Genomic DNA, 72,089 nt, shown 5'->3' with positions numbered 1-72,089 from the left:
ATGAAATATTTAGGATAAAAAGTATCATTATTGAATTTGGAGCGAATGACGTAAACATTCTGGGAATGACGTCATAAATAAAACTCAACGGAAACGAATTGTCAACCGGTCACATAAAACTGGAATCCACTTGTATTACGCTTCACTGACACTGATGAACAAAGTGAAGTAGTCAGCCGAGAACCAGCTTATTATCATAAAAAGGGAGATATATATATACATGTATATACATTCAGTGACTGTACATAAAAAAATGATAAGAAATGATTATACAGTCAATTCAATTTGACTGCGCAAAGAGCACAGCTACAGTGTATACAAAAATTATACATTCAAGTCGAAATTTCATATGATACCTGATTATAATAAACTTTCTGAGGTGGAACATTCGGTGGAATTAAACAATTATATCATGCTTACAAGTGGTATTTGCCAAAAATACCGGTTTCGAGGTAATCAAATTTTCCTCGCCTAACGGCTCTGGAAATTTGTACCTCTCAACCGGTATTTTTGGCAAATACCCCTTGTAAGCATGATATATTTGTATATAACTTTACGTTATTGTGTTAAAATCATCATTGAAGACTGTACGGTGACCTATTCTTATATGACCCCCTTATTACGCTTTGTAAACGAAGCCGTGTTCTAATTAGTACAAAATATGTTTGAAATATGCGCACAAACTCACTATTTATTTTCTCATTATTTTCATTTCTATCCTGACGATATAAATCTATTTTATCTTCTTGCATACATTTCATGATATACTGTTATTTAAAAAAAAATATTATTTAGTAACCATGCTCTTATGATATTAACTTATTAAATTAGAAAATACAATGTACACAATTCATGGGGAGAAACGGAAATAGCCGAACATTTCTACTGTATTTTCGTACGCTTTTACCTATAAAAATCCCGTATTTATCCTCTCAGAATCGACATAATTCCTTCATGTCGTGCTCTATGACCCTTTTGATCATGGGTAGGCATCACTAACGCTCAGTGTAAAATATAGACAAATATAATGCCTATCCATGTTACTTTATTTGGCCTTTTTTACTTTTTTGGATTCGATCGTCACTGATGAGTCTTTTGTAGACTGACGTAAATACAAAATTTGATCATGGTATCTATGATGAGTTTATTTCTTAATTATTGGTCACATCTGTGTCCATGCACATCTTTGTCTATTGGTCTTTATTGACAGTTGTCTCATTGGCAATCATCTAATATATCCTCATTAAGAACTGAACACAAAAGGAACAAGAAAAAATGAATAAAACGCAAGTTCAATTAAAGAGTTTTCGATCAAGATAAATGTATGATGCTGTAAATGAATAAGATACACAATAATGTATGGTACTATCAACAAATAAATTTAATTGAAAGTTGAAACCAATATAAAAAAAACGGAGCATGAATGTTTTGTCATCCCAGAGGAATTGAGAATTTCTTTTACAATAATTGACAATATCGTATTATCTTAAAACTCAATGAAAATTGTTACGATTTTGATATAGTGTACACTACTGCTTTTAAACCTATTCTTTATTTAACAGACCAATGGCTAGGTAATTAAAAAAATATCATAATCAATAAATCAATATGTATTATATATAAATTAATCAATTAAAAGTTAAATGAATGCATGAGTACGATTTTTCCTGATAGATGAGACTGTAAAGGATGCCACAGCATATGCAAACATATGCAAATGAATATAAAAGATATAACAAAATGCGGAATTCAACGCAAATGGGGTTACTTTCCACTTGGTGACTTTTGAAAAATTCTCACAATGATAAATTTGAATATGACTACCTGTTGAAGGAATTATATTAGCATAGTAAAATACAAATGAAGAAAAAAATACTTTAATAAAATAAAGTCTTTTACATCATTATTACCAGTTTTTTACAGGTGAAATACAGGTAAAAATGCGAAAAGGTGGTATCTTTTTATTTCGGAAAAGTATTCTACGCCCATTTTTTTAACATCAACTTCAATTGGAGTCAGGCCGATAGTTGTCTTGTAATAATAGCAATAATTCCATCTCCCTATTCTTTTAATCTATATTTATACAATAAATCAAGTATGTGTGTAGTAACTATGCAAATCCTTAAATAAATAGATATTTTGTAAATTCTTACCAGTTTTATGATATTCTCACTGGTCAGTCTTTACCGTCCTCACGACCTTTGTATGTATCAGTATTATCATAAATATGACAATTTATATTGTTTTTCACAAATTGTTATCAATTTAAAAATTTATTTTGACATTTAATTTCATTAAGTCTCATATCTGATAAGGACGAAATTATGGCAAATAACCGTATATTTAAATAGTAGTGGCATTTTGTAAAACGAGGGAAGGTGTGGATAGAAAAATATAACAAAGTCAAATTATACCCGTAATATTTCATGTCCAACCATATTTGTTGTCTAACGAAGAAGTAACCGCTGTTTTTTTTTTTTTTTTTGCTTTTCAGTTGCAGAAATAATTATTTGGCGAATAACCCTTATTAGACATTATAAAGTCAAATAAGGGATAAGAATCAAACTTGATGCATATTATTGGTCAAGTTGTTTATTTTTGCTGGTAGACTAAAACCGAAAAAAAAAACCCAGATGCCACGTTTTTATTTGTATCATTAGTATATGTAATGCTGTTTATCTCTTTTATCTTATTCAAGATATCATTAATCACTGATTCATTTTATAAAATCAATATATTCTATAACTTGCCTCTAATAGAACAAATTGACAAATACGCATTATTTGGTATTTTGTACCTCTAACCCTGTTGACAGTTGATTCGCAATGGTCCAGCAGACAACGCCTGCTAATGTTATAATCATGATGTTATCTTTTGAATCAAATTTGATTTATCTGTCTCACAAAAATAAGGTCTTTAATTTTGTTTCTTCAAGGATCTGCAATTTTTTTTTAATTTAAAAGTGTAGTTGTATAGCAGCCTTTTATTCTATAAAACACACATCGCATGCAAGGCGAAAACACTTTCAAAAACCATAAATCATAAAGTTGCAAACTTGAAAAATCAGCCTCTTTTTTTGGATGAAATATAATAAAATATGTGTTTAATATTATTGAAACATAGTTTATGATAACATTGGCATTGAAACGCACAAAAAATGTTTGAAAAAAAAAATGATTTATATAACCACAATTTTAATAACAAAATGAAGTGTTTTTTGTACAAAAAAATGCATTTTACAACTTTAACTGTAGTCGAACTTTACAATGTCAGACATTTCAAAATTAATCTTCAGATGACTGTTCACATCATGGTTGATCGTTATGCGCCAAAGCATTAGTACTTTGTGCGCAGTTTCTATTCAAACGGACAACCGCATCTAAACGTCTTCTGATTCCTGCCATAAATCGACTAATTTGTTGCTAAGGTAGCAACAACCATTTCTGATGAAGGGCATTGTTTATTTCATGATGTGTTTGAACTGGGGTGTCCTTTCACGCACTTTCCGCCCAATGGTGTCCCAAATATGCTCGATATGGTTCAAATCCGGGCTACGATCGGGCCAAGGAAGATGAACCGAATTCCATTTGAACATTGGATCTTCCTCCACGATGCTAATTTCCAACTTTGGCGAGCTCTGCACTACATTGGATACGGAAAACTGTGTGTCTGCTAGTTAGCAAATGTCTCCGAAATGGTCTTATCGCACGATAACCAGTAGCGATGAGTCGATCTCGAACAGTTCTTGTTAAAAGGCTCCTGTATGACCACCACTCTCTTTTTATGATTGTCTTGTATGCAATGGGTTTCCTTCTGACGAACCTTCATTATGCTTGATTTTCCCTAGCAAATGGTATAGGGGGTCTTCATTATCTCGGAAGGTCTTTAACAGCGTTTATTGCCTGATTTTTATTCTCAAAACGACTTATAGTGGAATAGTGATAACCAACAATACGTGCAGTTGTTACAGCGACATCCCTGCTTCTCTTATGCTGATAATCTGCCATCTTGCTGCAGTTAAAAGTTGTCGAGGACCCATTACAAGGTGTCAATCACATAACTTTAAAAACTTGGTTATTTAAAGTGTTGAAAACAATGAGGATAAAAACATCTGTTTTGCTGTTTACGGGTACAGTAGCTGCATGTGCAGATAAAAACTTATCGAGTCGATATTTATTTATTAAACTCAGGTGATACTTTAATAATGTTTAACTAGTTCGATTTTACCAAATTATATTACAAAAAAATTAAGAGTGTTTTTTTTAATTTCAATTTCAATTTGGTGTTGCAATACTTTTTTCCATGTGTATATATCGATATGAAAACCGTACGCGTGTTTCAGACCCGCCTGACCATAGATTTATAATTTTTTATAGAGACATGTAATGTTAAGTTTACCCTTTTATATATGCTTATATTGTATTTCCAATAGATATTTCTGCTGAGCTCTTTGCAAAATCCCATAAAGTAGTTTTGTTTCTTTGTTAAAGACTAGACCAAGTTTTAATCACAGTTACTTCGCCTTTATATTTTCTGACCAAACGATTTTTCAGACGGAAAAAAGTAACCAATTCGATAGACAGATCACCAGTTAGGCAGCATACTCATCAGTACGCTTAAAATTTCCTATGGAAAGAAATGTCGAACGTTTAGAAAATAAGGCCACATTCTGAGCCAGCTGTGATACAATCTGTAATATTAAATAGGATGTGCTCTTAATTCTCCTTTTTAACAGTTCAAACTCTACATAAGACATTATAACAATTGCTTGGCATTCAACATTTACAGAAGCGGATCTAAGATTGTGGAATTTTCCCAAAAGGTAAAGGAGAAGCCAAAATTGTTTTCAAACTGTCAATTTGAAAATGACTGTGAAATGCCTTACGAAACTGAAAGTTCATGGTCTATATAGCCCTAGTCTATTCCATACATCACCTTTAATATGTTTGAATATGACAAAGGAAATGTAATATTAGAGTAACTAACACTCTTTTTTAAAGTTTTTACCATAAGTATAACAAAGAAGGTTGATATGTTAGGGTAAATAGATACTTTGCATGTTTCACGGCGTCTCGTTTGAAAATCCATGAAATATAAACCACAAAAAATGTTGCCGTTTTAAAGTTGTGTATGTTATTTCGCTTAATTGGAGCGAGTGCAGGTAGGGTGTGAACTCTGGTAAGTTGACTTACACAGTTGTCTCATTGGAAATTATACCGCATCTTCTTATTTAAAACCATCATAAAAAAACAGCCAAAAAACACCACCAACTCTGCGAGGACGTTCTTTATTTGAAGTATGTTCAGAGGGGATAGACAAATTTGAAAGCACGGAAGAGAGTCAATTCAAATTTAAAAAGTTCCATGTATAAGGATTCAAGGCTGTTGTTCGATTGCTCATTTTTAAGTGATTCGTTTTCATTTTTCAAATCTGTTGGAACATTCACTGTTTCCCGTTTGTATTAATACGTTTACGGTTGTCTGGCTGTCGACCTTGACGACGACCTTTCCCCTTTGCTTTATTTTTTTCTGAAGCAGTCTTTTCACCATCTGACTGATCGAGTGATCCAGGTTTTTTCCTATTCTTTCTTGCAGGCCTGGTTTTTTCGCCTATTCTATTGGTTGGTCCATGTTCGTTTGGGCTCTGCTCATCGTTTGTCGGAGGGGTTTTCTCTTCCTCTGAATGACTGGGTAACTCCTGGTTATCTTCATCGTTTGGCGGAGGCCTTTTTGCTTCCACAGACTTGCTGGGTAATTCCAGGATGTCTTCATTGTTTGGCGGAGGCTTTTTCGCTTCCACTGACTGTCTGTGTGATTCAGGTGCTTTCTGGCTTTGTTGATCGTGTATATGAGGTCTTTTATCTTCCCCCGACAGATTGGGTAACTTCCGGCTGTAGGAAACGTTAATAACACAGCACACCAAAACAAGTATTACTGCGTGTCTCATTTTCTGTAACGTAAAAGAAACCTTGTTAACAGTGCGCTTAAAAAAAAAAGTTAATCTGGTGATTGTTATGCACATTTTTTGTCAAAGTGTCTTGGAAACTAATATTTGAAAAGTGACTATATTCACTTTAGGATGGGAGATGACATAAGTGGATTACTCTTTGTTTAAGGCGAAGTGTACGTAATTAAACTACACAATGGATTTTTTTAAAATTTTACATGTAGATTCTGCTTGTAAAAATAAATCTGAAAATAAAATAAAAAAAGGGGGTAACCGTTTTCGTTTTTGAGATACGAGCTGTTGAAGTTAACAGCATCATACACCAAAATTACAAAGGATATATAGGGAAAATCTTGAAATTCGGCAGGAATTGTTACATTTCCAAGATTTTCTATTATATTAGAAAATCGATTTTTTTTTTAAATTTATGAGACGATTCTAAAATGTCTGAGGAATCGATTGGTGCAAAGAAAGTCCTTAGCAACCGTGCTATTTTTCAAGCTATACCCTGTTAAAGTTGAATCTTGGGTGTAAAAAAACAAAAAACAACGACAACGTTATTGACGTCGCCGCAACAGTTACGACGCATCATATAGTCCTATACTTGTATGAAATATATACCGTTTTGTTGGAGCTCGTGTTGCTCGGTCTTTAGTTCTTTATGTTACGTTTTGTGTACTATTGTATTGTATTTGTCTATTATATTCGGGTGCGTGCGGAGATCGCCAACTAGAGAACGGTTGACATTTTCTTCTTTATGAACTAGAACTATTTTCGATCTTGATGCCTTATTTTTTGTTAAAATCTAAACACTGCGACGTGTTTTCAAAATCTTTGTTCCCATAAAACTTCATTTCATCAAGGTCTCTTCTCAGAATATCAGCCATCAGTCTAGCACAGGATAACAAATCAATATTTAAGAAAATTTAAGTTGTGTGGTAATTCTTAGTACATTTGGGTAAATTAATCTTATCTTTATGCCGCATAAGCATCTCTATAATTCAACACATCCCTGATCCACGACATTATATATTTTATGCATTGCATGCGCTTCTTTGTATCACAATCCAGACCGGCTAGTAACCGTTGTATAACTTTACACGTCTGAAGACGAATATTTGCATGAAACATTTTTGTATGATTTTTATTTCTGGAACAGTCCTTTTCCGAAAGTCGGGCTGGACCTTTACTTTTATGTGCATTCGGGATTTACACAAATTGTAACCCGAATAATTCAGTCGTAATATTCAGCTGATGTACGACTGCTACATTGCTCTTGTGGGAGAAAATCGGACATGGGAAGGGCTTGAATTATTCGAGTTACTCAAATTGAAACTCGGGAATATATTTCTAGCTGTACGGAATTCGCGGAAACAAATGATTGTATTTCGGCATTACGGTATTGAATCAATAGAGATACCAATTATTTCTTTTAACAAATTCGAATACCAGTCAGTTTATAGGACTTCAGTTTGAAATAGGGGCGGCAATCCATTCATTTTATCCAATCAATTGGAAGGGGGAGGTCAACATTGATAGTCAAAAAGCCTTGAAATATTCGATAAAAAACGTTGAATGTAAATTATATGAACTCCAAAGTCTCATATTATAAGACTAGTAAACCACAGGCTTCTCAATATTTGTATGATCATGAACTAGGTGAAAACCTGGAGCTGACCGAGTGCGAGATCCTCATGGATAATCATCGAGGTCGTAAACACCCCTTGCAGTAAACTTTGGTTAAATTTAAAAAAAAAATTGAAATGTAATAGTCTGAGAACATTTCACCTCTCATTCCACTAAATATTAATTTGCAGTTACAAGTATCACAAAACTTCCCTGACCTCTTTTCTTTAACCATAATAGAGGAAGGAGGGATCCAGATCCCGAAATCCCGGGCTTAAAAACACGAAATCCTAGGTCCCGAATTTAAAAAAAATTAAATCCCGACTACCCGAAATTCGAAAATAGAATTCCCGTATCCCGAAAGGGTCAATCCCGAAATCCCGAGCTTAAAAACACCCGATCCCGGAGTTCCGATAAAGGTCCTAATCCTTCCCCTCCCCCCGTAATTCTATATTCTATTCATTCATAATCTTGAATTGCTATATATCTCTTCGAAATTGGAATTTGTGAAAGAAAAAATGACATGTTATATTTTATCTTACATGTGTACTTTCAATTTCAATATGGTTCTAAATTTAGATTTAATTTTCCCATAAATTGCGGACGGAATAGAAGACACCTGTTTATTTTCTGCACATGTAGAAAAAGTTGAAAACTGGGAGTTGAATGACATAATTTTTACTTATTTTAAGATAAATGTTAGAGTGAGTCAATTTTTAAGTGACTGAGTAATTTTTGGGGCATAATTTGTTTATTTTTTGTTTGTTTTCCGTCTTTGTTCTTCCGACTGGTAAGTTTTGCACTAGTGGTCAAATTATTCTCTTGGTATCGTCTGATTTCTTATATGAATATAAATCATGTCCTTAAATTTTCAATTGCCCAAAATACGAACATTTCAACGTCTTTTAATTAAACAATTAAATTCACACGTCTTTCATTAATTATTGATCATTGTTTGTAACCTATTATAAAACTTTACGTTGAGTACTGTGTTTTTCGTTCAAGACTACGGCTTTTTAAAACGATATTGTTGGGTCAATTCAGGTTTCATTTTAATTAATTTGATATCAATAGAAGAAAAATTGTTACATGTTTATTTGTTTATTTGTTTATAATTTTGTTGTGAGGCGTTTTTTCTTTCTGTTGATATCATAAACACAAAATGCCTTCTACGCGTCTAAAACAAAAACAAAACACAGTGTTATTAAGTCAGGCTGCACACAGAACAATGTACAGAATGCTGTGATTTCTAATTGGAGTTATTTAGATAATTTCTATGAGGTTTAAGACAGCACAGGCGTGCTTGTTGGATTCATTATAGACCGCAGAAAGTAGTTTCTCTTTCGTGTGTCCTTTCTTGGAGTAAGGGAGATAACTTGCGTAACTAACGACGAACGTTTTTAATCCCGTATTCCGCTAGAGGCGTGCAATTACGTACACTTCGCCTTAACTCACTCTACACTCGACTCGATGTCTAAACTTCACAATGAAAATTCCTATATATTGTGAAAATGAATATGGTTATTGTAACATCTATGTCACTTAAGGAAGAATTTTCTCTCAAAGACGCACTGAAACACTGAAGTATATGCATGTTTCGACAATATGAATGAGTCACCATCGACATTAAACAGCCAAATAGCGTAAGATATCTGATATCGTCTGACAGAATGGTACGGGTATTTCTTTCTTTTGGTTGAACTCTTTAACTTAAACAGATTTTACTGATGACAAAATACTTAGAAAGATTTACTTACTTACTGCCCTTGTACGCCATTAGAAAGATTTAGATATATGAATTTGCCTTGATTTTTCAACAAATGAATTACAGGCCCCAACAATGACAAATGTAAAACAAACTACGGAAAAAATTAAGGATTTTCTTATTCATATGACCTTAGCCGTATTTGGCACAACTTTTAAGTATTTGGGGTCCTCAATGCTCTTCAACTTTATACTTATTAGGCTTTCTAACTATTTTGATCTGAGCGTCACTGATGAGTCTCATGTAGATGAAACGCTCGTCAGGCGTATCAAATTATTAGTCTGGTACCTTTGATAACTATACACAGCAACAAACTACAATAATTAAATCACAGGTTCCTGTCTAGGATTATTCCCCGTTTTAAATATTTTCACTGCCATTGAATAAAATAAAGTTCTTTACTGTTACATTAAGGTAGCACAATACAAAGATTTTTTTACTTCCAATCACTAACCTTTAAAATGCTGTAACTTTCTTATGAATGCATAAAAAATAATAAAAGAGGTATATATAGATGGAGAAAAGATTAATCTTTTATATGAATGCAATATTTTTATTATGCAATCATTATGTAATCAATTATTATGTAATTAGTGACAAAATCTCGGTCACTTCACTTGAATGAATGTAGCTCTATCATCTCTTTAACTATACAGAAAATTTTAACGAAATCTTAATCAACACATCATGGGCTTCAAAAGGGTGTCTCAAATTGTCCCTATGGGATTCCATTCTCTCATAAATCTGTAATTAGTGTAAACATCCTAACCAAAAGAATTAAGATAATGTTTAATTAGGTGTAAAATTTGTTTTATACATTCTATCTGAAATATGAGACACCCTTTTGTAGATAATGGCCTATGAACAACATTTAATAAAATCAACCATCTAGGAATATCTATGCAGAAACTAATTTCATTTGAAAGTGGAAATTTGGTGAAAAATATTTTAGACACAGTTAACATTATAATTGGTAACATAATTGTTGCATAATACTAACATTGCATTAATTTGAAAGAGTAATCTGTTAGCTATCTAAAACTACCACTTTTATAAATTTTTTCAAGCATTATTAAGAAAGTTACAGCATTTTAAAACTTGGGAGTTGGAGTTATGAAATCTTTGTATTGTGCTACCTTAAACGAACAATTCTTCTATTTTACCCGTTGACTGTTTAAAAAACTTTCCTTTAAACTAAATGAGAGAAAAAAAAAATGGTCTATTATTTAAAAAATACTTACCATGACGGCTTTTAGTCGTTTTTTTCCTCAGCGTTTTTACTATCTGTGCTTTGGATTCTCTTATATGGTAGTTATATATACTGAAATTTATAAGATCGTGTATTAGGGTGCTAAACACGTAATGATATGTTTTTCTATTATCTTGTGTCGTGGTGCTAAATACATACAGAATAATATTAAGATTAGCATTTCAATCACAACTACAGGTCAGAATCAGGTTTACATATAACACAAAATTATAGCTAAGACGTCTTTTCCCACGAACAGATCCAAAATCTACACATTTCACAACCAGTCTTATATATTTAACAATTTTAAAATACAGTTTAAATATCATCTTTATACAGAAACAAAATATATTTAAATTGAAAACTAACCGTAATTCTCATGATGTAAATAAAGAATGTGTTTTTTAATAGTTTCAACTGTTCAACATCGACTATGATACCATACATTTTGACAGTAAGTCAACTGGACTAAGAACGTATCTTAGACTAGTAGTTGTAACTTGCATAGTAACACAATATATAGGAAATATTCTTAATATCAATATATGAATAAAATAAGACTACAGGGATAAGAAGTACGAATCGCGCTGTTTGGATAATAGAACTTACCCTTCCGGAGCACCGGAGATCACATCTAGTTTTTGGTGGGGTTTGTATTGCTTATTCTTTAGTTTTCTATGTTGTGTCGTGTGTACTATTGTTTGTCTGTTTGTCTTTTTCATTTTTAGCCATGGCGTTGTCAGTTCATTTTCGATTTATGAGTTTGGTTGTCCCTTAGGTAACTTTCGTCCCTCTTTGATAATAGCACTTGTTACTATCCAATGAGTAATTAAACAATAATAAATTTGGTAGATATTGATGCTCTGACTAATTCTGCGATTTAGGATTCCAATCAAAAAGCTAATTAAAAACTCCAAAAAAGCAATACAGAAAGGCATTACAGGGGAACATCTCTTCAACGAGTCGTTTGATAATTACACCAACTGACAACTTTTTTACATGGTTATGTGCTATATAATTGACAATTGTGTTTTCAACCTATTTTTTTTAAATAACGAAATTTGAGCAAAAAAGAAAGAAAAAATGTTGAAAATGGATGTAAGGTAAAATAACTTTTTAAAGACTTTCAAACAATGATTTAGGTAATCAGATCTTTGAGTTCCACTACATAGCTGTTTCAAGTCTTTTATTCTATATTTATTTTTAGTTTAATAAAAGTTTACAGGTTAATTTAACACCGATGAACGAGGATTGTACGATTTACTTTGATTCCTTTTATTTGTGGGATAAGTTTTAATTTCTTTCATCTAATATAATTGACAATTGAATGACTTTTCAAATTCAGTAAACGACTGCTGTAGGAAATAATGAGTCTATTTGTAATAATTTTTTGTCGTTACACTTGACATTACGATGATGTGAATGGTTTGACATTTTATAATTTGCGTCCAAGTGCCCAATATATAAATGTCTAATCTATGTAATTTCAAACAGTACTGTAATTCACAATAATGCATTTTTTATTCCAATATGATAATGATTTAAACTGTCCGCCTATGTACACTAGTATGTAACATGCAGAGATTATAATTTGCCCCGGTTTAAGTAGTAAGGTATAAGTATATGTGAAAACAATCCAAAGACACATATGCACATAAATCTAACGGCCATCATACAGTCTTCAACAATCAATATATGATGCCTACATAAAAAGCAATCTAAAATGCTCTTCAATGTTAATGCCGGCTTAAAGCCCTGTCCTTAGGGTTTTGACGGGTAGTTGTTTACTACGTTTTTGTTCTATTTATCATTTTTTTTACCCGAAATGTTTTGTACTGGATTTTAGAAGTGGTTGGAAACAGAAGTTTTTAAGCTTTTTCTCCACAGGTATGCACTAACATATCAGATGATTTAACTGGCGAATGGACTAACATAACAGATTTTTTGCATAGGTATGCACTAAATAAATTCGTACATTGTAGAAAAATATAGAAGATATGTGCACAAGGGAAGCATTATTTTATAAAATTCTTTATTGTCATATAAGTAAAATTATACCTGTGACATAAACAAAAGTAACTACAACAACAAAATAACTGAGTTGAACACATCTAAAATACTAAAATAACGAGGTCCAATTTGTCAGCCGTCATCGGTTAAAAACGAAAAATCAAAAAATTCAACTTTATATATAGCTAATAGAGGACAACGGTATAGATTAAAAATTACACCACTCCAGACTCTTGTTTTCCACATAATTAATATTGTCAATAAGTAACAAGTTCCGGGTCGAATCCGATACCGATACCAATAGTATATTCAACTGTTACCTATTACCTTATCTGTACGTTCCACATCTGACAGGCGCACCACCAAACGGTGTATTTAGGATTTTGCTATATACACGGGTCACAATCACAAGGTTTACACTACTAAATTCAATCATTGTTAAATTGTTCCCTATTGTAGTATTTTAATCATTAAGACATTCTAAGATAACAATACGAATACTAAAAATCTGGACTTAGAATAAGGCGTATAGGTACAGCTTTCAACTGGTTAGCGGGCTTGACGTAAAACAGCGAATAAAAGAATTCAATTTTATTTATAACTAATATAGATAGACAATGCTGTTGATTAAAAAATACTCCATTCCAGGACCCTATGTTTTCCAATAATTAATATTACCAATAATCAATAAGGTCCAGGTCGACGGGTTCAAACAGAAAGATTTTGAAAGCAGATAAAACTGTGCATCTTATAATCGGCATGACTTTATCAGATGACAATACCAATACTAAAATAAGGCTTACGCATAGTTATAAACTTTAATTCAATCACGGACCCGCGATATCACGGGTGTGTTATAGTATATATATATTTTTTACCATAATCAGAAACCAACTTTGTTGTTAGTGTTTATATCATACCAAATAGATATAAAACGAGACGTTAATAAATATAGGAAGGTGTGGTAAACCTACATTAGACCCTATTATCTATTGAAATATCTTAAGGCTCCCTCATTATGTTCCTGATTATTTCCCCACGTACTGACATACCATTCATATCGTAGGTTTATTCTAATTTTCAGCAATCATAATGATAGTGTTACATTTCCTACTGAAAGTCAGTAATGTCCAAGCAATCCGGCTTCCTCCACCAATAAGAAGTGACCGACCCTGAAAGTGCGAAAAGTGGCGTTAAACACTTACCAAACAGTCAATCAATGAATAATGTACATAATATTTCTGAGTTTGTGATAGAGTATGACGAGATTTTAATTCGTACCTACAGATTTTTAAATAAAATCTTGATTGCTGGATTTTCAATTTTTGCATCTATATGTCTACTGTATATGTAATATTACATTTTAACAAGTACAACGTATGACAACTTCTTTTCTGATTTACCGAGAAGGGAGAGGGGGAGTTCGATAAAGACATAACATTCATCTTGTAAGTAGTAAGTACAACAAATTGATGAAAAAAACAGGGGTTGTTTTGCGCTCACAGACATGATTTCTTCGCCACATCTTGTTTGTGCCCGACCCATGAAACGAACATTTACATCAGTTGGTGTTCAATGTTGTTGTCAACCATACTTATTTGTTTCGTTTAAATATTAATATTAGCGTAGACCATGTTGTTGGGCATTGTTCATCTGATATTGACCTCGATTTCACGGCTCATCCGTCAATGTTCATTTTTTGTTATTAGATCTGTTTCTCGGATACCATATGCAATATCATGTATACATGGGTATGGCATGATTATAAGGTGTATATAATTAAAGGCAACAGTAGTTCAAAACTCGTAAATCGATGGACAAAAAACAAAATCGGGGTAACAAACTAAAACTGAGAGAAAGGCATGCAATATAAGAGGAGAACAACGACACAACATTAAAATGTAACACACACAGAAACGGAATACATGAATTTGGGATAGAAAAAGTACCGTGACACGTCTTATAGTAATGTGAATTCACACTCAAATATGAGAGAAAACAAACGACACAACGGAAACACAACGTTAAAATGTTACACACACAGAAACGAACTATAATATAACAATGGCCATATTCCTGACATGGTACGGGACATTTTTTAAAGAAAAAAAATGGTGGGTTGAAACTAGTTTTGTGGCATGCCAAACCTCCCGATTTAATGGCAATGTTAAATATAACATTAAAATGACAACATAACATTACAGGACTAATACAAATAAATAGGAGAACATATTAGACAAAGACACACATGAATAATAGCTAACAAAATGCACAAGGTTTAAAATTCAATACTCAAGAAGCGCGCCTCGTCCACACAAGACTTACCAGAGACGCCCAGATATAAAAGTTCGAAAGTCAAAACAAGTACAAAGTTGTACAGCACTGAAGATCAAAAGTTCAAAAAGGTTGTGCCAAATTCGGCTAGGGTTTTCTGTTTGGGATTAGAACATCCTTATTATTTAGAACAATTTATGCTATTGCAAACAGTAAATTTTATCAAATGAATATAAACGAGATACATGATTAACTAATTACAGAAAACAAAACCCGGATACATTACATAAATCAACAAAAAAAAAATAGACGTACCCGACCTAGTCAAGGCCTCAACGCAAAAAGTGATAAAAAGTGACGTCACATACAAAGTGGTGAAAAGGCACACAAAATGACGTCACATTTGAAATTCTAAAACAGCACTCAAAAATAGACGTCACATTTGAATGACTTAAACTATTTCTAAAAAATAAGATAGAATTAGGATTGATTTAAAATTATATTTGAACTAAATACTGATATTACATTTAATAACAATGAACATTGCAATACTTAATAATAGCAAACTGAGGTAGCAATTAACTATATTATATAGCTATGTCCGGTTTGGTTTGAATCTAACTGTAAACGTAAAACATCGTACAAACTACGTTGAACCAAATCAAATCTAATAAATGAAGGCGATGATTAATTTTCTTTACCATAACACATGAATATAATAAAAAAGAAGTCAACACATCTGACAAAATCCGATAAGAATTACAAATATAATATCAAACTAAATACATGAATTTGGGATAAAAAAAAAGTACCGTAACACGTCTTATAGTAATGCGAATTCACACTCAGCAAAACAGTCACAATCGAGAGTAAGTCACTTTCGGTAATTAAAAAATTAGACGACGTAATGACCAACCACAATCTACCATGTGGTAAAAATGTCCTTCGCTAGTTTGGTCAAAGAAACATCGTTTGGATCAACCAATTCGTGATGGTGTCCATAAAATTTACGGAGTGTCAATTTTAATCTGTCCTCCTCATAACTTTGTTGGAGCAGTTTTTGCGTAAGGAGCACACTCCTGTATATGAAGTCCGTATAGTGTGAACAAGCACGAGAATAACGTATCAATTGAGATATGTAAACACCATACGAAGGGACAGAGGGTATGTTACTGCTGCGAAATGGGAAATTGATAATTGGGATGTTGAAATCGTCCCGTTTATCATAGATTTTCGTGTGAAGTCGTCCATCTGTGTCAATATTGAGGAAAAGTTCAAGGTATGAAGCAGTCCTTCTAGTAGCAGTAGTATCCTTCATTTCAAGTTCACTGGGATATATGAGATGTAAGTATTGGCTGAAATATGGGTTATTCAATGATAGAACATCATCAATATATCGGAAAGTAAAATTAAAGAATTTCGCAAGGTGCTTTTTCTTTTTGTCTTTTAGAATATTTTTTGTATATGTCTGTCCGGTAGGGTTCATCATGATCTGATAGTGACATAATTTCATCATATAAGGAAATATTTAGATCGATCTGGTATCTCAATATTTGAAAATATCATAAAATTTAGTGTTGACCAACTATCCAGCTCGATCATAGATTTGTCTGTTTTCATTGGCACTCATAACACATCTTATATGTATTTGCACTCAAGGTAACAGGTGATAACTATCTTTAAGTATAATGCTACTAGAAGAACAGGAACTGTTTTACCTTTTCGGAGAACTTTACACTTAGACAATCTAAGCGTTTTAAATACCTATTTCAGTGTGACATCAGGTGTGACCAATATAACATTAACTATGTAGGAAAAAGCCAAGATCTGGTTCACAAAGTCTACAGAAACATCTAAAATCGTTCATATGTCATTGACCGCTTACTCAATGTTTTAATAGTTCATTTGAAAAATTTGTTGAACTGAAAGTGTTCACACAAGTTATAGTATAATGCATGCAAATACCAAATACAGGATATAAGTCGAATGGTACCACGCTGATTGTCATCCATTAGCATTACTGACCCAGCGATATTAAAATAGTATGGTATAATTGACGACACGAAAAATCAATGTTAACATTTTTATTGATATATATGTGTTCAAGCATCAAATCATTGGAGAGTATTCCTGGAGTCTGCTTGTCCAACAGCAGAAGAACTAACAAGCGATTTAAAAGAAGTGCATCTTTTCAATGAAGAAATCTTCTACTGACAGACGAGGAAACTATTATTTCCTAAATAACCATGAAACTCTGCAGATACAAAAAACTAGAGGCTCCAAAGAGCCTGTGTCGCTCACCTTAGTCTATGTACATATCATAAACAAAGGACACAGATGGATTCATGACAAAATTGTGTTTTGGTGATGGTGATGTGTTTGTAGATCTTACCTTACTGAACAATCTTGCTGCTTACAATGATCTCTATCTAATGAACCTATGAATCTATCCAAGAAGTTTGAATCTTTTGTAAAAATTTACCAAATTTATGAAAATTGTTTAAAATTGACTATAAAGGGCAATAACTCCTCAAGAGGTCAATTAACCATTTGATTATGTTGACTTATTTGTAGGTTTTACTTTGCTGTACATTATTGCTGTTTACAGTTTATCTATATCTATTATCATATTCAAGATAATAAGCAAAAGCTGCAACATTTGTCTTAGAATTACCAATTCAGGGCCAGCAACTCAACAACAGGTTGCCTGATTGGTTTGAAAATTTCACGGCTGATAGACCTTGACCTAACAAACAAATTTTTCCTGTCAGATTTGCTCTAAATGCTTTGGTTTCTGAGATTTTAGCCAAAAACTGCATTTTACCGTATGTACAATTTTAAGCCATGTCAGTGATCTTGGATTGCAAGTGGGGTCATCAGACCCATTTTTAAACTTGATACCCTAATGATGATTGTGGACAAGTTTTGTTAAAGGAGTAGGTCCGGTAAGGACCGATTTTGGCCTCAAAATTGATGTTCATCTGACGAATGATTTTGACCACTTTTTAAACACTTAAGGGTCTATTTCATTTAATTCAATTAGTTTATGTCATTTAATTCAATTAGTTTATGTGACAGACTTTAATTAATTTAGTCATTAAAACGTTCCGAATCAAGCTCAAATATGAAAAATCTACCAAATATGCCGAAACATGTCACTTTTCATATGGTTTTTGTCAAAAATGAAACTGGCCGCATCCGTGTTCATCTTCAACTTTTACATATGTTATATATTATCATCAAATACAACTCACATTTCAATATTAAGGGTGAACACGAATGCGGCCACTTTCGTTTTACACGGAAACCGTCTAAAATTTAACTAAAATGCTAGAATTATGAAGATTTCAGTAATTTAGCATGACTTGATGGTGCTAGTACCCCGATATATGTGCATTGTATTGTCAAAAACAGCCCATATTTATGTAGCAGAAGCATTCTACTGTTCAATAAATAACTAAAGGTTTACATTTTAACAATTTTGTAAAACTGCTATATTTTGGGGCCAAAAAGGGGTCTTACTGGACCTACTCCTTTGTCTCTGTAGTTTCCAAGAGAAGATTTTAGTAAAAGATTACAAAAATTTACGAAAATTTACTATAAAGGGCAATAACTCCTTAAGGGGTCAATTGACCATTTTGGTCATTCGACTTTTTTGTAGATCTGACTTTGCTGAACATTATTGCTGTTTACAGTCTATCTCTATCTATACTAATATTCAAGATAAAAGCCAAAAAAGGCAAAATTTCCTTAAAATTACAAATTCAGAGGCAGCAACCCAACAACGGGTTGTCCGATTCATCTTAAAGTTTCACGGTACATAGATGTTGACCTGATAAACAATTTTACACACGTCAGATTTGCTCTAAATGCTTTGGTTTCAGAGATATAAGCCAAAATCTACATTCTACCCCTTTGTTCTATTTTTAGCCATGGCGACCACCTTGGTTGGTTGGCCAGGTCATCGGACACATTTTTTAAACTAGATACCCCAATAATGATTGTAGCCAAGTATGGTTAAATTTGGCCCAGTAGTTTCAGAGGAGAAGATTTTTGTAAAAAAAAACAAAAATTTACGTATAATTGACAAAAATTGACTTTAAAGGGCAATAACTCGTTAAGGGATCAACTGACCATTTTGGTCATGTTTACTTTTTTGTAGATCTTATTTTGCTCTACATAATTGCTGTATACAGTTTATCTCTATCTTTAATAACATTCAAGATAATAACCAAAAACGGCAAAATTTCCGTAAAAATTACCAATTCAGGGACAGCAACCCAACAATAGGTTGTTTGATTCATCTAAAAATTTCAGGGCAGATAGATCATACATTGTAACCTGAGAAACAAATTTACGCATATCAGATTTGCTCTAAATGCTTAGGTTTCAGAGATATAAGCCAAAATATACATTTTACCTCCAGTTCTATTTTTAGCCATGGCGGCCATCTTGGTTAGTTGGCTGGGCAACCGAACACATTTTTATTAACTAGATACCCCAATGATGATTTAGGCCAAGTATGGTTAAATTTGGCCCAGTAGTTTCAGAGGAGAAGATTTTTGTAAAGGTTAACGACGACGGACGACGACGGACGACGCACGCCAAGTGATGAAAAAAGCGCACTTGGCCCTTGGGGCCAGGTGACCTCAAAAGATGATACATATTTTTTTCAAATCAACATTTTTGTCCTTAAAAGTTAATGACATACACTACTGAACAAACAACTAACAATAAAATAAAGCAACTATTATCTTTAAGATTGCATTTTCTATATCATATTTGCGTTTTACAATGTTGTGTTTTTCACAAAGAACAAAATTATTGATTTGTTAAAAAACAAGCAAATAAAAAAAGAACAAATAAAACAAACGAAAACAATATATGTGCAAACAAAAAAAAAAAAAAAAAAAAACAGGCAGCAAGAAATTATGACGCTAAAACTAAAATAGAAATGAAGAATAGAAAAGTCTATTAGCCAAAATTGGCCTTGCGTCATGGTAGAATCACTGATATAGAAAATAACGAAAACAAGGGAAATGGTCTGATATGATAAAAAGATATAAACAGCATCGTTGTAAGTAAACATTGTCTTAGTATCTCTTAGCATTGGTATATACCCCCAAAACAATATCACTTTAAAGACACTATTATATTGTCAAGCATTATAAATAACATTCTGTAAAACATTAAATTCAAACGGAAAAAATACGAAAAAAGTTATGAGAATAAAAACCAGACTGAAAGTGGAATATGTGAGTAAATGGCTACATAGTATAACATTAACACAAATTACTACTCGGTTTCCTATGTAATCACAAAAAGAATCTGAAACCGAATATTGGAATCACTAAACAATCATTCAATTGTTATTTTGGTTAATTTAACTTCGCTCAAACCACATCCATGGCTTCCATCTTAGATTAAACTTTCTCTGTTTCGTCATGTCCTCTTTATTTTCATACACTGAAAGTTAATATTACAATTTATTTCAAAATTGTAAAATAAAAATTGTATTATACAACGTCGATATTTTTTTATGCTGTTTATGATAAGGTATCAGCTTATTGAAATGTGACACTTTATGATAATGTGGTATTTTAAATTGAGATGATGATAATGACAAGGTGTCTCTGTTTACACTGTTTGTATTCATTTGAAAGGAGGATAGTATCCAACGCATACAAGTAAAAAGTAAAATCACAATTCGAAGTGTTTGAGCTTTTGGTTTTGCCATTTGATTACGGACTTTCCGTTTTGAATTTTCCCCATTGTTCAATATTTGTGTGATTTTACTTTTTACTCACGTCTATTATTGCAGATGATCTCAAGTAACAATTTAATGTTTACCAATAGGTGAACGACGCAGATGGTTGACTGTTTGTACCTAAGCTTATTATCAGCCCAGTAGCCAGTGCTTCGGACGGACTCTGACTTCTTTTAAACTGAGTTTTACTGTGCGTATTGCATTGTGTTACTTTATTGTACATTGGCTAGAGGTATACTAGTAGGTGGAGGGTCGAGATCTCGCAAAACTTGTTTAATTATGCAGCATTTTTTTCGCCTGTCACAAGATAGGAGGCTCTGGCCTTTGTTAATCTTGTATGGTTGGTTTTTTAAATCGCGTATTTTTTTTTCAATTTTAGTTCATTTATATGTATGACGTCCATTTTCACTGAATTAGTACACATTATTTAGGGGCTAGATTAGGCCCGACTCAAGGTGTGGGATTTTCCTGCTTTGTTGATACATATCCCCCATTTCCTTTTTCAGTTTCATTCACCATCCCCTGATTTATACTATATAGTGCTTAAATGCTTCCCTTGATGAGTTCAGAAATTATTTGAATAAATAAGTTTCCAAATCCTTCAAAAAGTCCTATTGTATTGGTACTTCTGTCTTCGTTTCTTTGGTTATATATCCCCCACACGTAGGATTACATCCTCAATTTTCATATGTTTTGTTTATAACCATACCTGATTAAGGAAAATCACGAAAAGACCTTCGGGTGCACTAACGTTTACAAAATGTTCTGTTCATTCACTTTCTTTTTTCTTAAATCGTATTCCATTAAGATTACATTTTCTCTCATAAATTATCAAAATTGAACACTTGTTTATTATTATATGGTTTTTCCTAGAAGAATAATTGAAGAAAAAAATAATAAAAAGATCAAATGTATATTTGAAAAACGAACAAGTTCTTGCACTTTCGTGAAGTTTGTATTTCTTAATTAAAGAAACACATATGTGATAAAATATAAGTAAGTCTTACTAGATATATAATTACCTTCGCTTGGTTCTCGTATTCTCTCCTTGTAATCATCAGTTCTACAAAAAAGAAAAAAATCAACAACAAATTAGTTATTGTGACTGCTAATTTATGCCTACTCCGTATTTTCTGTAATGAATTTAAGTACCTATAAGTGCTAACGTTCTGCGTCATTAGTTCTCCAGTGAAGAGTTTTCCTTATGCGTCATATGATCTCCAGTGAACAGTTGTGTCATTGACAATCATACCACATCTTCTGATTTGTATATTGAATGATTTTAATAGATTTCTTGTTTGGTATCAAATGGTTATAACTAAACAATAAGTATATTAAAAACAAAAGAATGAAAGAATTCAAATCAACCGCATTTATTCAATATTTATCAAAACGTTAAGTTCTGCACATTCTTTGAAAACGAAAGAGACTTACCTTCCTTTATATGTACAAGATCCCTTGTTTTTCCAGACCATAAAACATGGTAGACACAAAATGAAAACCCCAAGAACACTGAGAATAACAACCCAAGCTGGATTTGCAGGATATTCCCAGAACGTGATATACCGATTCGTTGTTGTTGTCGATGTAGTTGTTGTTTGTGGTATTACAACAAAAACCGTGGCCGTTCCTTGAAGACTTCCGGTATCAGTTGCCTGTATGGTAAAGCTCAGACTTGCACCATATCCATAACTAGTTAAGGAATTTTTTAAGTATAGGTCCCCATTTGTCTGTATCCCAAATGTTTCTATTCCTAAAGAAGTCTGGTCAATACTATAAGCAAATGTTCCTAAATTAGAAAATAAAGAAAATTACTGTATAATTTACACATATAAATACGCTCTGTTATGTAATAAAACAATAATAAAGATTTGTCTTTGTCTCAGTTTTATTTCATTTCTTTCAACTACTTGAAATAATTATCTTTTCGTATATTATTTTCTCATTTAATTTTCTTTTGAGTCAAAAATAGTGACCTTATACCTTGCAACTTTCAAGGGTTTGGGTTTGAGCATTCCTGATGCAGGTAAATCCAGGAATGCGATATAGGGATGGACAAAATTAATAGTGTTAGGATTATTTAAGAAATAATTGATGCAAGCTACACTTTATTGAAGTTTTAATATGGGTAGGCATTATATTCGTGATTATTTTTGCCCGAGCGATAGTGATTTTTTATAGGGAGGAGTTTGAACAGCCAGCATGAACGGTTGGTTGTCATATCTAGGTCAAATATGTCAATTTTGGAATGCAACACATTACATTCATAATAAATGAATTAGTCACATCATGTGCGCCATTTAAGAGTTTGAAAGTGTTTTAAAGTTAAGGAAATATATTAAGTGCATGATAATTTGATTAAATTCATTATTCTGAAGAAGTCAATATACGCATGTGCAAACAAATTTTATTGGATTTAAAGCATGGGTTTGTCTACAAAGCGAGAGAATCACGTCATATAAGAATTAGTTTCAATGCATTTTCGTAGAATAATCCTACCAAACTCGTCAATACAACCTGTTTTTTGTTTATTCATATACATACCAAACGTTCCAGCATCGGCATCAGTGGCGACAGCAGAACCAAAAACAGTGTTTAAAGGATAACTGATGTCCAAATAGTAAGTGAATAAATTATTGGAGAATACTGGAGTGTTGTCGTTTATATTGTTTACATTGATTGTTAAAGTGGCGCTATCAGTTAGGACACTATCTGATACTATCACGGTGCAGGTATAAGAAGCAGCAGAGCCGGCTTCATCAACATCGACATCTGTAGCGAGGGTTATAAGTCCTGTGGTGGAAGAAATAGAAAAATAGCCAACGTTTGATCCACAAGTCATTGAAAACTTGTGTGTGTCGCCTGTATCCTCGTCTGTATACAAATATCCAGGATCAGGAAGTATAATACCTGCCTTTAAAAATAAAAAGAAGATAGGAAGCAATATACATGAGCATTGCTATTTACAAATAGAGAATTGTTAAATGCTGCTGAAATCTATAAAATATCATTAAATAACCTCTGGTAACATTTTCTATATGAGATAAGAACACAATAGTTTCACTATTTGTCAAATTGCAAGTGTTTAACCCTTGGACATCAATGAAACTATTTGACCGCAAACGTTATTATCTTTCGCAGAATTTCAAAAGCAGCTACGGGATTGGAGGAATTTAAAAATACCACGACGTCGCGTTTTACCTATTGTATCTAGGGTTGACGTCAGTGCATGCTGAAGCCTAAGTATTTTAGAATATACGGAGTAATTGTTAAACAGAATGGCTAGATTTCTGCTTTTTATATCACGATAGTTGATTTATCCCCACCATTGTTTGTTTTCGATATAATGAAACACTTTCTGACTGGATATTCGTGAATTAGTAAGGTTATTGTCCCCTCGGATACAAATATTGCCCTCAGCTACGCCCCAGGGTAATAGATGCACATCGGGGACAATAAACTTACTATTCCACTCATACCCAGTCACTAAATATACATAATACCATAGATTTGTTTTCACGAATAAAATCATTCAGGTTCGATCAATACCGAAGTGTTTTTTGAAATCCTTATAAGTAAACAATGCAATACCCTGGTTTTGGTTGGACAGCTGGTGTCGTCTTCAGTCGATTGCCAAATGACTGAGGTTGTTATAACGTTAGTTTGTTTCAACAATAATCTCCATGTGTATGTTTTTTCGGGGAAAATTATCTTAATATCATGGCTGGCTTCACTGGCCAATCTAAGTGTTACATAGCAATGCAGGTCACATACACATGCTTCTGGTACAACTCCAAGTCGAGAACTTAATATTTCGATAAGAGCGTCACTGATGAGTCTTATGTAGACGAAACGAGCGTCTGACGTACTGAATTATAATCCTGGTACCTTTGATAACTATTAAGAACAAAAAAATGTAAACTACTAAGTAGCCTGGGAATTGGGGAAGATAGGTTAATTAATTAATCAAACCACGTAAAAAGAGTTGACAAACAGTCGTTTGAAATACAACACTTTCATACGATGCAAGTTTAATAGTTTTAAAAAAATGTTTAATAGTTTGTCAATCTACTCAATGTAAACAAAAGTTTAAGTTGTGAAAAAGAACCATAATAGTCATAACCTTCGGACAACAACTATCCATTTATTAATTGTATTTTATAAACTTATAAATGGGATATGTAAAAGAAATGATTATTTTGATGTTATCACTGAATGGTCTACACCATAAAAGGCAAAGCAAGCTGAGATAAATAATGAATGTATTCATTTTATTTCATTCAAAATTATGAAAGCCACTATCTTTACCATTATTATACCCCCGCTTTAAAAAAGGGGGGGTATACTGTTTTACCTCTGTCTGTCATTATACCCCCGCTTTAAAAAAGGGGGGGTATACTGTTTTACCTCTGTCTGTCAGTCCGTCCGTCAGTCAGTCCGTCAGTCAGTCCGTCAGTCAGTCCGTCAGTCAGTCCGTCCCATGAAACTTTCGTCACATTTTTCTCAGGAACTACACATCCACCCTTTCTGTAATTTGGTATCAACATTTATATATGTCAGCCATACCGTGTGATGCGTTTTCAGAGTCATCACTGGACAACTTCCTGTTTACCGCACACTTGTCTGATTTTACACATGATAGCCAAGTTGAAAATTTTCGTCACATTTTTCTCAGGAACTACAATACAAGGATTTCTGAAATTTGGTTTCAGGATTTATATAAGTTAGCTATACCGTGTGATGCGTTTTCAGATTCATCACTCGACAACTTCCTGTTTACCGAACACTTGCATATTTTTACACTATTAATATTATCCACTTGCGGCGGGGGTATCATCAGTGAGCAGTAGCTCGCAGTTTCACTTGTTTTCTTTTAATATTTTTAGGAGAAGTGCTGGCCGTGAGGATGTATTTCGATTTATTACAGCTGTATTTCATTTCGCTGCTACCGTTTACACCAAATTGTTATAGTTACACAGCATACTTAGCTCTTATTCGTTTAGAATTAATTAAGAAAAAATTAATGCAATAAAATGTATTTTGCCATCTTTCGAAATGGGTTTTCAAGATACCTTAATCATTTATATATCACTGATTTATTAACAATGTATGATACTTGATAATGTTTCCATTTTCATGGACATTATAGTTTTATATTGTAAACTAACATGTTACAAAGCATATTTCAAACATACCACACATTCTCCATATCACGTCAAACGTCAAACGCGTAAATTTATTGAGCATGATAAATTTATAAAAGAATACAAAGTTAAATGTTCTAAAGAACTGGAAGCATTAGCAAAAATAAAAATAGAAAATGTTTAAAACTTTTTTTTTTTTGCCTAGAGGCAAGTTATCAGTTTAGGTCCTCAACGAACTTTTACATAAGAGAAATACTTACAACAAAGACTAAAGAAAAAAGAGCAAAACAATAATTACATCAAATAATGGTACATACCGAACCTTCATTGACACTTAGTACATACGACTTCTTTGTATACACTGGAGGTTCGTTTACATTGGCAACGGTAAGAGATAGATTCTGTGTAGCAGAGTCTTTCGTGTCAGTGACAGTTATTGTTAACGTATAATCTGTTGATGATACGGCCTCAAAATCTACAATAGTTGTTGTTGAAGTACTCACAAGTCCAGCTATAACATAAAATAGGATATCAATTTACACATTTTAGACTTTGCAAGAAACGTGCTGTGAAAGTAGTTGACTGGCTAGGAGTTTCTATTGCTTGTATCTTACTGACAGTATGACTAGTATTCAATTATATATATATGTATGAAATATAGGTTCGTCACAACACCAGATCAAAGCATTGTTAATGCAATTACTCTGGTTAGCTTGTAACTTCGTAGTATAAATGCAAATGCCGTTTATTAGTAAAATATGAAAAAGCGGAAACATAATAAAAATATTGCTCTAGGTGTTCTCTTCAGATTTAGAAAAGGTATTTTTCCATGTTTCGTAAAATTTTGAAAAGGTTTTTTTACAAATTTATTATTTCTGAACCAATATTTCCTTAAACTGCATAAATATAGTTTAGAAGTAAAAAAAGGTGAATATAAACATTTCAAAAGTATTTCGCATTACTGTCTTTTTATCATTAAAAAATTCCACACTGCCCAAGTGTCATAAAATGAAAGCCATGAAGGTTTGCCAAATTAATTGATGTCTACAACGCCGATGCCGACCTCATAATGAAGGATCTGTACGTCTCCTTTAGCCACTCCCGTTTCTGTCGACAACAATGATAGAAAGATACTTAATTTTGCCAATGTTCTGCATCGCTGTCTTTCAGTTCTTCATTTAAGACTTTTGTCAATGTCGAATTGAAGATACCATTTTGTTTTTATTTGCATTTTTATAAAAAAAAAAAAAATGGCTAAATGCTTTGTAGATTTATACCTCGTTAATAAGTCTAAAACCCCAAATACTTGCTTGCAGAATCAATATCAAAATACAAAATGCCATCAGGTGGTGATGATGTCATAGTATATGTATGAGTATCCTCTCCGTCGTTGTCTTGTATGGATACTTGGAATACACTCATGGCTAGAGGCGAATTCTCAGACACTACTAAAGGTGAAGGAAGAGGCAGGTTTCTTATCACGGGAACATAATTTATATCTGAAACAAAACAAAAAAACTTGTAGGCATGTAATCTTTTAATACATAGAAAGACACTGCTAATGCTTAACATCCAGTTAAATTCATGTATCGAACCCCTAATCTTCTGAAGTCGGATATGGCACCCTATAAAGAGGCCGCTGACGCTTGAAAAGAACTAAAATATTTCACATTTATGTACGCATTAAATGGCTTTAAATGTGTTTTTGTCTCTCTCTCTTTCATATGCAGAACTTTCCGTTTCATTTAATAACAAGGAAATACAGGGATGTAAAGCAACATGGAAATTTACCATTTTGCGTTAAAATGATAAGGATAAACTCGATAATAAAGAGAGTTCTATTTTCTAAAATTACAGGATGCATTAAATTGTTCATTATATCATTCTAATGAATAATGGAACAAGCTTTTTCGTGGATATCTGGTGAATATTGAATTCAAAATTTTCTTTGATATAAAGCATACTCGTATAAATTATTTTCATAGATATGACATGTGGAAATTTTACTAAAATGAATAATCGCCTTATTATTTACATAAATCTATAACCCCACCCGAAGAACGCTACAATGAAACCTATATTTAGAATAACAACTTCATTAATAAATTGTAAGTATGGAATTAAGAAATTTAGTATCTTATTTTAATAAGACAAAGATCAGTGCATAGACAATAATTGTTAGTGGTGTCATCTTCACAAAAAATAGTAAAAATGAAATAGATGTTGCATGGTCATATCTTATTGCGTATTTTCACATATTAAATATTTATGTCGAAAATTATCGTTAGCAATCTGATATTTTACCTAAAACGTGAACTGTCAATGACCTAGGACCTGTTGTGGTCTTTCCATCGCTGACTTCAACATAACAATCATAGGCTGGTACGAATTCCCCTTCAATGGACCTTTTTAACAATATTTCACCAGCTTCAAAAAAAGAAATAGTCTATACATTGAATTCCATTTTGTTTATCATATTTTGAGTAAGTTCAAAGTTCATGTGATTATGGACTTTCTAAATTGATTTTCCTCTAAGTTCAGTATTTTTTGTGATTTTACTTTTTATTGAGGTTAATGACATTTGTTGTACTAATAGATACACATTTTATCATTAAGGTTTGTACAAGTTAAAACCATTTTAAAGTTTTTATTTTGTACATATTATAACATGTTCGAGGTACTTAAACTTTGTACATGTTATAACTTGTATTTTTGCATTATACATGTTGTAACATGTACAACATTTTTGAAACGTATATTTGTAATTTAAAACGATCTCTTACCTATCTGTGCGCTTTTTAGACTATGATACTTTGTTTATTTTCTGTTTGATTTTAAGCTGGAAAAAGTTGATGATATTATTTTTGAGGGGGCAAGGGGTTTAGCTGTTATGCTGTTATGTGGCATTTTAATTCTTTGTTATCTGTTATTCTGAAAATATATTTGCTGTTAGCTGTTATTGTCTTATTCTTTGTTAAATGTTATTGGGCTTTTTGTTTTTTTGTTATCTGTTATTGTGATAATGTATTTGCTGTTAACTGTTATTGAAAATTGGACTGTTGGCATTTTTTTTGACAGCCAAAATTCGGTAGAAATTGAAGATCATTGGACATTAGAGTCTACCACTACTAATATGTTGGTCCCGTATCCGGAGAAGGATTCCATTAACATATACCCATCACAGAAGTGAGGTCCAGAAAAATTCCAGTATATCTTATGATTGTCCTTTGTAATATATTCCATTTATTTAGAATTATCCCGTACGAACATATCAAATTAGAACAATTCTTAATATGACAAAAAGGAAAACATATGGCCAGGAATTTCTGACAAGGACTTCAATTAAGGATTATAGTTAGGTCCTTACAACCAGTTAACCTGTTACATAGACTCAGCTCTTTTCAAAGCAGTACAATCAAAAACTTGATAAAAAATTGTTCAAATAAGGCCTTTGAAAATAGTGATATAAATTACTTTTGGAGTGTCAAAATTGGTTCGAGGTACTAACTTGCAAATTGCATGCTTATAATTGGTGCTTTTGATTTTTCTACCCATTATCATCATGACAACTTTTCCTTATAGTCTTATTCAAGAACAAAATCACACACCTCATTAAATGGGCATTTAAAAAAGTCAGAATGTGAATATTTATATTCAAACTCTTTTAGGTCATTTTTAAGTAGCAACAAACACAAGAACTATGTCAATTGAGCCTACTTTGATACCATAACTACCCTTGAATATTTACTAGATATCATTTTTGTCTCTTTGACATATTCCTCCATTCCATTCTTAATTTTATTACACACTATTTAAATTACAAGCATGTGTGAGTTTCAATAACTGTACAAAAATAAATGCTGAAAAAAGTATTCTATAACAAATTAACAGCTACGCCATGAGCGCATGATACGCCCGTCATCTTTTTGAAATATTCGATAACTTCTCAATGCCATATCAGATATTTATAAAAATCAGTCAATATATATTATGTATATAAAAAATAAGTCAAAGTTTCATGAGAACTGCTGAAAACATTTTTGAGTTATTGTCCGAAAACTGGAGAATACCGTATCTTTTTTAATGAATAAGCCCCTTAACTGAATAAACATAAAATTTATAAAAATCGAAAGGGCGCTTACAACAATAGATATAAACAATTCAGCAAAGTTCCATGAGAACTGCTGAAAACGTTTTTGTGTTAATGTCCGAAAACTAGAAAATCTCCCCTTTTTAATTAATAAAACCCCTAAACTCGGAACCGTAAAATCTAAAATTTATAAAAATTGAAAGGGAGCTCATGTCAATAGATATAGTAAACAATTCACCAAAATTCTTTGCAAATTTGTGAAAGGATCTCAGAAAACTGAAAAAAAAACCAAAATTTTTATTGAATAAACCCCCATTACTGAGAAACTTAAAATCTAAAATTTATATATATAAAAAAAAACAACTATAGGGAGCTCATGTCAATAGATGTAAATAATTTCCCAAAGTTTTATGTAAATTGGTTAAAGAGTGTTTGAGTTAATGTCAGACATATTGACGACGGACGGACAAGAATATACCAAATACATATCTAGATACATAATTCTAAAAACCATATTCATAGAAAATGGAATTTATTACAAAGGATTATACCCGTAATAAGAAATACTGAATTTTGTCAAGGACCCGACTTATTTTAATATTTCATTTACTGTTATCTGTTTTTGTCCATTTTAATTCCTTGTTATATATAAATCTGTTATAAGCCAAATAAATTTGCTGTTTTGCTGTTATTGGGACCCCCTTGCCCCCCCCCCTCATTTTTGATAACTGATCATTACACAAATTTCTCATTTTTAACGCGTAAAAGGAATGCTTGTAATTTGGTGAAAAGCGATTGTTTATTGCTATGATATCGATATTCCCTATAATTTACATGCTGTAAGAATGTTTTCTCGCAAATATACAGCGAATACAGCGAACCACATCATACTGTGTGTAAAAAAATAATATATTGAGCGACACTAACTAGTAATGCTGGCATATTGAATGTTTCAATGCTTCTTATGTATGGCAAATGTTTTATGTCGAAAATTAAGTAACATTTAGTCAAAAAGTTGTTTATGTCAGGAGTGCAAATAAAAGTTTAATGACATCCGCTATCATAAAAAGTAAATGTAACATACAGTGGTATATTTCAAACGGAGAGTTGGTAGACGGCACACATGACATGGAAAACTGAACTTGGTCATTCTCTGGGTCAGTTACTTCTACATCAAATACTATTTGTCCAATATATGATGATATGCTGGACACTGTGGTTGTGTCTGAAAATTAAAAAAAAATGTATTGAGAACTATATAGAACACTAACGTGTTATCTAGAATAACACTTGTAGAAAGTTGGTTTTACACATGTGAGTTAGTGTTTAATTTCTGAAATATCTTAAATAGAAATAACCTCAAAATATCTTTAATAGAAATAACCTCAAACTAATACTTCGCATCAAATGTAGTATATACTATCTTCAATTTGTAAAGTAATAACTAATTGAGAAAATGGTCAGTTTTGTAGATGTTATTGTAGTTTACAGATTAACTTTACGAACAATAGCAAACATGAAATATTTTCATGGTAACGGTTATATGATCTTTGCAGATCAAATAAAGATTATAATGTTTTGTTACTTCTCATTTATTCAGTTTAAATTCAAATTAAAATTTCTAAATAAATACGTTTGTAAAAGAGACATGTTTTGTATGTTTTCCGTGAGCATAGCATATATTTCTGAAAAAGTTGTAAATCTCTTCCGGCAACCCATGGACCAAAGGTACGAGTAGTAACTCTCTTCAGGCAAGCCTTGTACCACGGAACTGTTGTTAACCATCATTAGGCAGGCCTGGGACCACGGCATAAGAAAATTAAATGTTTGAAATCATATTTAAAACAAAGGGTCCACACAGTTAACAAACTTACTCTGCAGATTTAAAAATACAGTGGGTTTGTTTCGAAGAACATTCACAAAGAAGACACCAGTGTCGCTTCGTCTTCCGTCTGTGCATGATATATCAAGTCGGAAAGTTCTTACTAAATCGTACTGAAGATTGGGATTCGACTGCAAAACTATGTCAAATTCTGGAAGAAAACAATCATTTATTGAAGGTTTTGAAATGTACTTATTACTACATTTAAATTTTAATACAATGGAAATCAAGCAACTCTTTAAAGGATTTAAGTGTGGCCTATTGTAAGACTTAATTCTTTACCTACCCAATATATCCTCATTTTTAATGATATTCTTAATTTTCCTTGCTGCAGCATGCTCGACGACGTATTATATGGATTATTTATGTGTTCTCGTTGCGATCATTCGTGAAATATTTGACACTAGAGGTTAAGCAAATCACATTCAGACTAAATTGAATCTTAGCTATATATTTGCAATGAACTGTTGTATTTAACTGAATCGTTCTTAAATTATTCGGCTTTTTAACAAGAAAAAAGATTGTAATATTCAAATTGATGGATAACCAGAAAACAAATTGTAATGTTAAAATTAATGATTAAGTCAAGAAATACGTTCAGTGTGTAGCATCTAGTGTGGCGCATTTTAATGACATTTATATTGTTTAAAGTGCTACATGTAACAGTTGTTTTGTTGATAATAATATTTCTAAAATAAAGTTTATCCATGATTGTTCAATAGAACAAATTAAATAAATTAAAGAGAATGCAAGAGTGATAACGGATAAATGATACGCAATAGCACGTAGTTCAAAACCAACGCTTTCATTGGACTTTGCCTGTAGAAAGTCAAAATTTATCAACCAAGTTTTCTAGAGAGGAACATCTAGGGAAATATTTATCTTGAAAAGCAGCCGATTTATGCATATATCAATGATATTCATATTTTGTTCTACTTGTCATAGCAGTTAAGAAGCTTTATTTCTGGAGTACTAACCGTTAAAGTTTGAAGATGGCTTATGGAATAGTATAGTTGTTGGTGGTGTAATTGTAGGAATAGAACATGTTACAGCAGTGTTTTCTGGGTCTGTAACAGACATGGTGTAAAGAGTGGTTTCTACAACACTGTCCTCTTGTACATCTATTGCTAAAGGTAGTCCATTAATAATAGGTGGCTAAATAAAAATGATTAACTATACTGATTATCGCACAAATATTAAAAATCTATCAAACCAAATAGGTCTTAATTAAGTATTAAATTTGATTAAAGTCATGCTAAAAACTCAAGGCATAACATGGAGAATGAAAATCCGTACACAACAGATTAAAAAAATTGCTTGGGCAATGTTTTCATTAAATCTGCTATCTTGAATTTTCAACTTCCAAAAATCACGGTCGACATGCCTGCAAATTAAAAAACAGTACCCCGTTTCTAGGCTAAGTAATTTATCTCCGCCCATACCTTCATCTTTGAGTTTATGTTTTATTAACAAGAGATCCAAGTTAAAAACAAATCTATTTAGAATTGACTGCAATTTGATTCTCCCGATGACACTCAAAGGATTATTGGGGTAAAATAGTATGGTTTATGACTTCTCCTGTACTATAGTGTGACCCATGCTAAGAGGTGTCCTCTTATCTGTGCAGGATGTATAGAAAACTCAGTCGCGTCCAGTTGGAATGGGACATTCCGTCTAATACTGTGTACTAAGAAGTGTCAGACCGTCTATATAAATAGGAAGATGTGGTATATGTGACAATTCAACAACTCTCCACCCAAGTTACAATATGGTTTAATTGACTGTAGTATATACTCAACCTTTTACCGGATTTATAGAACGTCATATGTAGTGAAGTTTTCAAAACAGTATAATAGAAGACTATTACTATATTCTTATGAATAAATTATCGTTTACTTTCTATTAAATAAGTTTTTTTTTAGGCAGAAATCCTTGATGAAATTTTTTTTGGGGACTTTTTTCTAAAACCTCAGCATAAGAAAGGTGCAGTTTCCCTAAAAATAGTATCTTGAAAAGCAAAATGAAAAATGGCGAGAGTTTATAGTTTTACGGACTTCACCACAAAGGTAATACCTGCCTAATAATACAGTTATACTGATTTTCTTACATTGTTCCTTTTAAGATAGACTGTATATATTCCTGTTGTGACATCATAAGTATCAGTACACGATAAATCTAAAACGTAGGCATTTTGTGTGTCATAATCCATGGATGCACCAGCTGATAGGAAAATTCCATATTCTAAAAATGTTAATGTTTCAGCCATTAATATCAAGTATTTTAAATTAAAAATAAAGTATAGCATGAATAACCAGTAAATACGAAATGAAAATAAACCCTTGAATACGTAAATGATATCTGGTGGATTAAATGTACAGAAAGTAGAACAGCACGAATTACGCAGTGATGACCCAAAAAGCTGTACATGTGTTTCAAAACAAAATTGAACAATGAGATAAACAATTAATAATTCATGAAGGCAATCAAACCTGTGATTGATAACTGTTAAACATTTACTTATATTCGTATGTAACCTTTGAATGCAGCTGATATAAATATTTACTATTACAGGGTAACAAACAAAATGAACGGTTATATACATTAATTATCAATTTCATATCGGTAATTTTAATTTGTTTCTTAAAAATAACACTAACGAGTATTTCTAATTCTACCGTCTATCGTTTTGTCCTAAATAGAACTTAAACATTGCAAAATAATATACATATATATTTTAAGTAGTATTAAGTACGAGATATAAAAAAATCCACGTGTCTGTTATCTATTTTTTTTATTATCTATATTCATGTATGTATCAGATTTTATGACCGTCGGCAGTCTTCGGATGCCACATTGGTGACGTTTAAAATAAAATACACTCGTACTGCTGATATATATTATCGAGTAAATACATCTAACGTTGTTAATTTAGATTTTTTATAATTTGGATATATGTTTTAATATTTTATAAATCAAATATGAGAATTTAATTCGAACCGGATAATTTGACAGCTAATATCCCTGAATGGTTCTATCATGTTTCATAAGCACCATTGGCTAATAGTGGCGTGATAAACCAAAGCTTTGAGTAAAAGAGTCAGTTTTCAGAGGGCTTAGGGCTATTTAGAAACAGAGTCCCAATGAAGCCGATCTGAAAGTACTATCTAAATAGTATCCTATAATTATAATTTGTAACTTACTGGAAGATCCAGATATAGTTTTGATGACAAATGGAACTAAGGTAGAATCTATCTGACATGTGAAAGGGTCCGCCTCAGTGACTTCGAGAGTATGTAGTAAAGTCTCTGTTGTCAGATCCTCGGATATAGTTTTATTATTACTTGTAGCTAGACTCGTTATCACTGGTGGCTGCAGTATTAGATATATGTATTTAAAAGTAAAATCACAACACCGCGGAAAAATCAAAACGAAAAGTCCTTAATCAAATGGCAAAATCAAAAGCTCAAACACATCAAACGAAAGGATAAGAACTGTCATATTCCTGACTTGGTACAGGTATTTTCTTATGTAGAAAACGGTGGATTAAATCTGGTTTTATAGCTAGTCAAATCTCTCACTTCGTCTTGTATGACAGTCGCATAAAGTTCCATTATATTGAAAACAATCTTAATAATTATTAACACATTCCTTTAGCATTGCGTATTGTAATAACTTTCCACTTATCAACATAAGTTGATTGTCAAAACGTTTTCAGATATAACTAACAAATGTATACTTCTTATTTTAAGGATGTACTTAGGTGAGGTTAGGTGAAAATTAATAAATTAAGAAGTTAAAATTGATACTCTAAGCTGGTAGAGCATCAATTAAGGATAAACATAAGCTAAAAATTATGATAGGTCATGGACCTCCTTTTCGAGATATTTGAGATTTAAAATATTGCGGGAAAAGGCTGACTCAGACTTTTACCTTATATTTGCATTGATATTATTATGTCTCAAAACAGAAGAAAGAAAATTAAGAATCTTCTAAAATTTCGGTAAATGACCTTTCCATTAAGTCTTATATGAAAAAATAAATGGGTGTTATGGGGCAAAATATTTTACATTGCATTGTATGAAAAAACACCAAGGAGTCCGAACAAATAACACAAATTCCAAAACCTCACCTTAGTACATCCTTAAAGATATTTGTTTATAATGAACTTTATTTATTTCATTTCTTCACTAGTCAACATTTCATTTTGACGTAAAATGCAGTTGATTTTGTCAGATTACTTATGCAGTAGCAAGTCTTACTATGACTGTGACAAACATTACAAGTCAAAAACTATTTATTGCTTCTGTATGTAATCTACACTTAATAGATAAAACATGATAATTGATGCCTTAAGATAAGTTTCTATTTTCTTAGTCGAAATTTCACGGGTATACAGATTCCAACACTGTATCAAACATGGTGATTTGACAACTGATTGCATGTCAAAACTTTTATTCTATATCAATGATTAAAATTGCATTTGAATTACTGGCAAATATTATCAATATAAGAATTACGATTGCTGGTGAAACTTATACATAAAATATATATAGTTTCCTATCCATTACGTCAGAACGACCTTTGGATTTCAAGAAAAAAAGTAGACAGAAAAAAATAATTGCGTCCATGTATTTTGATCTAAACATATATATACTGACATCATTTTCTACTCGTAAAGTCAGTGTTCCTGTTGAAGACTGTCCACATGGATCTGTAATACTGAATGTCATTGAGTGATCTCCAGGAGTCAGAGAAACACCAGCCCTCACTTTGATTTCTACTGTTAAAAAAAGATCAGATACGGGTAATGTAACTTTAAGAAACTAAATCATATAAGACGATAACATATTTTTTACAAAGGTGAGCTATAAAATCCAAGTCGGCTTGAGGTTGAATAGGGGCAGAAATTTTGCATTTTAGCAGGCTATCTAAAAATTGATGCAAGAGTTCTTTTAACATGCAGAAAGCGTGTAATTTTTGCGGCCTACATTTAAACATGAGGTGAGTGCGGACTTAAACAGGTTAAACAGGTTAGAAGACTCAGTTGTGGCCTTATGATGTTTTTGTTTGCTTTTTTGGTCGGGTTGTTGTCGCTTCGACACATTCCCGTTTCACATTCTCTATTTTATTTTCTGCTGGACTAGAAACGTCTAGATGATCACATTTCTACACCTAATTCAAACCATATACATAATGCTCGTACATGTAAGAGAATCATATTCAAACAAAGTTGAAGCAGATCCCGTGTTGACTGTGTTTGATAAAGTTAATTGTGTAGAATCATCCTCAGCATCTCCATCACTAATGGTAAGGGTAAACAATACAGTTCCTGCTACTTCACTGTTACTCACTGCTACAGTATCGTCTAAGTTCGTGAACACTGGAATCTGACCTAAAGAGAACGTTACAATATAGAATACATTGTAGAAAAGTATACATTTTTGCCGTAGCATTATCATCGGTATCTGTATAAATTAAAGTCTTAAAATATCTCACTGAATTTTGTAAAAGGCTATAAACTACTACAACCATAGTGAAATTTGTTCGCCTCATTATATAACATTTTTTCCAATTGATTATAGACCAAACTCAAAGAGTTTATTTGAAATCTATTTTCGGGGAAAAAAACTATCTTATCAGAGTAATTGAGTAAAATCTTATAAAATATCAAACATTACATAATATTTTTGGAAAATTGTACAAGATACTTGAAAATGTAAAACTCACGAAATGTTACTCTTATGATAATCCGATGCGCACCGTGCTACTAAATTAAACATAAAACATCACGTAACATACATGTAACATACTTGGAACTATAATGGCATGAATCGCATGATCCCTGTTGTTTCCTTGACCTATTGAATCCCAATCATACGATGTTTGATCTGTGACAAAGTTTGTTGTCTTGTAGTTGTTTCCACCTCCATATGTGACCACAGACCCAAAAGGTTCATAACTAGAATGGAAATAAATATAGTCAAATCTGAAAGTTGTGTTTTGGGTTACAAAAATATTCAAAACATTTGGAACAGTAATTCCTACCGGATGAGGATGTACATTTGTAATCTGTTTTTCTATTGATTGGTGACAACGGCAAATGTTCATCATGCACAATACGATAACATGTTCACCATGCACAATACGATAGCATGTTCATCATGCACAATACGATAACATGTTCATCATGCACAATACGATAACATGTTCAAAACATATGATTACATTCTACGTTATATAGAACTGAAAACTGGGTACAGCCTTTCCAGCGGGCAAGTAGAAACTAATTTTAAAAAAATTTGAAATATCCGATTTGTACCTTTTGAATTACAGCTCTTCATTTTTTATATAAGCTTTGGATTTCAAATATTTTGGCCACGATCATCACTGAAGAGACATGTATTGTCGAAATGCACATCTGGTGCAGGAAAATTGGTACTGTTAATGTTATTAAATCAATGAATGAAATCACAAATTACTTTCAAAGAAATCTTAAATACAGGTACTCAATTGAATATGTTCATGAATTTTTAAAGAAAAAGAACTATCTGATGTTCATGTACGTATTCTTGTTTAAAACATCTCATTGTCAACTTTAATTATAAGATTGTCTTAGGTAACGGTAATATCTTTCGTAAGCTTTCTTGCTATCTGAACCGTGAAGTCATTATTAAGTTAGATGTACTACCCTCCTTTATTATTAGACTAGTCAAACAGTCTATATTCCTGTAGGACTACACTACTCCGAAAGGAGTGTAGTATACCTTACCTGATAATGATTTCACGGTTCAGCTAACAAGCAAACTAAGCTATTACCTTTACCTACACACTTAAAGCATTTTGCTGTATAAAAAAAAAAACTTATGTATATTCATTGGTTCGCCGTCTGTTGAAGGGAACCTTATATCATGTTTCCATTCAACACAATTGATCTATGTAACGATTTAACAAGCGAGAATAGAGAAATGTCAATTTTATGTATAATTTTGGAGGAAAAATGGTTTTAGTACACATTCTTTACAGGATGAAAAAGAAAACGCAAAAAATAAAACAGGAAGAAAATAAAAAATCAGCAGCCTGTCTTTATTTTACTGTTTTAACTTGAATGAAGCCGTTGACCTCTTTTGTTTGAATCGTTGCACATTTAATCATGTCACGGCCTTTTAGAGATAATCATTGTTGAAGATCATATTGTGACCTTTAGCTGTTTAAATGCAACTCATAATGACTCTGTTTGATCATCATGGTTGTTTCATCGGCGATCATATGACGTCTCCATATTTTATAAGGAAGTAGTCTTCAGTATAATTATGATACGTATGAAATCAATGGTTTATTTTCAAATGCTTTAATAACGAAAAAGCGATTACGAATGGCATATGAGTTATAATGTTTGATGATGTTTTTAAACAAATACAGAGCGAGGAAAATTCGAACAAATGACTAATAACTGTCATATTCTTGACTTGGTACAGGCATTTTCTTTTGTAGAAAACGGTGGATTAAACATGGTTTCATAGCTAGCTAAACCTCTCAATTTTATGACAGTCGCATATACATTCTATCATACTGCCAAAGATGTGTGAACAAAACAAACATTCATACTAGGAACAAATGTCGAAAATAGGGGTACAGCAGTCAACATTGTGTTATAATCTTTTTTACTATAAAAACAAACAAATATGCCAAAGGAGCCTGAGTCGCTCAACTGATCTTTTTGTTTACAATTGATGCATGAAATAATGCAGCCATTATACTTTTGCATTAGTTTCAGAGATATAAGCCAAAATCTGCATTTTACCCTTATGTTCCATTTTTAGCTATGTCGGCCATGTTGGTTAGCAGGCGGGGTCATCGGATACATTTTTTAATCTCAACACCTTTATGATGATTGTGGCCTTTCTCTCATCAGATTCCAGGACTAAATTTTATATATACGCCAGACGCGCGTTTCGTCTACAAAAGACTCATCAGTGACGCTCGAATCCAAAAAAAATGAAAAAAGCCAAATAAGGTACGAAGTTGAAGAGCATTGAGATCCAAAATTCCTAAAGTGTTGCCAAAAACAGCTAAGGTAATCTATGCCCGAGGTAGAAAAGCCTTAGTATTTCTAAAAATTCAATATTTTGTAAACAGTTAATTTATAAATATAACAATATCAATAAGAATTCATGTCATCACAAAAAGTGCTGACTACTGGGCTTGTGATACCCTCGGGGAAATAAATCTCCACCAGCAGTGGCATTGAATCAGTGGTTGTAAATAAACTCATCATAGATTCCAGGACTAAATTTTATATATAAAAGATTACAAAAATTTATGAAAAATTGTGAAAAATTGAATTCAAAGGACCAAATCAAGTCAAGCGATGTGTTTTAGATTAGTTTGAAGAAATTGTACCAAACTGATTTTTAAAAGCGAAGTATCATTTCTATATTCCGCCTGTATAATATATTTTTTTGTCAAATAAATCATCTTTTTGATTGTTTTTTTTTTATTCGTTGTAGCTAATGTCCCTGTAAACTTTTGATTTGATATTTGTTTAATATTTTATATAATTGGGAAACATACAAGCCTATGAAATCGTCTTTTCTTGCACGAATCCTATTGGGGGCTGCTATTATTACTACATTTTCAGCATCATCAGCTGAAAATAAATAGATTAATGAAAATATTTACAAACATAAATAGATATTTATTTAAACTCGTTATATTGTAGAGGAAAAAAAATAATATGAAATCAGAAATTCTTCCTGACTCGGTGAATCAAAATTATCCCACACTGCATTAGTGAGCTGGATATAAAACGAAAAGAATTCCATGAGTCAACAAAATTACATTGAAAATTAAAGGCTGAGCATCAGGGTCCGGAAGACTAAGCAATGTTTATCATCATCTATATAATAGTAGCTAAACGCGAAATAAAAGGATAAAACTAGACATTTTCCGTCTTCCTGAGATACTGCTACATATGAACCTTGACTCAATGAAAAGATGCAAGGTGACAAGAAAATTTGAGGATTGTCTTTAACTTTGTTCTTAACTTGGTATGTTTAACTTTCATTCCTATGAAATTTAATACTTTTGAAAATCACTAAATCGACAAGATATAAGACTAAGAATAAACTTCCCATAGATAGATCAGATCGTTATTGCAGAAAGACTTAAAAACAAACTACACTTAATCTCAAATTGAAAGAAATCTGATTAAGTTCAAAACTGTTAAATGACTGGTCTTACTGGTTGCAGTGATTGTGTTTTCTCCGCGAAGATTCCACAAAAGTCCTCCTGTATCTTCCCAAACCTGTACTTTTACGTCAATTGGAACAGCTGCCCCATTTCTGGCAAATATTTCCCATGTTGAAATAAAGCCACAGCAATCAAACTGGTATCGGTTGCCATTAAGCAGAACAGCATTCACTTAAAACAAGATTAAAGTTATTCCCTATTTGTAACTGTAAAAAATTGAATAATCTTTGTGTCTTTGGTTTTTCTGCATTTCTAACCTTACTTGATTGCATAACAATTAACAAGTTACAACTTTCTTACTGTACAATACCATGTCGTACTCTCTTAGTTCTGTGCTATATGTCCATAATACTCTCTTAGCAGTTCTGCAATCATGAATGTCATATAATGCACTTGAAACTTGGAAAAAGGATTTTATTTCACGGTGAAGGAATTAGATAATTAAAGATCACTGTTTTCAAATCATAAGGATTATGGAATACATATCATTGAATAGAACTCGAATATCTTACTAACTATCAATGATATTTACAAGATTATTTATTAATTTAGTTAAATATTTATTGTCATTGATTCTATTATACTTTGAAAAAGTTATAAAAAAATGCAGTCAAACTCATAAATCGAAACTAAGCTGACAACGCCATGGCTAAAAATGAAAAAGACAAACAGACAAACAATAGTAAACATAACACAACATAAAAAAACTAAAGAATAAGCAACACAAACCCCACCAAAAACTAGGGGTGATATCAGGTGCTCAGGCAGGGTAAGCCGATCCTACTCCACATGTGGCACCCGTTGTCGGCAAGGACACTTGTGTAGTAAGTATCCAATACAGTGATGAAAGATCCAGTTCTTTTGGTTGAAATTCCAAAGGAACATAGAACAAACCTATGATTATCCAGATTCCCTCTTTGGAATTATCGTGAGGGTATATGTTGAGTTTCCAAGTGAATTGTCAATAACTAATTCGTTTATCAAGCAGTTATTGTAATGAGTTTTACACACAAAAACGATGTTGCTGGGGCTTTATCTGCGGGGACAACAACATATTTGTCATGGAGGTAGGATAAGTGTTTTGCAACATTTGGGTCTTTAAAGATTGACGCAGCATGGGCATTGATAGACCCATTGAGTTTTTTTAAATTCTTATTTGTATCAACGACCTCACTGCCTTAATCTATTCGGATAGAGTGTCTCAGTCTTCCTTCTCGCGCTTAGCCCATTGCCTGGCATAATCCTCGACTGAATCCATCAAAACTTTGAAGTTGTATTTCCAATTGATGGATTTAGGTTCACGATATTTCGGGCCTTTCGATAACACATTTCGCAGGGAAGTGATATTGACAATGTTGAGGTCACCGGTAATAACGTGGCCAGCCGGATTATATGTGAATTGGGAACTAGCACAAGTGCAATCAGGAGGTTTAGACTTGAAGTCGTCAATATTGAGATCCTGCAAAACGTGTTTGTAATTGAAAATTTTAGTTGTAATAGGTTTGGTATAGGTATAAGAAATGATTGGGACAGACTGATCAATGAAATAAGGAGGTATTTTCGACTAAACTAATTTATGATGAAGATATTGCCTAAGTTGACGCCATCGAGACTTTTGTTGTCAAAGTAGATCTTTTCTCTTGTTCGTCTTTTCCAATGCGGACTGGTTTGAAAATTCTGTGACTTGCAATATCCGAAATTATAGCTGTTAGTTTGTATTGGTTTGAATGAGGGCTTGTAACAGTGGTTTCCAAACATAAATTGAACAGAGAATGAAGTTTCGTGAGAATGTGATGAATACCTAACGTTTTTTGTTTTTTTTTATAAATGGCAGCAAGTCATTAATAGAGACATCATGCCGAGTAGGTGATGTATAATGACGATGACCTTAAAGCATCCACCCAATTGCAAATAAATATTAGCATAATTTCTGTGCTGGATGTTTAATTTAAACTATACTCGCCGTCACGTAAAATTGGCACAATGTTTTTTGTTGAAAATTGTTAAACAACCGCATTCATTCAAGATGACGTATTTAAATTATCGGATTTGATTCTGCTAATTTAAAAATGTCATCTTGAATGAATGCGGTTGTTAGTTTAAAAATTTTCAACCAAAAACATTGTGCCAATTTTACGTGATGGCGACTATAACTTATTACCAACTACGTTGTAAATGGCGCTGCAGTTGCAAATAATTGCTTATATCCACTTCATTCGAAATCTACTTGTCTCATTTTCAATAATACCACATCACCTTATATTTTATATCAAAATTAGCTCTATAACACACATGCCATGTCAGTTGTTTACCTCCTTTATTGTTATAATCATTATTGTCTTTGTCCTGTGTATTCTGTCTACCAACAGTAGCCATTACCGTACATGGTTGTCCTATGGAAGAAATAATTTGCTTAACATAAATGATTTATTTGCAATTAGACAAACCTTTTGATTCAAAATACGAATAAATGAAGATTGTGAGTTTTCTTCATTGTTGAGGGCCGAATTGTGACCTAATTTACTGTATTGTGGGCATTTGAACTTAACTTGATAGTTGTCTAACTGTCTATAATTCCATATCTCCTTAATCTTATATTGGTGGGTCTCTTCTTGTGTTCTTGTCCAAAATGAAATAAGGGGTAAAAAATATATTTAAAGGCGATATCTTCTGTAAAAAGTCGGATGATAATTATGACAATTGTTATTTCTTAGCCATGGCGTTGTCAGTTTATTTTCGGTTTACGAGTTTGACTGTCCCTCTGGTATCTTTCGCCCCTCTTTTATGACCCTGTTTGACCTATCTCACCTCGATTTGCGCTTCAACCTATAGGATTATTATTACCTTTTTACATGCAAAGTCAAATTCATATTCTGTCGTACATATGATTAATAATAATAATAAAAAAGGTATAATGATTTGCATAAGAGATACACAATGGTATTAAACGTTGAACATTCTAAGAATTTCATAACATTATGTAAACGTAAACTGGAGTATCCAGATGGAAAAGTTAATTCCAAAAATATGTTTGATAAAGAAATGAAATAGGAGGGTTAAAAGAACAACATCAGAGTAAAATTCTATGAAAGATTCACAAAAGTTGGTCTCATTTCAGGAGTAGCACCCGATACAAAAGACTTTAACTTGGACAGGAGCAAACGAGCGAACGAACATATGTGATATTAGTATATGCCACTCGATACAGAAACTGAACGATGTAGACAGTCTTATCGATTCTTTAAGAGAGCTTTTAAATCATTTTTTGATGATTCGGAAAGAAAGTCTACAAGACAATTATATCGATTTCTCGATCGATTGATAAATTTTGAACAGCAGTATACTAATGTTGCCTTTATATATCGTTTACTTTGTTTTATTTTTAAAAAATGTTTGCAAATGAAATAAAACGGATACGCTTAATCATAAAAAGATCTGAATGACGCAAAAACTTATTAATATGATTTACTTTTAAGCATTTTGATTTTTTTATTTACTATACTATATATAAAAATATTAATTTTCGCGAACCATTTAGGTCACGGAAATTCCAAAATATGGCATCAGTAAGGAGAGTTGTGCAAATAATGTGAATACACAGAACCCCCATCCAAATTATCTCTAGCTAAAAGTATTCATCTTTTTCTATTTTATATGTACTAACAATATTCAATTTTTCTATAATTTCGATTAAAATATTCCAAAATCTGAGTAAAAATAGATCGAATGCCCCAAATAAACATTGTCTGATTGGTTGAAGTACTGTGGCGTCGGTGCTTAGCATAATAAGCCTCGATGTAAAGCACACGCTTCACATGAATAAGGAGAGTTTTACAAATAATGTGAATACACAGATCCTCCATCCCATTTATATTTTGCTGGAAATGTTGCAGTGTTCATCATTTCTGTTTTGATTCTGCTCACAACATTCCATTTTTTCTATAATTCCGATTTAAATATGTGGAACCCGCAATAAAAATAGATGGCCTTAATCACGTGGCCTCAATGATTTAATAGCAACGCAAAAAATTCCATTAATCATGTTGTACTTTGTTACCAGTCGGAACTTCTCGGCCTTTCTGCTTGCACGAAGTGAATAGCCGAGTAGTTCCGATTGACGATGTTACATAAGCCGAATCACACATACAGATCTTTGCGCTCAAATGTAATTCTTGGTGAAGTATACAGGTAACTTCGTTTACGAAAATTTATACACACTTTTTCATTAACATATTACCAGACTTTTGCATATTCACGTTTTTTTTATGCTGAACTGTAGTCGAATTCAATTCTATACATTTTTTTTTACGTGAAGCAATAGGAGTAAGAATTTTTTCGCGCCAATTTAAGCAGCTTCATTACCATCAACAAAATTATTTATTGTTATTTTCGTGAAATTTTAGTCATATAGTTTATCAATTAGAGAATTTTTGGTAAGTATTACTTATTAATGTTAAGGTTCTACTGATGTGCTTCTCTAGACCTTTTTGACGGTTCGTTTTATCCCATTTATCTCAATACTATCTCCGATGACAGAAATGTCAACCCGACCTATTCGTGTCGAAAGTGAAAATCGCATCTATGATCATCTATTTGATGAAATAATTTCTTCTTCAGCGGTTCATGCATTATTTCTGTAATGTTTGATAACCAATCACATTCACGTTACATGTTTGCATGAAAATGGTTATGTATTAGTGAATTGTAAGGGCGATGCAACATGGGAGGTCAGTGCGCGATCACGTGACATTATTATTTGTAAACATATATGCTCCCCGTGTAACACGTGTCTGAATTATATTTTCAAAGTGTTATGAATCTTTCAATCACTATTTTATGATATATTTCTTTTTGTTTTTAGGTCTGCATATCAGTATAGTCCAAGTGAATAGTTCTGAGTTGTGTGTTTTTTTTTGTTTTTTTTTTATAGAATTAGAAGGTAACTATAAGTCTACATAAGTTATATTTAACTAATGTCTAAAAAGATAACTCGATCCACTTTCCCTCTATATTTAAAACCGCATACTAATTTAAACAGCATTTGCTCCCCTTGAACACTAATTTGCCCCTTCCCCGTCATTTCCCTTTAAATTTGCTCAAAAGTCATACTTTTAGTCCATTTACATTAATGACCGATTGTCTTTTTTTTCATTTCTATACTCATGTGACATGATACAACAAATCTGAGCACAAAAAGGCTCTTGCAATTAACTTTTCTTGCAGAGAGAATGGTCTGATACAAAGATTTTTGGCTTTTTAGTGAAAAACTTGAATGCAATTTTAGTGTCAACAGGCTTATATTTAAACCACTTGCTATCCTACAGAAGAAAAGAAAGATATGTGAAATGGAACAGGTACAATAGACATTGTAAAGTGCTTTTGGTTCAAATTTAGTGAGGTCTTTATTGTGGACTTCAAATTTTATGTACCAAGAACCCCACTTTTGACTTCATCCAAACAAGGGCGTTAGACAAGGGTCATTTATACAACACATTTTGCACATATTGTCTGAGATAATCTTCTTTCTGTAGATCCTGAGTTCATAAACAAGTAAAGGAACTAGATGAAAAGGCATAGAAACACAAGTATTGACACATGAAAACCTGTCCGATAGAAAGTCAGGATGCCATGTATGCATTAATATTGAAAAAGCCTTAAAATGCCTATTTTGACCATAAAATGCCAAAATTGGTAATTTTTGTAGAAATTCTATAGAATAAAAGTTTGAATCCTTTAGTTTCATGCTATTTGACAAATTGACACCACCAAATCATTTAAGGAAGTTGCCCAAGTACAGATTCTATATTGACAGACTTCACGAACACAATTAATTGGTAGCGCATTTCTTTTAGAACATAAATGAAAATAAAAAAAATCCCACCTGCGCTTTCTCAATGAAACTTTTACAGTGTGTTGTACTACTTTTTGGACAAATTATATCAAAATTGTAGAAAACTTCATCGTCTCTAATTCAAAATAAGAACAATTTTATCTTTAGGGCGTCTTGAAATCTTTTGACAGCTTCCGAAGTCCTATATTTCAACCTTTTTCACCTGGAACAAATCACTACTTTCCTTTTAAATTCGGGACCCAAATTTTTTTACAGTGTAATTTCACCCCCTTACTTACAATTTGAGGCATTAAACATGGATAAATTAATTTGGAAGGGGTATTAAAATTAATGGCAAGTAACCCACTATTAACACTAGGGACTTTATTCGTGAACAACGAAAATCAAGGGACAACAATTGTGGTCTCGAACCATTTGTCTGTCTGGATTGTTAAAACCACAAAATCAGATAGTGATGAATATGCAAGTTTTCAACAATCCCGGAAAATACGAAAAATACACCTTATCGCTATTTAATCCAATCTGGGAAAGACAGTCAAATGTACAACTCCCTGTTTGGGTCATGTGGCTGAAAATAGAGTTTTTTTAGTAGAGAGCTGAGGGAGTAAAAACTTTAGAAAGCGATCATCAAGAAACTTTAAGGGGGTGGCGGGTCTAAATCATTTATATAGGATTTCTCTATATTTTTCTATAAATGAACTTTATATTATAGTTAATAGAAAAATTAAATAAAAAAAGTGGGGTCACCCTTCATTTGCGCTCATAATCAGTCTTCCAAAGAAGCATACATTTATGTAAAAGTGTTTTTTTTCTGTTGAAGTAATAGGAGAAATAAAGTTAATATCGAAATAAAAAAAGAAATTTATTACAGAAATCGCTCAAATTTTACAATAATTTAGTTTAAGTACAGCTTACATATGGAAATGATATTAAAAAATATAGGTCACAGATGAGTTGAAAAAGATATTTCAATTTTAAAGCAAAAAAATGACATTTACCCACCAAAGGGAGATCATTTGGAACTTTTTCAATGATGAATACATTCTAAAACAGGGACAAAACTTAAAGGGGGCCCAGTCGCCCATGGCTCCTACATTTTGAGCTGGGCCCCTAAACTTTCAGTTCAATTTTAATTGAACATATACAAACTAATTATGAAATATCTGGTCTGGGCTCCTAGCTTGAAATTCCCAAGTTTAGTCCCTGTAAAAGTCATCTGGGGCCAACACAAATTTATTGTTTTGAATGATTTTTGTACCATATGATAAAGTAACAACTACAAAAGGTAACAAATAAAATTTGTAATGAAAAACAAATGTTTATTTTTTTTCTGAAAATTTTATACCCTCGAGGCTCCTTAATCATGTTGATATAGTATGATCCACTTTTTTCGAAATTAAAATTGAAGTAAAAAATTATTTTGTTTAAAGTTTTTACGGTAAGGGACGACATCAAAAGATCAATGTAAGATAAAAAAACTTAATTCAAATAGTTTGGGGGTTGGACTGCAGCAAAATATATCCATATGGGTCAATAAGTTTTTCCCAAATTAAGTTAAGAAGGGGGTAGGGGGGTCAGTGAAAAAACTATGTGAATTAAGTTTTTTATCCTTCATTGAACTTTTGGTGTCGTCCTTAAGTTAAAACAGGTCTCATAAAAAAGTATTGTGCATCAGTTTAAATTTCATGAATTCTTAAATCACATGTATATGAATCATGGACTATAATTCTTTATAGCAATGTCTGTTAGCCATTTAGGGGTCTTTTGCATTTAAAGTTCAGATTAAGTGGGTTTATTTTGCGAAAAATGACCTCAATATAAAGGACAATATATATATATATATATAGACAATATATAGACTCAAAAAATGGTATATCAAACAGAAGACAAAAAAAGGGAAAATATAGTGAATTTTGGAGAATTTATATTATTAAATGTACATGCATTTGAAATATTTAAGATCCATGGTGACCTAGCTACCAGTTTGGAAAACAGTGATTTAAATGCTAGTCTATTAGAGGGATATTTCATTTTCATTGGTAGTAGATATAGAATCTTATTTTATCATGAAGTCCAATTTGAAAATGACTTTGGGGAGGGTTGGGATCCCGCTAACATGTTTAACCCCGCCACATTATTTATGTATGTGCCTGTCCCAAGTCAGGAGCCTGTAATTCAGTGGTTGTCGTTTGTTTATGTGTTACATACATGTATTTGTTTTTCATTCATTTTTTTTTACATTGTCTTATCGGGGCCTTTTATAGCTGACTATATATGCGGTATGGGTTTTGCTCATTGTTGAAGGCCGTAGGGTGACCTATAATTGTTAATGTTTGTGTCATTTTGGTCTTTTGTGGATAGTTGTCTCATTGGCAATCATACCACATCTTCTTTTTTATATTTGGGTATGAAGATGTAGTAAAGGCTGAATGCCAGTTTTAGTCTTATATATGTACTTTATAATTTTAGCCATACATGTATATAATTACATATATATATATATGTATGTGTACATATATCACTGATTTAGTGGCAATGATAAATAGACACTGACAAGTCTTCAATGGTGGATCAGAGCTCCAGATAAGCTGCGTATTTGCGTGATCCCGCTATACAAATAATAAAAAACCCAATGCAATTGCCCATTGTTGGGTTCAATAACCCAATTAATTCAAAGGGAAACCCAATTATATGCCAAAAACCACAGGAGGTTGAAATCCTATCAATGAGGGTCTATAAATATGTCAACTCGACTATCACAGTAGAGCTTCTCTCGTAGAAGCTCTACTGTGATAGTCGAGTTGACATATTTATAGACCCTCATTGATAGGATTTCAACCTCCTGTGCAAAAACATTAGTTCTCAACCCTTTTATTGGCTACAGTTTACGTTATTTACCCTTATCTGTTTACAGTCGTTGCGTAAATCTTTTTTTATAATATTCATAATTGGAAATTTCCTTTCGTCCTAAAAATAAATCCCTGCATCAAGTAGCTGAAATGGGTCCCTGTTGGAGTTTTCCATTGCTTAATAAGTACGTGTTTTTTAAAACATTTCAATCTTCTCGGCGTTTATCCTGTAGCGGAATTGGCTTATGCAAATTAATTGTTTTGATAAAATTGCCTGTAAAAATAACTTTTGCCGGTTTTTCGTATATAATTTAAATTTTATAGTTCGTGTTCACATAAGAGGGAGAGACGTTGTCACTTACCATCTAGTTTAACTTTGTCTTACATATTTTTGGGTGTAAATTGTGTTTTTAAGTAGATAGTTCCGATATTTCATTTTGGAAATCTTGAAATGTTATTATGTCATCCATTTTGGCACTGATTCCGAATGATGTCTGATACCGCGATTTTCATTGGCTAAATATGGGTTAAGGAAAACAAATTTGAATAATTAATTTGATTGGTCAACGGTGGTATAAAAGCGGCCGTTTCGAAGTTAAGTTTGTCTCTTGGCCAGTGACTTGAGTAAGGTCTACTTCTCTCTCCTCTCTCTCTATATATAGCCGAGATTTTGTCAGTTACTAAATGTTTGATTAAATATTGTCCCCCTTTTAAGTAGACTGGTTAATTTTTAAGATAAAAATGTAGAATTTTATTTGGTAAAACTTTTCAATCGTTCACCGCAGTGTGTTCTTCTGATTCTAGATTTATTTAATAATTTTGCGATGTTAATTTATAGATAGATTAGCCATATTCATCCACGTGTCGCGGTGCACTCGACTTTCCGTAGGGAGGGTGTTCCGATATTTCAACACTAATATTTAGATAGCTACTACACTTCTTTTTATATAAATTCAATTTAAAGAAAGAAATAAGTTTATTTTTGCATATTTTGCATGTGTCATGAAGTCATATTTGTTTCGAATTGCTCGGGATTTATCATAACATACATTGAATTCAAACAAAAGTGTATGTCCGATAAAAATATTGAATAGAAGCATGTTTTCTGCTTCTTTTGAAAAGCTGAGGGAAAGTTCTGATGATAACAAGACCCAACCAGTTTTATTAGGAAGCGTCCTCGAACGCACGGGCGTGTATGCATACCTTAAAAAGAACATTGCAATCAAACATCAGGTTTTCGTCAAAAAAAAAACAGTTGGAAAAAGTGAAAGGCCAAATCAATTATGACATGATAAACATGATAAAGCACCAGAAACCTAAAGTTCTAGTAAAAGACAACTAAACCAGTAGATTTATGTAAATTGAATAAAACTTAAACATTCATGTATAATTAGAGTTCTTATACTATTTTTATTTCATTTTACGGTTAATTTATGAATACACATATACAGGCACTGTCACTGGTCTCAGAATTTATTATATAAAGGTACATGACGTGTGCCTGTGAATACACATATCCATTTTTGTGAGAAAACACAAAACTGGCAGAAAGTTTAAAACGGGACACAAATTGAACCTACTATTGCTCCTCAGTGAATAAACCAAATAAAACAGCTAGCAAATAACCCTAAACCAAATAAAACAGCTAAACAAAGAAAGAAACACATTTAAGATGGAAAAAAATCTGGGGTTGATATTGCCTAAATATTCAATATTGTGTTGATGAAAAAACCCAATACATTAAGGAGCTTGGTGGTGAAAAACCCAATTTGATATTAACATGAGGGGTGAACTGGAATTGATAATGCAATAAAAAAACTTTATCACCCAATTATATAAGAAAATGGTGGGTAAAAACCCCAATTTGTGAATCCTTATCTGGAGCTCTGGTGGATCCAGAACTTTTCATGGGGGGGGGGGGGGGCAGTCATGCTTCAGTGAGTGATTCCCTATATAATCAACCAAATTTTTTCCATAAAAGGGGGGGGCGGCCCCCCTGGATCCACCTATGGTCTTAGATAACATTTTATAGTTATGAATATTTTGTCAGTTGACTAAAACTAGATGGAGGTGTGTGTGTTCTTATTTCCAACAGATGTACACTAAACCTATATCAATATGTGCATAAAGCAAATTGATAGTTGCTAGATACTGAATGATTATACCACAAGAAAGTTTTAACCTGTGCATATATATACTTAAAATACGATAAAACAATCATGTCTTTTTCAGGAATTCTGAATCCAACCATGTAGTATGGAATGTTCTTGAGATATGGTTTTGGTCGATGGATGTTCACGAAGGACCTGTAGTACAAAGTATATCACTGGATTTAGCTCTTTGTCTAAGTGTATTATTAAATTACTTTGCTTTGAGCTCAGTTCATTGTTATGCAATTCTTTCTTTGTAAAATAAAGATTTGAAAGACAACTCTCATGTACAAGGATTTGTCAAAGTAGTATCACCTCTTATGTACAATGTAAGTATTAGGGAGATAAAAGCATTCTATTTTAATTTAAACCAAACATATTATGTTTGTTCAATTATGTTAAAAAAATGATTCTAGGCTTATCGATTTCTTAAACTATATTTCATTGTTCATGCTTGAAATTTTTATACAACCACAGAAATTTTTGCGGTCCTAAATAGGTATCCTGTCGTCGTCGTCCGAAGACAGATGGTTTCCATATAATAACTTAACTATAAGCAAAAAGAAATAAATAAAATTATAACACAATGTTTATAACCACAAAAGGAAGCTTGGGATTGATTTTGGGGGTTATAGTCCATAAGGTTTAGGTTCCAAAGGTGCCCAAAACAAGCATTAATTTAGTGTCAGTACAATAAGTTGTGTATAAGTATTTCAATTGCTCTGAAATTGTACCATAATGTTTAATACCATAAGTAGAAGGTTGGGGTATATTTTAAGGGTTATTGGGGCAAACAGTCGAAGAATTGAGGGCCAAAAACAAGCATGTTTGTAGAGTCGAGACCATAAATTGTCCAGAATGGTTGTTGAATTACCTAAAACCAATGCTTTATGAAATCTTCTTTGAAAATTAGAGTTGTCTTTCTCTGTCAAGAATAGTAGTTTAATCATCTTAAATTAATGCTTTATACAATATACAATGCAAAATTCACTTTACTACCAACTGATAAATTAAAGCAGTCTTTAATAACCATTCAGTGATTACAAGCACTTTGATTATCATTCTAGGGTTATGCCCTTTTACAAATGGAAACATTGAAGAATTATTTAGTCTTAACTTAAGTTTGTTTTAACTAAATCTAGTGAACCATACCAATAGTAAGCAAATACATATGAAAAAGATGTGGTATGCTTTCCAATGAGACAGTTCTCCACAAGAGACCAAATGACACAGAAGTTAACAACTATAGGTCACTGTACGGACATAAACAATAGGTAAAGCCAATACCGCATAATCAGCTATAAAAGGCACCGAAATGACAATATAAAACAATTCAAACGAGAAAACTAATGGCCTTATTTAGTAAAAAAAAAAAAAAAAAAACAAACTTATATGTAACACATAAATAAACGACAATCACCGAGTTACATGCTCCTTATATCATGTTCTCAAATCTAGATATCATCTCCCATATAGAAAAAAAACGTGTGAAAAAATTAATCTATTATGTGTTGCTCTCCTAGATACAAAATGTATCCAAAATCAAAGATGTAGAACATATTCTATCATAATCATTCGGTAACTAGTGTTATTACTGTCTCCTCCATGCCTGTCATGAACATAAAAAAAATATTAAATAAATAACAGTTCTAATGCTCAAATTGGTTGTCACCGTGCAACACAGTTAATAATATAAAAAAGAAGATGTGGTATGATTGCCAATGAGACAACTATCCACAAAAGACCAAAATGACACAAACATTAACAGTTATAGGTCACCGTACGGCCTTCAATAATGAGCAAAGCCCATACCGCATATATAGTCAGCTATAAAAGGCCCCGATAAGACAATGTAAAACAATTCAAGCGAGAAAACTAATGGCCTCATTTATGTAAAAAAATGAAAGAAAAACAAATATGTAACACATAAACAAACGGCAACCACTGAATTACAGGCTCCTGACTTGGGACAGGCACATACAAAAATAATGTGGCGGGGTTAAACATGTTAGTGGGATCCCAAGCCTCCCCTAACCTGGGACCCCTACAACATAAGAACAAACTATAAAAATCAGTTAAAAAAGGCTTAACTCATCAGATAGACAAAAAAAATAACACCATAAAGGAAAAACATAGAACTCCTTTTGTCATAAGACACTGTCAAACATCCAAACATACTATCCACACTCATCTGTGTCCACACTTGTTCTTCTAGTAAAATATATTTAAAGGATTTCTGCTAGTAATTTTCTTATAGAATTACAATAAAGGCCATTATCATGAATAGCTGTACCATTTTGGTTTCTGTCACGTTTGTTTATTTTTCTCTCTTGAACTCATCGTTATTAATTCTTATCGTTGTAATGTAACACAAAAGATATTTAAGAAATGAATGCTTCTTTTTGTAAGTTTATTTGGGTGTAAAAGCATTAATGACAGATTCTCCATTTGTTATGCAAAGTCATAATAATGGTTAAGCAATCTAAATATAATACAATTCACTGATATGCGAATTCATTAATAATATGTATTATCAAAACCACTGAAAACTACAAATAAATTCATGAATTGACTTCTGAAGTTTATTTCAATACAGTGTATTAAGTTTGTTCTTAAATGATCAGGTATTCTTTTATAAAGGATGTTTAAGTTTCTTGTATGAAAAGAACAATGTCCATTCAATAATCTATTCAATACAAACCGATTTAAACGATTGTACTAGTATAATAACGAGAAATTGGTTTACAAAGTAAACTCAAATGCCTTGTGATGTAGATTATGTAATGTAAACATTAGAAATTTTACTTCTTCAAAAAACGAGAGAATTTAAACAAAATCATTCCAAGTAATAAATATAAACATAAACAAACTAAGTTACTTTCAAAGGCGAAATGTATTTTGTCATAAAAAAAATCAAATCAATAAAATGTAGACAGCGAAATGGGCGAATATTGTTATTTCAATCAATAGCATGATACATGTATATATTTATCAAGAATTTAAAAGGTCGGAAGGTAAAGTAAACAAAGAAAGGAGGAAAAAACAACATGCTTCTAACTTGATATCACATCTTATATTAAGATAAAGTCAAAAATATCAAAATATCGAAGAGAGGCGGAAGATATCTTTAATGCTTTTGACTTGAAAGTTAACATATCCTTTCTAAGTCAAAAATAAACTGACAACCCATGGCAAACTTACTATCCCTTACTTGGATTTGAAAGACATGCCATGATGACCATTTGAGATTTAATCGAGTATTTTATCGTTAATTACAGTGAAATGCAGTGAAGTTTAGCATTTGATAGTTCATTGATAACATTGTGGCGTATCATAAACAAACAACTTGTAACGTCTCATTTTATTGGCCGAAAGATTCAAATACAAAAACAATGTAGTCAGTGTGCACGTGAATTGACACAGGTGACCGACAATGGAATGTACTACGTTACTACGAACGTAAAAACGAGGATTTGTTTAATTTACAAACCTTTGGTCAAAAGAATTAAATAAATATTTTGTTAACTTCAAATAGTGGGGTCGAAATATTATACTGATATTTTGTATTCAGTAAATATTCTAAGTTCTTTATGCATGCAGCAACTCAATTATCGTGTACCGCATAATGAGAAATATAAGGATAAAATAAAATGCATGTGCCGCTTTTATACAAATGAATATATGAACCACTTTTAATTTCTTCCATACTGACGATAGGTTATAATCCTAACAATGTCGTAGTCACTTATAATAAGTATCTCATAATACTGATCCAATACAATAATTAATGATGGGTTGCACTGACATTCCTCTTTTATTATTTTCATGCTATAAAACATACACACAATAGCTAAGCGTACCTTAAACGGAGGAAAGTGTCCCCCAAAATAGAAACAAAATAACTTTAATCGTATCATTTGTGTACCTGAATGAATTCAGTGAAGGCTTCTTGTTGTAATAAATTGAAAAGTTACATCGGCGAAGATTATTCAGTTCTTTTGCATGTGTTGAACAAAATAATAAATTAATACTTGTGAGAAATGTCGTAGTTTACAAGGAACAATTCTCGTTTGAATTCTTTTACATTGTCATTTCGGGGCCTTTTATGACTGACTTTGCGGTATGGGCTTTGCTCATTATTGAAAGCCGTACGGTGATTACATTTATATTTAAAAAAGAAGATGTGGTATGATTGCCCTTCTGACCCCTTCTGTCCGGTGTAATTATAGTTGTTAATTTCTGTGTTATTTTGTTCTTTTGTGGAGAGTTGTCTCATTGGCAATCATACCACATCTTCTTTTATATATATATTTATAGTAAACAAGGTATTATCCCGCAGTTAAGATGTGTCCACTTTTTAAGAACACATCTGTAAAAAACGGACGCGGACCGGACAGAAGGGGTCAAAAGGGCAATCATACCACATCTTCTTTTTTAAATATAAATGTAATGTTTTCGATTTTAAATGGATGAACATTTATTTTTAATTTTATACTGTAAGAATAGAGCTGCATAACATTCTTGAACTATTCGCTAAAGTACATGTAGTATGTATTCGTATTTAAAATGAAATACAAAACGAAACATGTATGATAAACTGATAAACAAAATATCAAGAAATTAAGGATGACTAAATGCATGTACAAGAAGAAACTCACCTTTTTATCAAAACATTTTATGAATAAACACTTTTTTTTAAAAACTGATTGTTTCTATTTACATGTACATATTTACAATTATTATATACAATTTACGTTCGTTTTTCAACCGAGAATAGCAAAACCTCATGAAGTATATCGTTGGAGTTTGTAAACTACATTTAATTCCCCTGTGCCATGGTTTGCCACCTGCGTTTTTTTTTTTAACAAAACATGGTTGGTTACATATAAGAGGGGGAGGACAGGGGGTACCCTTCTCCCTTCTCCCACCCCTCTTCTCCTTTCTCCTACCCCGTTCTCCTTTCTCCCATTAGAATAAAACATCTCCTTTTGAGATATTTTTTCTTGAAATATTAGAAATTTTTTTAAAAGGAGAGATATTTTATTTTTTCTCCTTTCTCCAACTTTTTCTCCTTTCTCCCAGCCTTCCTCTCCTTTCTCCTACCCCCTTTCTCCTTTCTCCCACCCCCTTTCTCCTTTCTCCTACCCCCTTTCTCCCAGTCTCCCTTACCCCTGTCCTCCCCCTCATATAAGAATTTACTTACAATTTCGGAATTTTTTTTTCTCAAGTAAACGGAATCAGAAAAAAAATCACTATCCTGTGTCGAATACCTAAAACTTGTCAAAGAATATGAAAAGTGTTTGTAGAAAAGTACGGTTTCATTTTTCAAGTACAACGTTAATTCATCGAGTCCATTGAGTGAAAGAAAAGGCAGGATGAGCAACTTGTGGGGGGAGTCAATGAAAAAAAATATGTGGATTGAGTTTTTTTTTAGTTTTTCATTGAACTTTTGATGTCGTCCCTTGATCCAGAGGACAAATTTGAATTAAATATTTCGATGTGAAAACTGTTAAGATTTTAAAGTTTAAAATTTTACTATCAATTGCAGAAAATTATAAAACCAATGAATTTCACATGCACATTTATAAAAGCTAGCATTGTGATTGCTTAAAATAATCAAGAACACAATCATGTACGCAAATAGGACGATGGAAGCTTTAAACGACCTTGACCAGCTACGTGAATATTGATCAGTCCATTCAACGTTATAGTACGTGTGTTCTATTTTCGCAGGTGTGAGGTCGAAGGTTTGAATTGACCAATGAAAACGTTAATCACTATAGGACAACCTACATTTTGAACAAAGAAAAATAAAATTGCATGTAGACACTCTATAGACAAAACACATGTACAATTAAAGGTCAATTGTTCATGAACAATTGAAAGGTCTTTCCTTTTTCCTTTTATTGATAGTCTTCTTAGTTAAAAAAAATATTGTTGCTAAGGACTTTTATGTTCATAACAAGTAGTTGTTAAAGACAAAAATCATTCCTAAGGATAAAAATATTACTTCAAGTATTATGAATGTGATATGCACTATTCATAGTCTTTAAAGTTAAACAAATAAGTGTTTGATAAGGACTTATATGTCGTTGCTAGGGACAAAAATGTCATTTCCAGTATTAAAAATTGCATATTTATATTATTCATAGCCTTCTAAGTTCAAAAATATAAGGTTGCTAAGGTATTTTATGTCGTTGCTAGGGACCTTGAACTTGACCTTGACCTAAATTTATAGATCTTATTATGCTGAACATTTTTTGCAATTCAAAGTTTCTTTCTATCTCTAACCTCTTTTTAGTTATAAGCAAAAAATCATCATTTCGGACCCGAAAAACCGTTTTGGTGCACTAGGTCCATGATAGTTGGTCCAATAATTTTAGACCCAACATATCAAATGTTTATCTCGACAAGACACACATTTTTTCCGTTACATTTTATCAGCCATCTTTTTCGGTTATTGAGTAAATTTGCTAACAAGCTTAGATTAAAATCTAGGTCATGAACTTGACCTTTGACCTTAGGTCAAGTTTCATGGTCACGTGAATTGATGATCATTGGTGAAGATCCTAGGTGGCTACAACTTACGGTTTCTGAGTTTAAGTGTCCAAACGACATTTGTTAAATTTCAAAGTGGCATAATCCTACCAATGTAACGAAGAACCAGGGTCTGCTCGTTTTTTTTTCTACCTATTATGGTTATGGAGTAAGTTAAAATGATAACAAGGTTTTCGGTGTTAGGGGAGATACATTTTAACATGTCGCGTACTTTGGGGAAAAGTCGTTAAAGTTTGGCGGAAAGAATAATTATAATGATCAGAAGAAATACAGTAAGGGGTTTCCTTAAAGAAAAAGGAAAGACCTTAAAAAGAAGGATAAATAATACAAAAAGTAACCATAGCACAAAAACACAATGGCGGAATGTATAAATACCGAGCAGTTCCAAAATGATCTTACAAAAAATAACAGTAAAGGTTAAAAGGCATTCCACCTATCTTATTAATCAACACAATTTTGATAATTTAAAGTTTCCAAAAATTTAAGTATATTCAATTGTTCTGTCCTTTATCTTTATTTGAATATCAGAACAAAATCAGATAAGTACAACATTGCGAAATGTCTTGTAACTGTTTTAGATTCAATGTTCAAATTTGTCACTGTGAAATGAAAATGTGTCCTTCTTGCTGTTGATACGGGTATCATTATATTTATATGCTTTAAACTTACCGTTTATTGTTTTAATTCCTGAACAAAAACACAATAGAAAGACCAACAGGAAAATAATCATATTTAACTTTATGTATGTCTCTTCTATTAATTTTGTTTTATTTACTCTGTCTCTGACATCATGATGAATTTATACACAAGTTTTTCCCTTTCTTTCACAGTCTATATCAAATAAAACCTGTCCAACTATATTCAATATAATACATATTTGATAATAAAATATGAAGCAATTCATCGATATAATATATTTCGATGATTATAATTTAAAATCATTGAAAACTGTTGTTCCATAGCAAACATTTATGAACAGACTTCTATCGTTTTCTTTCAATTTTTAAAAGTAATACTAAAGTATTTATGTTTTACGTATGAAGATGTAATAAGTTCTTTACAAGACAACAATACCCTTTTTTATATTTAAATCTGATAGAAATGACATACTTTGACTTTAATGTTTGTTATATAAACACCATACAGATTGTATAAAATGATCATATGACGAAGAAAATGGATGTTTTTATTCATAATCTAAACTTATTATACATGTCTTACAATATTTGGATCTGAGAGTTTTAAGATGAACAAAGAACTTACCTCGAAATGTAGAATGATGTCACATTACATGAACACACTGGTAAATTAAAACTCGTTTAAAATACTTTTGTGAAAGTTTACGATCTTATTAAAGAGGTATTAGCTGTCAAATTGATGTTCATCGACTGAAACTCTCAAATTTGAATTATAACATTCTTAAATGTATATCCAAATTCCAAAAAGTCTTAAATGAACAATAATCAATGCATGGACTCGATAATATGTATCAATATTTCGTGGGTAATTTTGTCTAGACGCCTTCTTATCAAACATCGAAATAACAGCCGAAGACTGCCGACGGTCATATACGTCGATATATGCTAAAAAAATAAATATAGTCAGATAGTGACCTCGTGTAATTAGATTTTTCTTATATAGTCTTAGATTTCATATTGTAAGTTTTAAAAGGGGACTAGCTACGAGAAATAAAACTAATAAAATATTTTGGTTTGTTTTCGTTCAATTATTAATAAAAGCGAAATAATAATTCGCTTTTAACAGCCAGTATGGTTCAATTTGTCAAAATAAGTAGAGAAACATCGATGATGATTTATTCATTTGCAAGTGAATAATTCGACATCATTGAATCCATATTGATGTGAACTTCCTAAATAGGCAACAAAAGCACTACAAAAATATAAATTTGATTATATTTTTAATGCCGTCTGTGTCTATACCTAGCAAAGAAATTTGTACGAAGAAACGCATTATTTTATCGAATAGAAATCAAACAGGAACTTTGTTTGAGAACAACGAATTACAAGATCCCGCAGACGTTATCACTACATTTGTGAGCTTGTTTCTGTTTCAAATCACAAAGAAATACACCTTTGCTCTATGATTGAACGTATATATTCAAACAGGCTGATGCCTATTAACAAACATTAATTTAGAAAATATGGAAGGAATTAAACGACGTTAACTTATGTTTTTAAACAGACATATCATGTTAAGGAGGGGTATTTGCGAAAAATACCAGTCGAGAGAATGTTAAATTTCGCGAGCCAAGTCGCAAATACCCCTCAAGAACATGCTATATCTGTTTAATTACACCGAATGTTTAAAATGTTAAAAAAACGCATTGATGATCGTGACGTTACAAGCGTCCAGTCGGATAGAGTATTTTTTTGGCAAATACCACGGCAGAGAGGGTAAAAAATGGACGATATTCATTTAGGAGATAACTGTATTGTATTTTAAGCTCCGACGGCATCAATTGGGGATTTGATGGTCGCAAATTAAGTTTACTGGCGACGCGTTAGCCTAACGGCTCTGAACATTTGTACCTCTCAACCGGTATTTTTGGCAAATACCCCTTGTAAGCATGATATATTTGTATAAAATAACACTTGATAAGGTCTAAAGTTTGATATTGACAGCTTTTTGGACTTACCTTGAAGCTCGGTATTTTGGATATACTTTTTGTAAGTTTTTTCAAAATGTTTGCTTCTCAATATACATTTTGACTTCATGAAATCTTAGATTTAACATGCTCATTCTGACAAATTGCTTCTTATTATGCATTTAAGTGCAGAAGCAATATTTAAGATATATGTATATTATATGTAGTCTGAAATTCAGAAACTGTATAATATGAGACTGATATTTCTGACGTTTGCTATATATGCGTTGTGGCACCGTTAAAGTCCAAAATTCCTCTAAAGTCCACAACACCGCTAAAGTCCACAACAAATCTCCGCTAAAGTCCACAACGCCGCTAAAGTCCACAAACTTTCCGCTAAAGTCCACAAAATGACCTCCGCTAAAGTCCACAAGAAAACGCCGTTAAAGTCCACAATAACAAGTTCCCCTAAAGTCCACAAAAAAGCACCGTTAAAGTCTACAAATATTTTTTTTAATTTATTATCAAAAGATCAATTCGCTGATTTTTTACTCTCCATAATATAGATCTAAGAAAAAGCATAGAGCTTTGTTCTTATAAAATATTTCTTATCAGCTTGAAGTATATTTTTAATAAATGAATAGATAATAGTACTCAGTAGGTCGGTCCGTGTAACACTTATCAATTCAAAATATTAAAAAGTTTTCAAATTTTTGATTTTTGAAATTTTGATCAAAGTTTCAAAATATCAAAATACCAAACATTTGAAAAATTTTGAAATTTTGAAATGTTCACCAAATAGTTAAAATTTCAAAATTCTAAATTGCATTTTTATATTTGATAGTTTAGATATTTGACCCAAACTTTTAAAGTACTAAACGTTACGTGCAGTTTTTATTATTTTGCTTTTAGAAAGTTTGATTTTTAAAATTTTTGATATAAAAATATCAATAAAAAGGGCGAATAGAGGGGTACCTTGAAACTACTAAAAGGAATAAAAGCGAAAGGAAATGAATAATTCAGAACTATTTGGTTTTCCCATTTAGGAGTAACAGTGAATACTGATGAACTCGCAGTTACCCAAATAGTATGTTAGGGTTGAGTATGTATATATTTCTACGGAACTGTAAGCAATACAATGGCTAAATATCTACGTGCAATTTTTAAATGGTTATTATAATACATGTTTATAACTTTGTAATATATTTTTACAGTATCTCATAAGACAATTTGTTTGGCTGGGTGTTGATTATTTTAAATATTGTCTATTGTTCAGCTGTTAATCAATACTTAAAACCTCGGGCACACCTTACCGGGTAGCACGAACGGACGCCTAACGGATGAAAATAAAAGTTGTCCGTTGACAAAATTGTTATCCGTTGGGAGTCCGTTGATGTACTGACCGAATAAAACGGACGTGTAACGGATGCCTAACGGACACACACCGGATACAGGGGCGGATCCAGCCATTTTAAAAAGGGGGGTTCCCAACCCAGAGTAAAGGGGGGGTTCCAGCTATATGCTCCCATTCAAATGCATTGATTGGCCAAAAAAAGGGGGGGTTTCAACCCCCGGAACCCCCCCCCTCTGGATCCGCGCCTGGGATATGCAACGTACAAGAAACGGAAACGTACCGGACAGAACGGATGTCGAACGTACACCCAACGGACGAGTACCGCATAAAACGGACACCTAACGGAAGCGTACCGGATAAAACGGATGAACAATATATACGGAAAAATTAAAAGCGACAATAATAATACATGTACATCGCATAAATATTCAAAATGTTTAGGTGTAAGTGGTTTTGGTTTATTCTTCAAAATATCGCAAAAGGTCAGTGGCTGACCTAAATAAGAGCTGCTTGATTGTAAAGAATCGCCCTTACTCTAAGGTCGATTTTGAATAATGAGAATTCATGAACCTTAAGAAATCTGACATACCAATAATTGGCATTTCTGACGCGAAATTTTCCGTTTCAGATCCGTTCATCATCCGTTTTATCCGTTATACGTCCGGTTGACGTCCGTTTCTCATTCGTTCAACATCCGTTTTATCCGTTAAACGTCCGGTAGAAGTCCGTGGGTGAATTTATCTTCTGGACCTCCAACGGATGTATAACGGACACGTAACGGATACAAAACGGAAACGTAACGGACGAGTACCGTACAAAACGGACACCTAACGGACGTTCAACGCACATTTTATCCTTTGGACGTCCGTTTAAAGTTTTGAACATGCTTAAAATTTTCCACCGGACAGAACAGACGTCGACGGATAAAACGGACGCTTAATGGACATGCAACGGATATGGACGGACGTCTAACGGATAACAACGGACGTCTAACGGACATGAACGGATTGAAAAAAGTTATCCTTTAGGCGTCCGTTCGAGCTATCCGGTAAGGTGTGACCGAGGCTTAACATTTAATCAAATATTTCGGTTCTTTATAAATTGATGGCCTTCTAATATTCGGCTTTGAGCGTGCCTGAACTGAAAGGTGGATCCCGACACATGCAATATTATTTTTAATGTTTTGTTTTAATTTTTAAATCGATTGCATGACGATCATATATTGCCTTTTATAATTGATTAAAGTTTAAAGTATTGATATCGAAGTAATACTGAATGTATGGTGTCGCAATGGACGTTGTGCTATTCACAAATGTGGGAGGTTGTTGATATAATTTTGACAATACTATCTGGTATTCACGCTGAATTTAAGAGTAAGATCAAATATCAGTAGCTTGAAGGTTGATACATTTTTTTTCATTCATACCATATACTAGTAAACGTAAACCAAAAACATTAAGCCTGTATACGTATGTAATAGTTGCCGCTGTACGTTAAGTCCTCATCTATCCATTTGTAGGTGTCGACATTTTGAAATGGTAATTTGAAAACTATTTTAAAAAGTCAACGATAAGCATAGGATCAAGTTGAAGTGATCAATCGAGACCAATCGAAATCGGAAATATAAATATTGTCACTAAGGTGACACTATATTTTACTTTGATACACGAGGGGCTTCAATGATGGTACATTTTTAGGTGCATATCCATGAATTTGAAAATGTGGCCTGGGGCCTAGTTAGAAAACGTTAGGATAGATGTTTGTAAAAAGGATATATACATTTATTAGATATGTAGCTCCGTTACGGGTCGGTGGCCCCCTAAATCCACCTCTGTTTTTAAATAGCGACTAAAAGGAAACAGAATATTTTTGCATCAATGGATAGTTCCGTATTTGTTATTTGCGCATTTATTAAGTAATTGTATTACAATCAATTTTGAGCAAAGTACAAGTACGTCCAGTCAAAATGTATGGAACGCCACGACTGCCTTATGTTAATAATCAGCATTATACGCAGTGTTCACAGCATTATATGAAGTGATCACAGCATTATATGTAGTGCTCACAACATTATATGAAGTGATCACAGCATTATATGCAGTGCTCACAGCATTATATGCAGTGTTCACAACATTATATGAAGTGCTCACAACATTATATTAAGTGCTCACAACATTATATTAAGTGCTCACAACATTATATTAAGTGCTCACAACATTATATTAAGTGTTCACAACATTATACGGTTTTTTTTGTATGATGAGATTGATGTATGATGAGATTTATGAATGATGAGATCATTCGGTAAACTTCGTTTTTTAGCGGAAATTACCGAAAACATAATTGGTAAATTACGGTAAATTAATGCCCAGCAAACAAATTTAAACAGTTATTATTATATATGTGATCATTAAGGCAGTATACAATATTTAAAACGGATTGAGTAAGTAAATTAAGAAGTATGATCAATTTAACCCAAGTTTATTCCACACCATGCAGGGCATTTTCAACTTATTTTGAGGATTAGTTTCACCATATTCACAACTTAATATGTATATATATTTACTAGAACACATCCGTGATATCGCGGGTCTGTGACTGAATTAAAGAATATAACTATGCGTAAGCCTTATTTTAGTATTGGTATTGTCATCTGATTAAGTCATGCCGATTATAAGATGAAGTTTTCTCTGCTTTTAACATCTTTCTGTTTGAACCCGTCGACCTGGAACTTGTCAATTTAATATTGGTATTATTGATTTTGTTTGGAAAACAAAAGTCTCTGGAAAGGAGTATTTTTTAATCAACAGTTTTGTCCGTTATGAGTTATGAATAAAATTGAATCTTTGATTCGCTGTTTTACGTCTAACAAATTGAAAACTGTACATGCTGTACCTATACGCCTTATTTTAAGTCCAGATTTTTATTATTCGTATTGCCATCTTAGAAAGTCATACTGATTAAAGTACTACAATTGGGAACAATGTGACAATGATTGAATTAAGTAGTTTCAACCCTGTGATTACGACCCGTGTATATAGCAAAATCTTAAATACAGCGTTTCGTGGTACTCCTGTCAGATGCGGAACGTACAGATAATGTAATAGTTAACAGGTGAATATATTATTGGTATCGATTCGACCCGGAACTTCTTAATTATTGGCAATATTAAATATGTGGAAAACAAAAGGGTCTGGAGTGATGTTATTTTTAATCAACAGCATGGTACTATATTCGTTATATATACTCTCAGATCAGTACTTATAGTGTCTTTTTATTGTTGGGATATACAAGTACCCGCCCACATGCACGTTCACTCTATTTTCTTGTTAGATCATATGTATTTATATTTGTACCCATCTAATGAGTTAATATAAAAAAAATTGTAAGGGTTCCGCGGAACCCAGTGTCTCGCCTACTTTTGCTGTAAATCGCAGACTCAACAAAAATGAGGAAAAAAATCAATAAAAATATTCCTCTTGATACTATATTTTGATTGTAAGAAGCTTCTGTCCAAGTTTGGTAAAAATCTAGGATAGTTAATGAATCTAATAAATGTTTTGAAAACTTTAACTGCAGACTGTATGTAATGTAAATTGGAAGAAAATCTAAGTCCATTTAAAAGTTAATTACAGAAAAAATGAAGTAATTACAAAATTTACTTAGGAATACTATCTTATGATCATAAATAAGCTTCTGTCCAAGTTTGGTACAAACCCATGGTAGTTTAAGAAAGTTATTAGAATTTTAAAAACTTTAACCACAGAGTGAATGTAATGTTTCCCCGCAGAAAAACTAAGTCCATTTAAAAGTAAAATATGGAAAAAATGGATTATTTTTTTTACAAAATTTACTTCTGGATACTATCTTATGATCATAAACAAGCTTCTGTCCAAGTTTGGTACAAACCCAGGATAGTTTAAGAAAGTTATTAAAATTCTAAAAACATTAACCACAGAGTGAATGTTATGTTTCCCCGCAGAAAAAACTAAGTCCATTTTTAAGCAAAATACGGGAAAAGTGGAATTTTATTTTTACAAAATTAACATCTGGATACTATCTTATGGTCATAAACAAGCTTCTGTCCAAGTTTGGTAGAAATCCAGTATAGTTTAAGAAAGTTATTAAAATTTCAAAAACTTTAACCACAGAGTGAATATTTGTGGACGCCGCCGACGACGACGCTGACGACGGAATGTAGGATCGCTTAGTCTCGCTTTTTCGACTAAAGTCGAAGGCTCGACAAAAAGAAGATGTGGTATGATTGCCAATGAGACAACTATCCACAAAATACCAAAATGACACAAACATTAACAACTATAGGTCACCGTACGGCCTTCAACAATGAGCAAAGCCCATACCGCATAGTCAGCTATAAAATGCCCCGATACGACCATGTAAAACAATTCAAACGAGAAAACTAACAAGCCTTTTACAACTGATTTTCATAGTTCGTTCTTATGTTGTTCTGTTACGCCACTGTCCCAGGTTAGAGGGAGGATACCAACATCCCGCTAACATGTTAAAACCCGCCACATTTTGCATATATGTGGCCGTCCCAAGTCAGGAGGAGCCTTTATTTTAGTGGTTGTCGCTTGTTAATTAATGTGTTATATACATGTTAGTTTTTCGATCGTTTGTTTGTACATAAATTAGGAATATTTTTCGTTTATCATTTCGGGGCCTTCTATAGCTGACTATCCGGTATGGGCTTTCCTCATTGTTGAAGGTCGTACTGTGGCCGTTTAGCTGTTTAAAATTTCTGTGATGTCATTTTGTCTCTTGTGGAAAGTTGTTTCATTGGCAAGCATACCACTTTTATATATATATATGTACCGTGCAAACTGACGAACAAACGTAGTAAACGTTTTATTCATCCCCACAAACTCAATTTTCATAAGAGATGATAACTTTAAATGAAAATGTTAAACAGGGTCTTGAAAGGGTAATTTTTTCTATGAAAGTTTAAATTTCTATATAAGACTGCTGATCATATTTAGAAGACAATCTTAGTATTTGCCGTGCTAAAAAGCTTGTAAAAAAATGGAATAATTGATGTAAAGTTATGTTTAACACCTACAGTGAAATGCTTTAAACTGCATTTTCCATATCTGTTAGATACTTATTCATGTAAAAATGCCAAATTCTGAAAATCGATGCCAAAAATGACTATCATGACATATATTAGCTAGCGTAATATGGCACCTATGTGTTATAGAAAACTGACTGTATTATTTAAAAGGTAATTAAGCTTTTTAAACTGAGTTCGGACTATAAAGTGGCACCTTGCTAAATTTCTTCAGTAGGAAATGAACTCGAGAATATATCATACAAATTTTCCTACGATATTTCATTAAATAAACTTTTTATTATTTAACTTACATTTTGCAATTCGTATTCCTTACGACGAACAGAACTACTTCAATCATTCACCTCTCAGTTTCATCTTTTCCTTACTTATTTCAATCAGTTTTAAATATTGTATGCTACCTTATGATAACATGATTTTAATAACTTTTTAAATTTGTTTGCTGGGCATTACACCGTAATTTACCAATTATGGATTCGGTAATTTCCGCTAAAAAACGAAGTTTACCGAATGATCTCATCATTCATAAATCTCATCATACATCAATCTCATCATACAACAAAAAACGTATAATGTTGTGAACACTTAATATAATGTTGTGAGCACTTAATATAATGTTGTGAGCACTTAATATAATGTTGTGAACACTGCATATAATGCTGTGAGCACTGCATATAATGCTGTGATCACTTCATATAATGTTGTGAGCACTACATATAATGCTGTGATCACTTCATATAATGCTGTGAACACTGCGTATAATGCTGATTATTAACATAAGGCAGTCGTGGCGTTCCATAAAAATGGGGTGTGAAAAGAGAGTGCCACGCTAGCTTTTCTGCGCGATGAATTTTTGCCGTTTTGGCCATACACCAATGTTGCTGTCGAAAAACCAGGACATATAAACGTTGAATTTCATGTTTAGCATTTACATGCGAAACGCTGAAAACCGAATATTTGAAAATCAAGTAAAATACATAAGAACCGAAACTATTGAAAAAATGTATAGTCGTACGATAACTTAAAACAGCATTAATAACAAATACAAAACTATCCCTTCATACAAAAAAAAATCCCGTTTCCTTTTATTTGCTATTTGTAAACATTGGCGGATTTAGGATCCCTAATAGAGCAACATATATGATAAATGCATATACTTTTTACAAATATCAGTCCACACGTAGTATAAGAGAGAAACCATTGGCCTTCAAAAGGGGGATATTTTTTTCTCGATGTGAGAATTTTGTTATCGCGCGAACAATTTCTTCTAGTTTTTCAACGCTATCAATCAAATTATTTGGTTCAAAATTTAAAACTAATCCGGATTTTGGTTTGCCATCTGCTTTAACAGATTATTTCTTTCAGCAAATTAGGGATCAAATATTAAAAAAAAAACAACAAAAAAAACATACCCCCTTTATATCACTTTATTTGACCTTTTTTAAATTTGATTCGAGCGTCACTGGTGAGTCTTTTGTAGACTGGCGTCTGGCACAAATAAAAAAATTACATCCTGGTATCTATAATGAGATTACTAAGTTTAGATACCTTACAACAGTTTCAAGCTGCTTATATTTGATCTTTTTCTTAAATTCGTCGTGTATAGAGGGTAGAAGTATAAATTAGATATCAACAACCTCCAACAGTCGCGGCTAGCGCAAAGTTCATTGCGACACCAAGGATTCAGTATTCCTACCGTACCAATACTTTGAACTGAGGTCCTTTAAAGCTTGCTGCTATAAGTTTGGGCAAAGGATCAGTGTTGAAGACCGTACTTTGATATATAATGGTTTACTTTAACAAAATATGACTTGAATGGAGAGTTGTGTCATTAGCACTCATACCATATCTTCTTATATGTACAATATATGATCGTCGTGCAATCGATATAAAATGAAAACAAAGCGTTAAAAATGCATGCGTCCGAAGCGCTTTTCTATAACTTTCTTCATCAGTAATGATACAAGTAGAACTAAAGGTGATTATTACACGGCCAACATTTTATAAAGAAGTAGTTGATAAAAACTTAAAGGATGATCTTTCAAAATCTACATTCAATGATTTCATCTGTCGACATCCTTGCAGATAGTAAGATAAAGCAAAACAAAAAGTAATACACGTGTATATTAAGCCATTTTCAGTATTGCTTAAACTTGAGTAGAAATATATACATACTCAACCATACCATACTATTTGGCTAACTGCGGGTTCATCAGTATTCACTGTTACTCCTAAATGGCCGCTGGGAAAAAAAAACAAATAGTTCTGAAGTATTCGTTTCGTTTCGCTTTTATTTAGTTTCGTAGTTTACAGGTGCCCTTTTATTCGACCCTTTTCTATTTTTGATATTTTAAAACTTTTAAAAAGCGAAATAATCAAAACTGCTCGTTAAGTTTAGTTCTTTTAAAGTTTGATCAAATATCTGAACTATCAAATATAAAAACGTAATTTAAAAATTTTAAATTTTAACTATTTGGTAAAATATCAAAATATCAAAATTTTCAAATGTTTGAAATTTTGATATTTTAAAACTTCGATCCAAATTTCAAAAATCAAAAATTTGAAAACTGTTTAATATTAAATTGATAGGTGTTACACGGACCTGAGTATCTACTTTTGATCCCAATAAATTTGATCAGACAATATGAGTATTTGGATCGTACGCATACGGTCTGGACCGTATAAGTATACTCGAACGTATTACTATACTCGTTTGAAATGGCTAAATGGAAGACTTGTATGAAATTTTGAGCTGAAATTTTTACGAAATATATACTAGTATCAATGTTTATGTTCTTTTCTTTACAATTTTATAGGTTACTATAGAACAGAATTAGCGTTTTGTGAGTTTATAAATATTAATCTTTGAGTAATTTTACATGTGATTAAAAACCCTTTACCAAGTTAAACAACTAGTGTATGCATAATTTGTTATGCCCCATTTATGGGCATTATGTGTTCTGGTCTACGCACCCGTTTTTCTGTTCGTCTGTCCGTTCGTTAAAGTTATCAACCAAGCAAGTCGGTATATATGCTTTATTCTACACGGCTCGGGTGACCTTAATTAACTAGAACGACGTAGGACATCGGGTTTAAGGGTCATCCCGAGCCGTACAGGTTAATCCATATATATACCGATCTTATGGGCATTATGTTTTCTGGTCTGTGCGTCGGTTCGTTCGTTCGTCCATCCGTCCGTCCGTCCGTTCGTTATAGTTATTGACAAACTGGCAAGTCGGTATATATATATGATTTATTCTACACGGATCGGGTGGTCCTAATTAACCAGAAGGACGAAGAAGTTCGGGTTAAAGGGTCATCCCGAGCCGTGCAGATTAAACCGTATATATATACCGATATTATGGGCATTATGTTTTCTTGTTTGTGCGTCCTTTCGTTCTTTCGTCCGTCCGTCCGTCTGTCTGTCCGTTCGTTATAGTTATTGACCAAGCAAGTCGGTATATATATGATGTATTCTACACGGCTCGGGTGACCCTAATTATCTAGAACGACGTGCAGACTTTTTCCTAAATAGGATTCTACCTTTCCCTACACACTCAATGAAATCGGCTGTAAATACTTTCAGAGGCCTGGTATGCCGATCGATTAAAGAAGTATATATACAGTAATCACTTACTTGTCGATGAGATACTCCTCTACTAGAGAATTTAACAACTATTATAGATCACCATACTGCCCTAAATAATGAGAAACAATCGATATCTCAGGGTAATCGTTAAAAGACCCGAAATAAATAAAAAAGTTAAACAATTCAAACGAGAAAAGTAACGGCCTGATATATTTACATAACAATAAACTGGAAAATTATATTATATACAGCAACAAACGTCAGCCAACGAGTTACAGGTTCTCTACTTGGGACATGCACATTCAGAAAGTGGTGAAGTTAAACACTTTTCTGGCGCAAAATACTTCCCTAACCTGGAACAGTGATGAAACGGTACAGCACATACACTGTACACTGTTGTGCGAAAGTTAATATAGATTCATTCTAGGTCAATAGACTATTAACTGATATTAATGTGATAAAAGTATGATGCAAGTAATATTTAAATTTCCACTTTGGTTTCCGGAAGAATGGCGTAAATATGTATTACATTTATTGTTGAGTTGCTGTCTCATTGAAATGTACTAAATCAGGTTGTATCATGACATTTTGGTAGACAATATTCAACGCATCGATATCAGGTACTAATCGATACAAATATTTTCTTTTTCATTTAGAATTTATCATAGATATAGGAAGATGTGGTGTGAGTTCATTTTCAGTTCTGAAAATCATAACACATTATTTTTCGTTGTTTTCTGTATTTTTCGTTGTTTTCTGTAACCAACACCGAATTAATAACGTCGTAAAACGTCATATAAAAGTTTTGTGGGACCCCTTTGAGGATTCATATACTTAGTATTTTTTTGCTTAATGATATAATCAAGATTGTCCGAATGCATGCCGTTCAAATGTTTCAGATTAGGAGGCACGTTTGCTTTGTAGTTACGTCAAAAAGAGATTATATGCACAGAATAAGGAAAAAAAAACAGTACTTGAAGAATGCAGTAATAATGTAATAAGTTTTATATATAAAATAACCAACGAATTTACGAACTTTTAA

The 72,089-nt window shown here is 32.5% G+C and overlaps 2 protein-coding genes across 3 annotated transcripts in view; both read right to left on the bottom strand.

Annotated features, from left to right (window-relative positions):
- Positions 1–2,263, bottom strand: part of LOC143057977 (uncharacterized) — a 5,812-nt gene extending 3,549 nt beyond the window's left edge. The window contains exon 1 of the mRNA XM_076231434.1: positions 2,154–2,263. The gene's annotated coding sequence lies outside the window, so the exon portion shown is untranslated. The remainder of the gene's footprint in view (positions 1–2,153) is intronic.
- A 14,676-nt stretch (positions 2,264–16,939) lies between these two features.
- LOC143059752 (protocadherin-like protein) lies at positions 16,940–59,775 on the bottom strand. Of its 2 annotated transcripts, none has more exons than XM_076233304.1 (19): positions 59,674–59,775; positions 43,315–43,395; positions 40,994–41,173; positions 40,325–40,400; positions 37,564–37,712; positions 36,957–37,145; positions 36,412–36,533; positions 34,954–35,122; positions 33,861–33,994; positions 32,731–32,908; positions 31,746–31,904; positions 30,956–31,096; positions 28,086–28,208; positions 27,092–27,280; positions 26,099–26,292; positions 23,182–23,551; positions 22,072–22,426; positions 21,660–21,700; positions 16,940–20,336 (listed from the first exon to the last, which is right to left on the bottom strand). In XM_076233304.1, exons 2-19 carry the CDS (start codon positions 43,376–43,378, stop codon positions 20,254–20,256), a joined length of 2,916 nt encoding a protein of 971 aa, XP_076089419.1. In that variant the 5' UTR covers positions 43,379–43,395; positions 59,674–59,775; the 3' UTR covers positions 16,940–20,253. The 2 variants fall into 2 exon arrangements, with proteins under 2 accessions (XP_076089419.1, XP_076089418.1); XM_076233303.1 differs by lacking the exon at positions 59,674–59,775 and adding an exon at positions 59,080–59,325.
- Between the last annotated feature and the right edge of the window lie 12,314 nt (positions 59,776–72,089).

The sequence above is a fragment of the Mytilus galloprovincialis genome, chromosome 14 (genome assembly GCF_965363235.1).
Source record: "Mytilus galloprovincialis chromosome 14, xbMytGall1.hap1.1, whole genome shotgun sequence".
NCBI classification, from domain to species: Eukaryota; Metazoa; Mollusca; class Bivalvia; order Mytilida; family Mytilidae; genus Mytilus; species Mytilus galloprovincialis.
Note: the sequence above shows the minus strand (reverse complement) of the source record. Positions and strands in the feature narration are given on the sequence as shown.

What these genes read in the sequence shown, in the direction of transcription:
- LOC143059752 (XM_076233303.1), bottom strand. Translation starts at nt 59,140, where the DNA reads ATGATTATTTTCCTGTTGGTCTTTCTATTGTGTTTTTGTTCAGGAATT. An exon ending in GCCATCTTCAAACTTTAACG is followed by an intron (nt 31,905 to 32,730) that starts GTTAGTACTCCA and finishes GTTTTCTTCCAG; the next exon opens with AATTTGACATAGTTTTGCAG. An exon ending in TCCGTTTGAAATATACCACT is followed by an intron (nt 28,209 to 30,955) that starts GTATGTTACATT and finishes CTTTTTTTGAAG; the next exon opens with CTGGTGAAATATTGTTAAAA.